Source organism: Phoca vitulina, unplaced genomic scaffold (assembly GCF_004348235.1).
Source record: "Phoca vitulina isolate PV1807 unplaced genomic scaffold, GSC_HSeal_1.0 scaffold25, whole genome shotgun sequence".
Classification (NCBI taxonomy): domain Eukaryota; kingdom Metazoa; phylum Chordata; class Mammalia; order Carnivora; family Phocidae; genus Phoca; species Phoca vitulina.
Window position 1 is genome coordinate 20,698,178 of NW_022589728.1, and position 66,655 is coordinate 20,764,832.

At 44.8% G+C, this 66,655-nt stretch overlaps 2 protein-coding genes across 2 annotated transcripts; both read right to left on the reverse strand.

Moving 5' to 3' along the window:
* Nucleotides 1-29,442: 29,442 nt before the first annotated feature.
* PRDM14 (PR/SET domain 14) lies at nt 29,443-44,988 on the reverse strand. Its single transcript, XM_032421552.1, has 7 exons — nt 44,289-44,988; nt 43,646-43,699; nt 43,405-43,562; nt 41,916-42,186; nt 37,165-37,367; nt 32,936-33,037; nt 29,443-30,099 (listed from the first exon to the last, which is right to left on the reverse strand). Exons 1-7 carry the CDS (start codon nt 44,986-44,988, stop codon nt 29,872-29,874), a joined length of 1,716 nt encoding a protein of 571 aa, XP_032277443.1. The 3' UTR covers nt 29,443-29,871.
* Nucleotides 44,989-53,831: 8,843 nt separating this feature from the next.
* On the reverse strand, nt 53,832-54,389 carry LOC116643102 (60S ribosomal protein L21-like). Its single transcript, XM_032421874.1, has one exon. The coding sequence runs from the start codon at nt 54,351-54,353 to the stop codon at nt 53,871-53,873; it is 483 nt and encodes a 160-aa protein (XP_032277765.1). The 5' UTR covers nt 54,354-54,389; the 3' UTR covers nt 53,832-53,870.
* Nucleotides 54,390-66,655: the final 12,266 nt, after the last annotated feature.

The following is a 66,655-nucleotide window of genomic DNA, read 5'->3' on the forward strand; positions in this document are numbered from 1 at the left end:
GACTTGCTGGTTTGCCCTGCACACAGCCTGCTAATTCATACCTTCTCCACACACCATATGCAACCGGACCAGTATAAAGGGTGACCTAACCAGTGTGTGTGGAGGGGAAGTGGGAGTGGCAAGGAAGGCTTCCTGGAGGAAGAGGCATTGAAGCTGAAAACAAAAACTAAGTTGACTTGGCAAAGAGGATGGATGGGAGAGAGGGCAGGAGATCGTTCAGCCCCATGTAAGATGACCAATATACGAAAGGAGACAGAGCTTCACGTGAGGCTGGAAAGGTGGGCAGGAACCAGATCAGGCTGGGCTCTGAATGCATGTGAAAGCAACTGGACTTTTCCTAAGAACAACGGAATGCCACTGAAGGGCTCTCATCAGTGGAGTGTTAAAATCCAGTTTATGCTTTTCAAATGTCAGGCTGCTGTGTGGAGAAGGGAGTGGGAGGAGGGCACCAATTCAGAAGCTGTCCCAACAGCAGGCAAATGCAGAGTGGCTCCGACTACGCATAGCGGTACCGGTGGGGAGAAGTGGGCAAGTTTAAAGGATACAAGATAGAATTGAGGGGACCAGACACTGTGTCCAAGGGAGAGGAAGATAGGGATCAAGGTCGAGCCCTTTATTTCTTTTTTTATTTTATTTTTTTAAAAATTTTATTTATTCATTTGACAGAAAGAGACACAGTGAGGGAGGGAACACAAGCAGGGGGAGTGGGAGAGGGAGAAGCAGGCTTCCCGCGGAGCAGGGAGCCCGATGAGGGGCTCGATCCCAGGACCCTGGGACCATGACCTGAGCCGAAGGCAGACGCTTAACCAACTGAGCCACCCAGGCGCCCCCGAGCCCTTTATTTCTGACTTGACATCCGGGTAGGTAGGTGCGGTGCCTTGAGATGGGGTGACAGTTACTGAGGGCATTTCTCGCTTGATGTGCCTGTGGGACATGCAGATGGAAAGGGCTAGTAGGCAGTCTGGACTGGAAAGCTGGGTTCGGGAACCAAATGCATAAATGCAGTACTCGAAGTCAAGGGAGTGAATAAGATCCCCAGGGAGAGTGTGCAGGCAGGCAGAGAAGAGTTCAACCCAGAAGCTTGGGGACCATTCAACATCTAAAACAGGGGCCGCCAGGACAAGAGGACTCCACGGAAGCCAACGTGTCAAGAGGCAAAGGGCAGAGCATGTTTCAGGGAGTGGGAATGGGAAAGCAACCAACCCACAGAAAATGAGGACTGAAAATAGGCATTTCCATTACCGCCCAAGCAATTTACATTTTTGAAGAATGTGTTTGTATACACTAGATTCAGGTGATTTTTCCATGCCAAGACACCGTCAGGCCCGAAGATGAATTCAAACCCCATCATTTGCAAGACTGAAAGGCTGCACCTTTGAGATAAAATTTTTTCCTGCCAGTGTTTTGAGAGTCTGGGGGCAATGTTATCTTGTTCATTGTTTATCTCCAGCATCACCTGCCTTGTTTAGAATTGGTGTTAACTAAAAATGTCGGGGGGGGGGGCACCTGGCTGATTCAGTCCGAGGATCGCAGGTACAGGTGACTCTTGATCTTGTGTCGCGAGTTGGATCCCCACACTGGGTGTACAGATAACTTAAACAAATAAAAACTTTGAAAAAATTTGAGAAGAAGATGAAAAAGTGCTGGAGCGGATGGGGGTGATGGTAGCACAAGAATGTGAATGTACTTAGTGCAACTGAGTAGTATACTTAAAAATGGTTACAGTCACCCCCCAAAGATTTAAAAACACGGTCTCAAAAAGATATTTGTAGACCCCGGTTCATGGCAGAATTATTTACAATAGCCCGAAGGTGGAAACAACCCGAGGGTCTGCGGACAGATGAATGGATAAGCAAAATGTGGTTTATACAAACAATGGAATACTATCCAGCCTTAAAAAGGAAGGAAATTCTAACATGTGCTAGAACATGGACAGAGCTTGAGGACATTATGCAAAGTGAAATAAGCCAGTTATAAAACAATAAATACCATATGATTCCATTTATATGAGAGTAGTCAAACTCATAGAGACCGAAAGTAGAATGGTGGTTGCCAGGGGCTGGGGGGGAGGGTTGAATAGGAGGTTATCGCTTAATGAATACCAAGTTACAGTTTTGCAAGATGAAGAAAGTTCTGGAGATGAATCCTGGTGTTAGATGCACCAGAATAATGTACTTAATGCCACTGAACTGTACACGTAAACAGAGTTAAGATGCTAAATTTTATGTTATGCATATTTTACCACAATGAAAGTAAGAATAAAAATGATTTCAATAGTAAGTCTTATGTTATGTGTATTTTACCACAATAAAAAAAAAAAATCATGCTGCCACAGTGAGTACAAACTACACAGTTTCTGAAATTAGAACCTGAAATGAAAACCTTCTTTGATCAAGAAAAGTGAATCTTAAACATGCTGATAGATATTTTGTTTAATAATGAAAGGAGTATAACTTTTAAAACAAAGTGTGAAAATCAAATTAAGTTAAATTAAAAAGTGTGGTCTAGGGGCACCTGAGTGGCTCAGTCGTTAAGCGTCTGCCTTCAGCTCAGGTCATGATCCCAGGGTCCTGGGATCGAGCCCCGCATCGGGCTCCCTGCTCCGTGGGAAGCCTGCTTCTCCCTCTCCCACTCCCCCTGCTGTGTTCCTGCTCTCGCTATCTCTCTGTTAAATAAATAAAGTCTTTAAAAAAAAAAAAGTGTGGTCTACAAGTTTTAAAAAAATGTGAGTGAAGAAAGATCGAAAGCAAGAGGGAAGAAAGAAATTATACCACTTCCATCGTATTAATTTGAGGATTTAAGCTCAAGGGGTGTAGTCCTTCCCCCCACTCTGCAAAAAAGGAAGTTCTTGCACGTACATGATCCAGGAAGGGAAGCAGAGGCCCCGTGACAGGGGAGGTCAGCTTCATCACCTGCCACATCTTGTGCTAAGGACTGCTTTTTTTTTTTTTGTAGAATTTTCTTTTTCTTTTTTTTTTAAAGATCTTATTTATTTATTTGACAGAGACAGAGATAGCGATAGCAGGAACACAAGCAGGGGAAGAGCAGGAACACAAGCAGGGGGAGTGCGCGAGGGAGAAGCAGGCTTCCCGCTGAGCAGGGAGCCCGATGCGGGGCTCGATCCCAGGACGCTGGGATCATGACCTGAGCCGAAGGCAGACGCTTAACGACTGAGCCACCCAGGTGCCCCTAAGGACTGCTTTTTTTAAAAAAAATTTTTTTAGATTAGAGAAAGAGAGCACAAGCGGGGGTGGGAGGGGCAGAGGGAGAGGGAGAAGCAGACTCCCCGTTGAGCAGGGAGCCTGACACAGGGCTCCATCCCAGGACCCTGAGATCATGACCTGAGCCAAAGGCAGACGCTTAACCAATTGAGCCACCCAGGAGCCCCTAAGGACTTCTTTTCACGTGTGTAGTGCAAACTGAGCTCTCTGCCACATTTTTGCTCAAGCCAGCTATGGTTCCTTAGGAAACTCAGTGATGTAGATAGATAATGCTATTATTTTCTAACCAGATCTGGACAAATATCAACTTCTAGACTACCATTTATGTCTTTTCCCTCAGGACTTTGGGAACTTTTCCAACCTTTTTTATAATGTGGAACCATTTAAATGACAGGAATCAGCTGTTTCTTAAAGGTTGCACAGATTCACATAACCTATAAAACCATTGGGTCCTCATACCCTTTTAAGAAATAGATCATTGGGGGCGCCTGAAGAAATAGATCATTGGCAACATGTTCAGTTCTTTCTAAGGTTATTGACCTATTCAATTTTTCAACCTCTTCTTAAAACAACTTTGGTAATTTCTATATTCATAGAATATACTCAAAGAATATTTTTATATTCAATGATACATATTTTCAAATTTATTAATATTTTATGTAATACTGTCCTATTTTTTCATCTTCTCGGGGTTTGTGGGAAAAAAATCCTTTCAGGATTTATTTCTTACTCCTAATGTTTTTCTATTGGTATTTTCTTTTTATTTTTATCTTGGTCAGATTTCTCTATTTGCTGTTTTTTTCCCCCAAATAACCAGATCTTGATTTTATTTATGTGTCAGCTTTTCTTTTATTTTCTCCATTAACTTCTGCTTTCCCCCAGTTTATAACACCTTCCTAATGTATAATCTGTCACTCCAGTTACATTAATGTAAATTTTACCAGTCTTAAGGATGCATGAAGAACTAATTTTTTTTTTTTTTTTTTTAAGATTTTATTTATTTATTTGACAGAGAGAGAGATAGCGAGAGCAGGAACACAAGCAGGGGGAGTGGGAGAGGGAGAAGCAGGCTTCCCGCCGAGCAGGGAGCCCGATGTGGGACTCGATCCCAGGACCCTGGGATCATGACCTGAGCCGAAGGCAGATGCTTAACGACTGACCCACCCAGGCGCCCATGAAGAACTAATTTTAAGAAGGCACAGAAAGATGTATTGGTCAATACTAGAAGTCTTAGAGATATTCATATATCTATATAGCTAATTTTAATCTTTGTTTACATCTGGTTTTAAATTTTCTAGGCCATACTAGAATTATCATAGTCATGATTTTCTAGAGTTGTAGACCTCAGGGCTTCAAGTGTCCTTTTATTTGTAAGTTAAGTGTGGATCTAAAATTATTTTGAAAGAGAATTCTGGTCCTGTGAGCTGTTGTTACCTTAGCCCACCTCTGCAGAGCTGGGATGGTGCTTTATGGAAGCACTGGTGATCACTAGGCTCCCCAGTTTTCACAGGTACAGATGAAATTTTGTCTTTGTTCAGAAGGGGAATATGAAGTTGGTTCCTCAATCTCTCTGGATTTGTTTGCCCATCTGCAGAATGGGTATAACAATAAGCCACTCACAATAATCTCTTGAAGACCTTGAAGATGAGAAAAATAAATCTCGAAAATATTTCCTAATTTGTCTAGCGCCACACAGTTAATACAAAGTTTGAAGGAGCTATATCTGGGGTCAAGAACGCTGCTTTGATCTGCAAAGTCTCCACCTATGCAACGTTTCCTCAGTTTGACTCTAATCACACATTTTAAAATTTTCAACGCAGAATGCAGCTTATTACCAATTTGCATTTAAGATATTATATATAGCATCTTAAATGTAAAGAAATATGCTGGGGCACCTGGGTGGCTCAGTCGTTAAGTGTCTGCCTTCAGCTCAGGTCATGATCCCAGGGTGCTGGGATCGAGCCCCGCATTGGGCTCCCTGCTCAGTGGGAGGCCTGCTTCTCTCTCCCCCACTCCCCCTGCTTGTGTTCCCTCTCTCACTGAAATAAATAAATAAAATATTTAAAAATTAAAAAAAATAGTAAATAAATAAAGATGTTTTGTCTAAATATCAAGTAGAAGCCAAATGCAATGGAAAGCTGCTAAGATTTTAAAAGTATACATGCATTTGCCAGTTAGGAGTTCATTAATGATCTTAGCAAGAGTAGATTCGGTGCTGTACTGAAGACAGAGGACAATGAAAAGATTGCAGTTGTCATAAATGCTTTGATGTAATAAGTGCTCTTACATTATATGGCATCATAGTATGCCATGCATTACTCAGAGTGCAAGCTAAACCCTTCCAAAGGCCTCCAAGATCCTCCAAGACTGTGTGGTCTGCAGCCTCCCACCTCCTCTCAACTCCCACTCCTCTATCCTGTCATTCTCACTGCCTCTGCTCCAGCCAGCCTGCCCCCCTTGCTCTCCCTTCGTCACAGACACATTTTACCCTAAGACTAATGTGCCGGCTCCTCGGGCTGGGAGCATCCTCCCCAGATGCCCACCCATGACTCCCTTACCTTGGTGGTGACGCCTGCCCTGACTGCCCTTGGTCAAATTACTACCTTTCTGCACCCCCAGTCTCCCAGACCTGGCTTGATCTCCAAAGCACTTGCTTTCAGACATACTACATGTCCTTTTTCATAGCATCTGTTCTCTAATGAACGTCTCCTCCACTCCCCACCACTAGAATTTAAGCTCCATGAGGGCAGGGGTTTGGGTTTTGACATCCATGTGTCCCACCCACCTGAAACATACCTGACACAGCATAGGTTCTCAAAAATATTTGGTGAAAGAATGAATGAATGAATTAACAAATGAAAAAAGCGTACTAATTACATGTTTACACCCAATAGTCACTCACCCTTAGAATTCACATCTGGGCTCTGCTGCTCACTAGCTGTGTAACCTTTTTTAACCTTTGTTTCCTCATCTGTTGATGAAAAAAAGATATTATCTCACAGGATTATTGTTTAGATTATATAAGGCAATTAACGTACAGTGCTTAGCACAATGCCCGGAGCATACACAGTATTTGCTCAGGAAATGTTAGATGCTATATGTCATTTATCATTAATATAATCATTGTTTTATTTAATTTCCACACTAATCCTAAAAGGCTGTTATTATCCCTATTTTATTTTATTTTTTTTTTAAGATTTATTTATTTGAGAGAGAGCGCGTAAATGAGGGGAGGTAGGGTGAGGGGCAGAGGGAGACGGAGAGGGAGAAGGAGAGAAGCAAACTTCCCGCTGAGTGCAGAGCCTGTTGTGGGGATCAATCTCATGACCCTGAGATCATGACCTGAGCCGAAATCAAGAGTTGGACGTTTAACCAACTGAGCCACCCAGGTGCCCCTTATCCCTATTTTAAAGATAAGGAGGGGCACTTGGCTGACTCAATTGATAGAGCAAGTGACTCTTTTTTTTTTTTTTTAAAGATTTTATTTATTTATTTGACACAACGAGAGAGGGAACACAAGCAGGGGGAGTGGGAGAGGGAGAAGCAGGCTTCCTGCGGAGCAGGGAGTCCAATGTGGGGCTCGATCCCAGGACCCTGGGATCATGACCTGAGCTGAAGGCAGACGCTTAATGACTGAGCCACCCAGGCGCCCCGACTCTTGACCTCAGGGTTGTGAGTTTGAGCCCCACGTTGGGTAAAGATTACTTAAAAATAAAATCTTAAAAAATTTAAAAGATAAAGATAAGGAAAGTGAACAAAAAGAGGTTAAATAACTTCTTCACCATAGAGAGGCTAAGTCTCCCAGCTGGTCTACCAAACACCTCTTTTCATGCCACCTTGGTTCACCTGGTTCCTGTCTGACCCTGGAGTCCCTGGCCACCAAACTCACTGGCTCCTCCCACAATTTCCAGACTCATCTGAATCATCAGACAGCAGAGCTTCTCCAGTGGCTGCCCAAGGGGTGCAGAAGTTAACTCCCCATGGGCAACAGATTAAGTCCCTCTCCATTTTGCCTTCTGAAATATTTTCTAAAACATATTATTGCTGTAAAGTCTTTCTAGAAAATTGCCTGTGGCTGAGCCTGTGTGCCTTCATAAAGCAGGGATCTCGATACACACTACCTCTTATTTTCTCTTTTATTTTCTTTCTCCCTTTCTTTTTTGAGGGGGGAAGGGCAGAGGGAGAAAGGAGAGAGAATCTAAAGCTGACTCCCTGTTGAGGGCCGAGCCCGACCCTGAGATCATGACCTGAATCAAACTCAAGAGTCAGAGTCAGACACAACTGACTGAGCCATCCAGGTGCTGCCTGCCCCGCCCTCTCCTCCCTCCCTCCCTCCCTCCCCCCTCCCTCCCTCCCTCCCTCCCTTCCTTCCTTCCTTCCTTCCTTCCTTCCCTCCCTCCTTCTTTCTTTCTTTCTTTTTTTTTTTTTTAAAGATTTTATTTATTTATTTGACAGAGACACAGCGAGAGAGGGAACACAAGCAGGGGGAGTGGGAGAGGGAGAAGCAGGCTTCCCGCTGAGCAGGGAGCCTATGTGGGGCTCGATCCCAGGACGCTGGGATCATGACCTGAGCCAAAGGCAAGACGCTTAACGACTGAGCCACCCAGGCGCCCTTCTTTCTTTTCTTTTTTTCTTTCCTTTCTTTCTTTCTTTCTTTTCTTTCTTTACTTTTCTTTTTTCTTTTTTCTTTCTCTCTCTCTCTTTCTCTTTCTTTCTTTCTCTCTTTCTTTCTTCTTAAGTAATCTCAACACCCAACATGGGGCTCGAACTCACAACCCTGAAATCAAGAGTCACACACTCTACCAGGTGCCCCACCTTGTATTTTCTTCCCATCCTTTCCTGTCTCATTTTCCCTCACTCTTGTTGCCTGGGGTCCCACCTTCCAATAAAGGACCAGCATGTAAGCCTTGCCTCAGGCTCTATTTTCTAGGGAACCTAGAATAGATAATGGGCTTACATTCCAGACCCAATTCCAACGCCTGTGCTCTTTCCATCATTCAACACCTACTTTACTGACCACCTACTGCACGCCAGTGCTGCCTCCCACTACACCTAATGTAAGGTGTACAGGAAGTGTGATGGTGGAAATTGGTGACTCCTTTTTTCCCCAGGGGTAGAAAGGAGGTAAAGTTCTCTGTCCCAGGAGATGAGACTAGAAATGGGGTATGGAGCCTGAGAGAAGTGGTAAGGGTTCAGAACAGCCACTGTGGGGAACAGGAGAGAGGCTGACTGCCCTCTAGGTGTGATTGGGACCCTGATGTCAAGCTTCAGGGCTGACCTTTATTTCTAGAGGACTGATTTATAGTTGTCTAGTCAATGGAAAGAGAGACCACATTCACATAACATTTATTACAACATACTGTTATAATTGTTCTATTTTTTTATTATGTTGTTAATTGCTTACTGTGCCTAATTTATAAATTAAACTTTATTATAGGTATGTATTTATTGGGAAAACATAAAAGATATAGGGTTTGGGGCGCCTGGGTGGTTCAGTCGGTTAAGCGTCTGACTTTAGTTCGGGTCATGATCTCAAGGTCCTGCATTGGGCTCTGCACTCAGCGGGGAGTCTGCTTGTCCCTCTTCTCCTTCTGCCTCTCCCCTGGCTCCTGCTCTCTCTCAAATAAAATAAAATCTTAAAAAAATAAAAAATAAATATAAAAAAAACAGTTTAAAAATCTCCAAGCTAGGGATGCCTGGGTGGCTCAGTCGGTTAAGCATCTGCCTTCAGCTCCGGTCATGATCCCAGCATCCTGGGATTGAACCCTGCATCGGGCTCCCTGCTCAGTGGGGAGCCTGCTTCTCCCTCTGCCTGCTGCTCTCTCTCTCTCTCTGACAAATAAATAAATAAAATCTTAAAAAAAAAAAAATCCCCAAGCTAATTATCATACCTGGCAGTATTGTAAGGCTAATACTCTGCTTAAAAAGCACTTACGACTGAGTGGGGGTAGGGAAGGTGGGAAATAGAATAAAAATGTGGGCTTTGCTTCCAATATAGTGTATATTGTGTTTAAAAATATCAGGGCAATCAACAGATGAATGGATAAAGAAGATGTGGTATATATTTACAATGGAATATTATGCAGCCATCAAAAGGAATGAGATCTTGCCATTTGCAACAATGTGGATGGAACTGGAGGGTGTTATGCTGAGCGAAATAAGTCAATCAGAGAAAGACATGTATCATATGACCTCACTGATAATGAGGAATTTTTAATCTCAGGAAACAAACTGAGGGTTGCTGGAGTGGGGCGGTGGGAGGGATGGGGTGGCTGGGTGATAGACATTGGGGAGGGTATGTGCTATGGTGAGCGCTGTGAATTGTGCAAGACTGTTGAATCACAGATCTGTACCTCTGAAACAAATAATGCAATATATGTTAAGAGAGAAAAAAAAAAGAAGAAGATAGCAGGAGGGGAAGAATGAAGGGGGGGAAATCGGAGGGGGAGATGAACCATGAGAGACGATGGACTCTGATAAACAAACTGAGGGTTCTAGAGGGGAGGGGGGTGGGAGGATGGGTTAGCCTGGTGATAGGTATTAAAGAGGGCATGCTCTGCATGGAGCACTGGGTGTTATGCACAAACAATGAATCATGGAACACTACATCAAAAACTAATGATGTAATGTATGGGGATTAACATAACAATAAAAAATAAAAAAAAATATCAGGGCAGGGGCGCCTGGCTGGCTCAGTCAGAAGAGCATTCGACTCTTGATCTCACTCCTGGTTGCGAGTTCGAGCCCCACAGTGGGTGTAGAAACTACTAAAAAATAAATAAATAAAAAAACAAAACTTACAAAAAAATCAGGGCAGCTGTAAATAGCAGAAAGAAAGCTTTGCATGGAAAATAACAGAATAACATTACTAACTTAAAGAGAATCTCATCTAGAGAAATACCCTGAAATTTCAACAAAATTAACCCCTAGTAATAAATATAAAACAAAAATGTTATCTTGTTCCAGCTTTGATAATCAAGTAACCCAAATGGAAGACAGAAAATTCCAATTCTTCTGTTTTAAAACTTCAACTACAAGAACTCATGAGAATATGAATAGCTTTTCCACTTACAGGATGCTCTTAGCGATGGGGTACTGTCCTCTTTTCTTCTACTACTCTGCATGAAGTACAACCTGAAATTAAAGATTTCACAATGAGAGCTTCCTAGACACCAAAGCAGAGCTGTGAGATTATGTTTCTCTTTATTGCTCTAGATGGGCCTTGTCAAATAGACCACAAATGTGTGTGACATTATCTGAAAAGATGCAGTTATTCTTCTGTCTGAAGAATATGCGGTCTCCCTCCTATCCAGTTACTCAGTCTTTCACCTCGTTTGGTCTGACCCAGAAATTAACTTCATTTTACAACTCATCACACTCAGCATATGCTCCGAGAAATGGATTCCTTCTTCCGGAGACCAGTAAAATCTCTGTCTCCCTTAGGGATTCTGCTACAGCATTTGTTCGAGGACAGTAATGGATGTCCTAACCAGTCCGTGTTTTCCAAAGCAATGACAACTCAAGGTCATATCTTCAAAATGAGGCATGTTCAATATAATGACTGCAAAAAAGTGTACACATGCAGCACACAGACATTCCTGGTGATGTCCATCATGCATATTGCTTCTTTTTCCAATATGACATTTAATGGGGATTCTTATTCTAAGAGGCATTTTAAAAATCAACAAATCAATTTCTAGTAAGAAGTCTTTTGCATGAGTTAGAGCAAATGTTCAATGAGTCCCCAGTGTTTGCTGAGAGATGTGTACACAACCAAAAATGTATACCAGATGATTGATGAAAAAAATGGTCAAGATTACATGTTCTCTCAAAATTCATGCCCCAAGCCAAAAAAAAAGATTTAATTATGATCTCCACCAAACAACTTCAAAAGATAGATCAGCAATTCTCTGTCTGAAATTCTTAGACAAAGTATTTTCAATGATTTGGAGTTTCTTGTTCAGGAAGATAAATTGCTCGGTAAGACTGAAGACTGAATACATTTCAGTAAAGAGGCTGTGGCTTTACAAAGGAGAAAGAAAAAAGGAAAATGTCTAGAACGACAGGACATTTCCCCAAACAAATGGGAAAGAAAAATTTGGAATTTCAGGGAATGTGCCAAAAATGCTGCAGGACAAATCATAGAAAGTTATTCAAAGTCATATCATAGGGGCGCCTGGGTGGCTCAGTTGGTTGAGCGACTGCCTTCAGCTCAGGTCATGATCCCAGGGTCCTGGGATCGAGCCCTGCATCGGGCTCCCTGCTCAACAGGGGGCCTGTTTCTCCCTCTCCCTCTGCTGCTCCCATTGCTTGTGCTCTCCTGCTCTCTCTCTGCCAAAGAAATAAATAAAATAAATAAATAAAATCTTTCAAAGTCATATCATAAAACCAGAATACCAAATCTCTCTTGCAGGCGGGTAGATCAGACAATGCTTTCTGAGTATGAAAACTCAGCTAACAGAAATAGATCAATTATCAGCTCTTCTAATAACACAATGAAAATAAATACCCTTTGACTGAACTGGAAGGAGGAAGGTGATTTTACTTTATGTACAGCTTGAACTAATGGATGTGAATAGAATTTTTTACCCTGTTTACACACACACACTTCCAACCAATTTAATTACTATAGTCTAGATTTTACTTGATGTCCATATTGCATATTATAAAACCATAAAAACCACCTGAGTATGGATTTTTCATGTATAGTCTTTACTTGAGACACTCAAACCAGTATGGGATTCAAAACTAAAAATGGTAACAAACATAAAAGTGAGCTTATCAAAATGAGCATGGCTCAGTCTAGTTAAGCTGTTATAGAATTATGGGTGCAGGAACTCCTGGTCCTCCTGAAAGTCTATTAGCCACCAGTGCACTGCCCAGCCTCTGAGATCCCTCATTGCTCCTCCCTTGGTGGATGAAAGTTTTTAGTGAAATCCAGAACAGAGCTATCTGAACAGAAAGATAAAAAGAACAAAACTATATTGACACAATTTGGAAAATGATCACAAAAATGGTAGAAATCACTATTAGACTCAAGTGTTTTCTCTCTTTCACTGAGTGTAATAAGAGACAAAAGCAAAATAATAGAAGACCAAAAAAAAGGAAAGAAAGGAATTGAAAAAAAATCGGTCTATGAGGTAGATGCCAATAAAAATAATATCAGACAAATTTGAAATCAAGGCTGAAAGTCTTAAAGGAGACAAGAGGAATATTTTATATTCATAAAAGTTATGATCCACCAAAAATATAAAAGTCAGGAAACTTTATGTACCTAATAACAGATTCAAAATATATACAGCAAAACCTGATAGCAGAACAAAAAGCTATTGACAAACCCAAAAGAAAGTGGGAGATATTAACCTATCACTCAAAAATCAACAGATCAAATTTATACAAAAATGTAGATGGAGGGATTAAAAAATACATCAAACAGGTACAGATTTTCTTACCCAACAACAACAACTACACATCCTTTTCAAACACTTACTGAATATTTGCAAGCATTAGCCACATATTAATGAGACCAGTAAAAAAGTTCAATGAATTCCTCAAATTAGAAATTATAGAAGCCACATTCATTGGCCATAATGTACTAAAATTATAAGTTAACCAAAAGGTATATCCCTTCTCTCCTTAGAATTTTAACTTTACTGTTCCAAAAAATTATTGGTTTAAGGAGGAAATCTCAAACTAGTCAGAAATCAAGAATGTGGCCAAAGTAATACTCAGAGGAATTATAGCCTTATATGACTTTATTAGGAAAAAGTGTGCTGAATATCTTCTGCTGGTCTTTCCACATTCACTCTTCCCCTTCTCCATACTGTTTGGACCTGGAGAAAATGACCCTACGGATCGCATCAAAGAGCTCCCCACCCTCTGGAGTCTTCAGCACTGGCAGGTGTCAGAGAAGTGCATAAGGTCAGGTGTCTACTCCCCCAGACTCCCACTGTGGGGTCACTGAAGCTCTTCCTCCTTAGTCTACAGAAGATAGAGGTGTGCACACCTTTATAAGTAGTTCCTTTATTCAACTTTCTTCAAGCAACCCTCTTTCCTGCTAGAAGTTTGCCTGATACAAGACTGAAAACAAATAGTGTTTCAACTCAAGAAACTAGGAAGAAACACACACTCTACCTCTAAAAAAGTAGGAACAGTAATGGATAAAGATAAAAACAGGCGCCTGGGTGGCTCAGTCAGTTAAGCCTCAGCCTCTTGATTTTGGCTCAGGTCATGATCTCAAGGTGGTGGGATCCAGCCCTGTACTGGGCACGAGCTGGGCATGGAGCCTGCTTAAGATTCTCTCTCTTTCCCTTTCCCTCTGCCCCTCCCCTCCTTTGCTTGCATGTGCATGCTCTCTCTCTCTTTAAAAAAATAAAAAGAAAGAAAGAAAAAGAAAAAGATAAAAACAAAAATCATTTATATAGGAAGCTTAAAAGCTACTAGAGTAGGGATGCCTGGGTGGCTCAGCCAGTTAAGCATCTGCCTTTGGCTCAGGTCATGACCGTGGGGTCCTGGGATCGAGTCCCACATCGGGCTCCCTGCTCCTCGGGGAGCCTGCTTCTCCCTCTGCCTGCCACTCCCCCTGCTTGTGCTCGCTCTCTCTCTCTGACAAATAAATAAATACAATCTTAAAAAAAAAAAAAGCTACTAGAGTTGATCAACAAAACAAATGACCAATAAAAGAGAAAACTTCGTGTGGTATTAAAAAAAAAAAAGAGGACAAGAGAATAAGAATGAGGGAGAAACATGAATAACATTAGGAACAGAATATAGACATAATCCAGACACCAAGGAGCTTTTTAAATTATAAGAGAATGGTTTATACAACATTATACCAATACATTTAAGGACGAAGTAGGCCCTAAACCTTTTTAAATGCTTATCCAAAACAAAATAATACCTGAACACAATTGTAAAAGTTATATAGAAAAAAATAATAAAAAATAAAAGTTAGGTAGAGTTAATAGTATTATGTAAAACCCCCGGTTCTGATAATGTTCTATGGTTACATAGGATGTTATCAGTGGGGGAAATGGGATGAAAGTACATGGGAACTCTCTGTAGTATTTTTGCAACTTCCTGTTAGGCTTAAAATATTTCAAAATAAAAACTTTTGAGACTCACACAGTTTTACAAAGTTATAGCAGGTCCTCACTCTAGCCCTCTAGGCTGTGATACCTATTCTCCCAAATAAAACTATAAACAGTAGCTATCCTCAAATTTCTTTATTTTTTATTTTTTATTTAGTTATTTGACAGAGACAGACACAGCGAGAGAGGGAACACAAGCAGGGGGAGTGGGAGAGGGAGAAGCAGGCTTCCTGCTGAGCAGGGAGCCCGATGTGGGGCTCAATCCCAGGATCCTGGAACCATGACCTGAGCCGAAGGCAGATGCTTAATGACTGAGCCACCCAGGCACCCCATAGCTATCCTCAAATTTCTATATAACATGTATATATTGCCATTCCTTTTCATTCCCTCTGTCTACCCTCACAATATATTCAGAGTAATCCATATTATTCATTGTTACTATGGATGTAAATATTATTCCCAGCTGAGCCAAATTATGTACTGGCTACAATGTCCTTTTCCTTTTTTTTTTTTAATTAATTTTTTTATTTATTTGACAGAGAGAAAAGACAGCGAGAGAGGGAACACAAGCAGGGGGAGTGGGAGAGGGAGAAGCAGGCTTCCCACCAAGTAGAGAGCCCGACGTGGGGGTCCATCCCAGGACCCTGGGATCATGACCCGAGCCGAAGGCAGACGCCCAACGACTGAGCCACCCAGGTGCCCCTCCTTTTCCTTTTTTTGTAGCATTTCTTTTTATCCCTAGAGTTAATAACTGTCTGCCTTTTTGGTTGCTTGCTTGCTTGGTTTTCGATGGGTTTTTCTCACTGTCTTCCCCATCCCTTTGGAGATGTCCCTCCTGGTGGCCTCCAGCTTCCTCTGGTTTGGGATAGCTGTCTTCTTGCCCTTTGACATGGCATCTTGTGACTTCTCTTGCCATTATTCTGGGATACAACACATCTATGTTGTGCCCTCTGTTTCCTGGATCCTATGACTTCTTTTTTCTTGGTCGTGGCCTTTCTTTTAGTAGAACACCCTTCAGAGCTTTCTAGGAAAGCATGCTTATGACGTAAAGGGGAACCTGTCATTTCTATTTAGATTTGGGGTTTTCTGAATTGAACTTTTAATTTTTTCTCTCCCATTTTCCATTTATTTGTCTCTTCTTTATTTTTTTAAAGATTTTATTTATTTATTTGACAGAGACACAGCGAGAGAGGGAACACAAGCAGGCAGTGGGAGAGGGAGAAGCAGGCCTCCTGCCGAGCAGGGAGCCCGATGTGGGGCTTGATCCCAAGACTCTGGGACCATGACCTGAGCCGAAGGCAGACGCTTAACGACTGAGCCACCCAGGCGCCCCCATTTATTTGTCTCTTTGTTCTACTTTCCAGGTAATTTCCTCAACTTCATCTTCTGATTCCAGCTCTTCTATTTTTTTGCTAACATATTTTTTAATTCCCAAGAGGTTCTTGTCCTCTGGGTTCCTGCTTAGAGGAAGTTTGCCTGATACTTTTGTTCCATGAATGCAAGATCGTCTAGTACATCTCTGTACTAGAGGTCTGAGATCTTTTTTTTTAAAGATTTTTATTTATTTATTTGACAGAGAGAGAGAGAGAGATCACAAGTAGGCAGACAGGCAGGCAGAGGGAGAAGCAGGCTCCCTGCTGAGCACAGACCCCAATGTGGGGCTCGATCCCAGGACCCTGGGATCATGACCTGAGCCAAAGGCAGATGCTTAACCATCTGAGCCACCCAGGCGTCCCTGAGATTTTTTTTTTTTAAGAAATTTTCTCCTGCATGAGAGGCAGCCTACTTCATGTACATGGTTGCTGTTTTACACCGAGCTTTAGCTCTTGCCCAAAGAGTAGTATACAGATAGGTGGGTTATATATTAAAAATATACATTCAGTATATGAAAGTACATATTATATGCATATTCATCTATCAAGGAACAACTTAAGAAGTGTAAGAGGTAGTCCCTTGCGTTCAAGAAGTATATACAGTGAAGGGTACACAGAGCGTCAGACTTTAAGTGAATAATGGAAACACTTCACAAAATGTTAGGTGAGTGGTCCGCACCAAGCTTGCACTCAGGGCTTCACCACTCCACTCTCTGACCAGCTCTCAAAACGGGAAGATAAGGATGGAAGAAAAAGGCTACCCGCCTTTTGAGGCCTTGCTTCAGCCCTGCCCCACCAAGAAGCTCTCTGAGGTCCGGGACGCGTTCCAGCAAAAAGAAAAAGATCACCAAGAGACACCGGTCGCCCCATTTCAGCGCGCAGGTAGACAGCCCCGAGTTAGACCCTTTCCTCAATTGGCCGGTCTCTAGCAGCAACCCGGGCAGCTTCCAAAAGTCCGATGAGAGCGGGCCCAGCCTCCAGGCTTAGGGCGGTGAGCGGGGCGGGCCGGGGTTCAGCCTGGAGCGGGTCTAGGAGCTCCAGCTGCGGGAAGCCCGGCGCTGGCGGGGGTGGGGGGGTGGGGGGGAGCGAGTTCGTACCTCAGTTCTCTCTCTCTCTCCTCTCTCTCTGCAGGACGCGGGCCGTCTGCGGCTGCGCTCGCCCGCCCCCTCTCTAGCCCGAGGCCAGACTTGTTGGCGGCGGGGCTTCCCACTCACCCCTGCGTGGGGGCTCCCGCAGGCAGCCGGGGGTGGAGGGGAGGAGGAGGCCCGAAGGTGCGGGGTTAGGGAGGGAGAGGAAAAAGGAGGAAGGGGAAGACTGGGGGGGTCCCACGGCCAGCGGCTCAGAGGAGGGCCACCAGTCGTCATGGCCATTGTCACGGACCCCCCCGCCACGCCCACGCACGGGGGGATGGGCCGGGCCCTGGATGTCACCTGGGAGGGACATCCATCCACAAACTGGATCTGGACCCTGTGTGTGCCTCTTCCCCTCCAGCACTCCCACCCCAACTCCCGATGCTGAGCCTCTGGGCTGGGTCAGTCCTCCCCACCTGGGAAACCTCTGGCAGTCCCGGTGAAATCAGGGCCCTGCTTTCTCCAAAAAAGCTCTGAATAATAAGGGGGGAGGGGAGAAAGCCAGAGGGTAAATCAGGAAAGTAATAACAATAGTCACTGTCGGGGTCTCGGCCACTGTCGAAGTCTCTGCCGCGGTGCTGTCGCTGAGCTACGTCAGCAGACCTGGGCCCACCTAAATCTTTCCATTCCTTCCCTACGTTTGGTCCCATTAGTTTGCGTTTAGACATCGATTCCAATGAAAAACAATCCGGGGTGTAGGCAAATATTTATCTACACAGATGTTTAGCACGGCTCTTGGTAATGTTGAAAAATTGGAAGCTACCTAAGTGGCCAACAGTACGCCATTGATTGTAAATCATGGTACATCTTTTTAGTGAAATTTATGCTCACGTTTAAAGTCATTTTTGGAAGAATACTTAACGATAAACAGAAAGCGTTCACTACGAAGTAAGGGGGGGCAGTTTACAAAACAATTTCTGTTTAATAAAGAAAACATATGGACATAATTTGACTGGACAAAGACTAGAAAATAGTTTTCTCTAGGTGGCTGGATGCTAAGCATCAATTTTCCCTAAGGGTAAGAAGGAAAGAAGTTATTTTAGAATTCTCGACTGCTCCTCGTGGAATCCCCTCTCCCTCTTGCCTGCTCGGGCTGTCATTCGGGGAGAAGGGTACTCGCTTGCCTACCCTCCGCGTCCCCCGGCCCCGGCCCGCCACGTGCGGGGGAACCCACACTTCCAAGGTGCGAGACAAGCCGGGGCTCAGAGAGCGTGGGGGCTGTGTGGCTGGCGGGACCCCTGCCTTCTGCTGGGGGGTGGGGTGGGGCGCGGGCCAGGGTCGTGGCGTCTCCACCCTTCTCACCCCGAGTGTTGATTTCGGGAATCGATCGGAAATTACAAGGCCAATTAAATGCCCTCCGATTTAGAGTTCTGGTTAGGCCCGAGAGGCTTCAAACAGCCCCTCAGTCCCTTGGAGGTCTCCGCCGCGGTGACCTTTGGCATCCCCTCACCCGGAAATCGCCGAGGGCAATCACTGTCGGTGGGAGGGGTTGTGCCGCCCCTCCCCCGCCGCGGCCCCCACCCCCGCCCCTGAGGCTGGCGGGGAAGGAAGGTCTTAGCAGCTCGGAACACTCGCCAGATCCACGCCCACTCGAGACCACAAAGCAAGGCGGGGGTGGAATCCGGGGTGGTCGCTGGGCCCCTCGGGGACGCAGGCAGGAGAGGGTGTCCTGGCCATCTGCTGGCCCCGAGGCATCTGCTTGCGGGTCCCTAGGAGCAGTGAACGTATTCTTCACAACCTGTCATGTTGTCCACCCCATCCCCCAACAAACTGGCCGCCCTATTCTGTGCTTTTCTCTTTCTGCCTCAATTCCCCCGTTGGAGGCTGCTAGCTGTTTCTGGAGTTTTCCAATTCAAATGCTTATTAGCTTTGCACCCCAATGGAGCCTTTCCAAATGGGGCCAACAAAGAGGAAGAGCTGACAATGGCAAATGTTAACCGAGATAGCGAGATAGCGTCTACCTTGCATATTTGTTTGTTCACAGAAGCCTTAGCGATAATAATAGAGTCCCACCTCCTCATTTGACAGATAAACAAACTGAAGCCAGTGGAGTGACAGGCCAGGCCTGGATGGTATGACACCTTCATTGCTTAAAGACAGCCTTGAAAGAATTCAAATACGACCTGGGGAAGCTTGTTAGGAGGGTTTTCCTATCTAATTTCCCTCTGCCTAGTGCCTAATGCCTGGAAAATTGTAGTTTTTATCTGTTTTAAATGAAGAGCTGTATGTACCAATCTCTGTATAGACATACACCTGCTGGTGAGAGTTTGGATTCTCTTTGGCCTAGCATTATATTGTGAGCTCTTCCCAATGTCATGCTGGTTTGTAGAAAGAATGCCAAACATTCTTTGAAAAACTTCAACAGCCACCTAGTACCCCATTGTATGGATGTGCTACAAGCCCTGTTGCTGAACCTTTATGTTGTTACCAGTTTTCGTTACCAACAACAGTGCTGCGCAGGCAAAAACACGTTTGTTCACAAACCTCTGCCCTTCTGACCCGGAAGAATGGATTCCTTGAACTGGAGTTACCAGGTTACAGACTAGACTGTCTTAAGGCTTTGGATGCACAGTGCCTAACTGCTTTCTAAAAGGATTGTGCCAGTTTTATATTGTTCCTGGTAGAATGAGTGTGCCCACCTCCTTTGACTACTGGTGATGTTGAGAACTTACTGAGTGCATGAAAGTAACAAGGTCAAGAAGCAGCTAGATGGTGGCCATATGGGATCTTCCAGAAGGATCACAGGGTAGTGTACTTTTTTTTTTCTTTTGAGAGAGAGGGCACAAATGGGGGTGGAGGGGCAGAAGGAGAGGGAGAGAGAGAGAGGGGGGCTCGATCCCAGGACCCTGGGATCACGACCTGAGCCGAAGGCAGACGCTTAACGACTGAGCCACCCAGGCACCCCGAGAGAAAATCTTAAGTAGGCTCCAAGCCTAGCACCGAGCCCAATCTCATGATCCTGAGATCATGACCTGAGCTGAAATCAAGAGTCAGATGCTTAACCAACTGAGCCACCCAGGCGCCCCTGTGGTGAACCTTCTTTACTGCATCTTGAACCCACGGTGCTTGGCATCTCTAGCACCCAGAACCTTGCATGTTGTTGACTGAGTAAATGCGTTCCCTCCTTGCCTCCCACCTCTCACCCCCAATCCCACAGGTCATACTCAGTAGATCTCTGGACTGTCACCGCCGTCTGCTAGCACAAGGCATAATAAATTCATCACTGTGCTGTCTTTTCCTTCCTTGTCTTCACAGATGCTGTGTTTTCCTATTTGTTCCTTTGCTTTGTGTCCTTGTCTTCCCTCTCCGGGCTGTCAGATATCCTGGGTAGCTGCTGTCACTCTTACATAGGGACATTTTGGTTCCACAGTAGTGACAATAAAGGGAAGGCCAGATCTTGTCTTTCTTTCATGCACTTGTCCATTCGTTTATATTATATCCAGGGCACTATGCTTACTGGAAACGTAGAAGGAAATAATACCGACTTTAATATGCAACATTTATTGAACATGTACTAAATGCCATGCACTGTGTAGGAACACAGTTTTACTTAATCCGTATCATAGCCCAATTAGGTAAGTACTATAATTTCCCCCGTCTTGTAGATAAGGGAACTGATGCCTACAGAAGTTGAAGGTCACACAGCTGGTGAAATGGTGGAGCCTAGACCCAAATCCAAGCAGGTGGCACTTAAAGCTAGATTCCAGAAGAGTGGGGAATGTTCCAGGCTGAAGGAATAGAATTAGTAAAGGCCCTGGGGCAGAGAACAGTTTGGCTCATTGGCCAGAGCACAGAGTTCCAAGAGGAGTGTGTCTCACAATGAAACCGGAGGCCTTGTGGTTAGGGTGAAAGGTGTCTTTTTTAAAGATTTTATTTATTTATTTGAGAAAGAGAGAGAGAGAGAATACGAGTGGGGGGAGGGGCAGAGGGTGAGGGAGAAGCTGGCTTCCCGCTGAGCAGGGAGCCCCACGCGGGACTCGATCCCAGGACCCCAAGATCATGACCTGAGCCAAAGGCAGACACATACGTTGCGCCACCCAGGTGCCCCAGGGTGAAAGGTTTTGAATTATAAATGTGAAGTTAGTTAAAGGTGCTCAAGCAAAGAAGTGATAACAGATTTGTGATTTGAAAAGATGCCTGTGGCCTGGCTGGGAAGCAAATGATTTGGGGAGGGGCGAGAATAGATGCAGTAGCTATCCCTTGGGTCCAGGTTGAGACGATGGGCCCTCGGTTCGGAAATGAACTGTATGGATGTGAGGTGTGACAACCAGGTTCCTAGGACAGTAGGTGATGGGACCATTCCTAGGACAGGGATATCTGGTGGGCAGTCAGGTTTGTAGGAAAGATCTTAAGTTTGGTTTCAGATGTGTTGAAATCAGTTGCTTCCAAGGCACACAGATTCCAAGTAAGAAGTCAGATCAAGGGACGCCTGAGTGGCTCAGTCGGTTAAGCGGCTGCCTTCAGCTTAGGTCATGATCCCAGGATCCTGGAATCGAGCCCCACATGGGGCTCCTTGCTTAGCAGGGAGTCCACTTCTCCCTCTGCCTGCCGCTCCCCCTGCTTGTGCTCTCTCTCTCTCTCTCTCTCTCTCTCGCTTGCTCTTTCTAACAAATAAATAAATAAGAACTTAAAAAAAAAAAAGGTCAGGTCAAAATGTAGAAATTATCAGGGTAGAGATGACCACTGGAGCCAGGGAGGGCAAGGCAGGAGACCGGAGTGATAGTGTGCAGTGAGAAGACAATGCAGGATGCCGGCATTTACAGATGAAGTCAGGAAGGGACCCTGTGAAGGCTCCAGAGGAAACAGGAGTGGCCAGACATCGGGAGGATTGATATGTTTCAGATGCAGACTCAACCTCTCTGACACCAGGTGGACATTAGAATATCCATGGGGTCTGGCTGGAAGGCAGGACCGGAAGTACCTTGACCTCTTTCTGGGCTCACACACTCTGAGGTTGCCTCTGCCCCCATGTGTTTCAGCAGGACAGGATTTTGAAGTGACTTTGAGGGCCTTTCTTTGTCGTTTCTTTCAGATTTTTACATTTATAGTCTCACCTAACAACAACAGAAAAGGGGGGTAATTTCACAAAAGAACACTTCTATTTCACTGTATACACTTTCATTACTCATAGTTCCATTATGTGTACTATTAGCCATTAACAAATAAATACAATGGAACATTTAAAAAATATCTTCAGAACTGCACTAAACAGAAATAGTGAATCAAATTCTGAACCCTAACCTTTAGCAAACACCAATGTACAAGTCCCAATTTTTTTCCTATATCCTTCAATGACCAGCCTCATTTAGGCACTATTTTTTCCTCAACAAAACTGATACTGTCCACAGTCTTTGAGTCCCAGCCATGCAAGACGCACAGCTGCTGAGATGCTCCCCATTAGGTGCTTGGTAAGTATTTCATGAGTGTGGGACGTTGGGGAGGTAGGGAAGAGAAGAATGGGAAGATATTCTTGCCAAAGAGAGCCCATAATTTGGTAGTAATGATTTTATTTTTTTTTAAGATTTTCTTTAAATTACTAAGGGATATTTGGTTAAATTATGGCACTATGCTTATTTTCTATGAAATTGGTGGAAAATAAATTTTTGTGAGCTCTGAATCAAATAGGCATGCGAATATCAAATGCTCTACGGGAGACGAATAGTTTTACATAGTGTATAAAGACCAGTGGATTTGTGTTTGAAATGAAAAAATTAACTTAAATCACCCTGCGTGTTGGTGGTATGCAGTGCATCCTGCATGGGAGCTGATTTCAGCATATTTGCTTTTTAGCAGTTTATCAAGCAATCATTAAGTGAGTTAACTCCACATCCAGGGAATGCTGATGGCAGCATTAGCCATAAATAAATAAGCTAATATGTACCATAGCTAAATGAATAGACTTTTCCTTGGTGTTTTATGGCCTGAAAAGTACGCAGCTTTTCATTAAAGGAATCATTTGAAAATGTGGAAACTGATACCGCCACAGTTCAGTGCTCTCTGCCCATTGATAATGGGCTCTGTATTCGTTGTGGGGATGGGAGACTGATGTCCATTTACTTTAGCAAAGATTGTTATTGAATGAAACCTTTAATGGGGGCGTTTATGATCCCACTCAGCTAAGAGCTCCGGGCTGCCTTAGAATAGTCTTTCCCTCCACCTTGACAGCTCTCAGACAATCAATACAGGTAATATGTCAGCTGGTGGTCAGCAGCCCTGTATGTAGAAAGGTAGAGCCGAGATAGAAACTGACAGGTAGCCACTTAGAGAGGGGGTATGGGGTAAACACTGAAAGTGAAGCTTCTCTCGGGAGTGAGGGAGTGTCCAGCCCTCACATTACAGTCAGTGCTGGGATCCCAAAGGAAGAGACTAGGAACAAAGACTAGCTAACGGGAAAAGCCATTCGGAGCTTAGGAAAGGCCTTCCATCTGGGTGGTACTTTTTTCTTTTTCTTGGGGGGGGGGTGGTACTTTTAGCACCCCAGAATTCAGATGGTTTGTCCATTTGTAGTATCTGTCATTGTCTCATTTTGTAAAAAAATATTTTTTAAGTAACCTCTACACCCAATGTGGGGCTTGAACTCACAACCCCGACATCAAGAGTTGCATGTGCCCCATTTTTTTTAATTTTTAAAAATTGTGGTGAAATAGGGGCACCTGGCTGGCTCAGTTAGTAGAGCATGCACTGTTGATCTCGGGGTTGTAAGTTCGAGCCCCACGCTGGGTGTAGAGGATACTTAAAAACAAAATCTTGGGGCGCCTGGGTGGCTCGGTTGTTAAGTGTCTGCCTTCAGCTCAGGTCATGGTCCCAGGGTCCTGGGATCGAGCCCCGCATCGGGCTCCCTGCTCAGTGGGGAGCCTGTTTCTCCCTCTCCCACTTCCCCTGCTTGTATTCCCTCTCTCCTGTTTCTCTCTCTGTCAAATAAATAAATGCAATCTTTAAAAAAGAAAAAAATCTTAAAAAAACTGTGGTAAAATACACGTAACAAGTTACCATCTTAACCGTTTTTAAGTGGCGCTGAGTACATTCACATTGTTGTGCAGTGAGCACCACCATCCAGCCCTAAAAGTCTTTTCATCTTGCAAACCTGAAACCCTGTCCCCACTAAACAATAACATGGCTTTCGCCGTTCCCCAGCCCCTGGCAGTCGACACTCTACCTCCTGTCTCTATGAATCTGAGCGCTCCAGGTACCTCATAGAAGTAGCCCAGTATTTCTTTTCTTGTGACTGGATTATTTCACTTGGCATAATGTCCTCAAGGTTCGCCCCATGGTGTGGCACCTATCAGAATTTCCTTCCTTTTTAGGGCGCCTGGGTGGCTCAGTCGTTAAGCGTCTGCCTTCGGCTCAGGTCATGATCCCAGAGTCCTGGGATCGAGCTCCACATCGGGCTCCCTGCTCAGCGGGAAGCCTGCTTCTCCCTCTCCCACTCCCTCAGCTTATGTTCCTGCTCTCGCTGTCTCTGTCTCTGTCAAATAAATAAATAAAATCTTAAAAAAACCAAACAAACAGAATTTCCTTCCTTTTTAACACTGAACAGTATCCTATTGTACGTATATATCACATTTTTATTTATTTATTTTTAAGATCAAGCTCCACGTTGGGCTCCCTGCTCTGCAGGGAGCCTGCTTCTCCCTCCCCCTCTCCTTCAGTCTGTCACTCCCACTGCTTGTACTCTGTCAAATAAATAAATAAAATCTTAGAAAAAAAAAAAGAATGGGAATGGCCAGAAGACATGAACAGATACTTCCCAAAGAAGACATACAAATGGCCAACAGACGCATGAAAAAATGCTCCACATCACTTGGCATCAGGGAAATCCAAATCAAAACTACAATGGGATACCACCTCACACCAGTCAGAGTGGCTAAAATTAACAAGTCAGGAAATGACAGATGTTGGCGAGGGTGTGGAGAAAGGAGAACCCTCCTATACTGTTGGTGGGAATGCAAACTGGTACAGTCACTCTGGAAAACAGTGTGGAGGTCCCTCAAAAAGTTGAAAACAGAGCTACCCTACGACCCAGCAGTTGCACTACTGGGTATTAACCTCAAAGATACAAATGTAGTGATCCGAAGGGGCACGTGCACCCCAATGTTTATACCAGCAATGTCCACAATAGCCAAACTATGGAAAGAGCCCAGATGTCCATCAACAGATGCATGGATAAAGAAGATGTGGTACATATACATAATGGAATTCTACTCAGCCATCAAAAAAAAAAAAAAGAAATCTTACCATTTGCAACGACGTGGATGGAACTAGGGGGTATTATGCTAAGCGAAATAAGTCAATCAGAGAAAGACAATTATCATATGATCTCACTCATATGCGGAATTTAAGAAACAAAACAGGATCACAGTAGAAGAGAGGGAAAAATAAAACGATGAAACCAGAGAGGGAGACAAACCATAAGAGACTGCTAATCATAGGAAACAAACTGAGGGTTGCTGGAGGGGAGGGGGGTGGGGGGATGGGGTAACTGGGTGATGAACATTAAGAAGGGCACGTGATGTAATGAGCACTGGGTGTTATATAAGACTGATGAATCACTGACTTCTACCTCTGAAACTAATAATACATTATATATTAATTAATTGAATTTAAATTAAAAAAATTAAAATTAAAATAAAAATAAAAGAATGGGAGACAGAAACAGTAGCCTTCCTCTAAAGGAGAAACTGGAACAACCTTGGAAGACACCTTGCCCATTTTTAGCGGAATAAAGTTTCAAAATCAAATGGAAGAATTTGGCTCTGGCACCTTTGAATCAGATAACCCACAAGAGTGGAAGTCACCAAGAGGACTCCTGCCCACCTTCCCCAGTTCGGATACTCAATCTTGCAACAGTCAGAGGTTGAGAAAACCTTTGCAAAGGAAAAATCCTGCTGTTGTCAAAAACAAGCTCAAAGTGATGTGGGTGGACTGTGTTTGCCTTCTTAGTTGTCTTGCTGCATCTAACTGGTTAAAAATGAGGAAAGATCACATATTTGGTTCTAAAATCTTACCTGTTATTTTTATTAGCATTTTAAAAATAATGGATGTAGATATATGTAGAATAGGACATACTGTGGGAGCAAGTGCAAGAACATGTAGCATTTTTGTAAAATGCTTGTTTGTAAAAATTAAGAACGGAATTTTAATCCCTTTGATATATTCAGTGTAGAAATTTGTTCTTCTGAGCTTTGGATAGGGTTCAAGCAATCACAGTTCAGTGTAATTAGTGCCCCTAAGAAGTCATAAATAACTCTCAAAAGTGCTTAAAAATCACCATGAATGAAATACTGTACAACCCGTAATGTCAAAATGAGGCTCACCGATAATAGGTGGTCTAGGACAGTATTTGTGATCTCATCTCTATCATCTTGTGAAGGCAGCTCTTCCCAGCCCCACCCTGCCCTGCACTGCTTGGGTACCAAGGGAGCTGACTTTATGGCTACAAAGCTGAGCCCAGTGCAGGCCTCACAGAGGTCCCGAGCATCTGTCTGCTTTGATAGCTTTGTTCATTGCAACCGGCAACTTCTCCCAGTCCTAGAAGGACGCCCTGAGGGCCCATTAAGAGCTCCATCAATATCAGGGAGACCACTTTACTTTGAGCCTAGTTATTTTTCCAGGGTTCAGATGTCCCTATTTATGCACTTTTTAAAAAAAACTCTAATGAACGAATGGATGATATTTATCATCAGACTTAGACTCAGATTGGGAAAATAACCAGAGGAACTAACTCACAGAAGGCTTCTAAATTCCATCAATCAACTCAGAGCTGCAGAAGGAGTTCTATATTTCCAACAGTAAAATGATAAAACTGGGTTCTGTTGGTATCCATTATTCCAAGGAAGAGCACTGTTGTGCCTGCAATCTGCATTCTAATGGTTCCTCCTAATGAACAGTTTTTGTGATTTTGCCAAGTCACCCAGCTACTCAGTTTTACCCATTGCTATGCTGTAGGGACTAGGAAGAGAAATCAAATACAGCCACAGTTCTCAAACTTTAATATGGATTGCTGGGTCCCGACCCCCAGAGTCTCTGATTCAGGGGATACGGGGTAGGGCTAGAGAATTCGCCTTTCTTTTTTTCCCTAAGATTTTATTTATTTATTTGAGAGAGAATGAGAGACAGAGAGAATGAGAGGGGGAGGGTCAGAGGGAGAAGCAGACACCCCGCTGAGCAGGGAGCCCGATGCGGGACTCGATCCTGGGACTCCAGGATCATGACTTGAGCCGAAGGCAGTCGTTTAACCAACTGAGCCACCCAGGCGCCTGAGAATTTGCCTTTCTAATAAGTCCCCAGGTGACGTTAACACTGCTGGTTCAGGAATCATACTTTTTGAGAACCACTGAAAGGACAGATATCAACAATAAAATCGGCATAATTCTGTCTCCCTTTTGCCTGACTGACAAGAGAAAGGAAATGGCTTTAGTAAGTATCATCCAGAATGAAAGTCATGTCATTTTATTTAATCTTCATCACCCTACAACATAATTATGACATTATTTTACAGATGAGAATGTTAAACCTCAGAAATGAAATGACTTGCCCAGCATTATGCAAATGAGGAAATGGCAGACAAAGTAAGTTTGTCCAACCCCAAAATCTGTATTGTATGCGTTATGTTCCAACAATATCCAGCCAGTGTAATTGTATCAGCCCAGAGCTTTAATTTCATCCTACTTTTATGTAATGGTTAGTCTTCTAAATTGACTGCCTTAGTCTTTTTTAGGATTATCGTTATAAGTGACTCAAATTATCTTTAAAAATAGATAAGATACACATTTAAGGGGCATCTGGCTGGCTCAGTCCATAGAGCATGTGATTCTTCATCTCAGGGTGAGTTCAAGCCCCACACTGGGTGTAAAGCTTACTTAAAAAAAAAAAAAAGATGAGATACACATTTTCAATAAACGCAAGAGAGCTTAAGGTAATTACCAAAGAAGGATGTTGTAAATTGACTGCATTTTCCAAACCAAAAATTGAGATATGGAACCTGATCAGGATGATCCAAACTTTGTGGAAACAGGTCAGATTAAGCCTGGTTGGTCCATGTAAAGTATTATTTGGCATGTAGGCATTTTGGAGTGACTGTTAGAAAAGGGCAAAAAAACCATTATTACCTTCCTTTGCTACTATGCTAGTTCAAAGAACAAAGTACTTAATTTGAATGATTCAACTAGTGAAAAAATGGGCATCACACGAGTTCCTGATGCCTTGCTTTACTGTTTGATTGTAAAAATGAACTGGCAGTCAAAGAAAGGCTGCCTAATTACAGGATGAGCCCCGATCTTTTCCAAAAGACTATTGTTCCTACTTAATTAACATGAACTAAAACAGTCCTAAAACAACAGGGCACATTCCCATTAGGATAAATTACTCAGCCCTGGTCAACGCAGCAGAGGATTCCCCAGACGAGAATCTGTCACTGCCTCTCCACCTGCACTACAGCTCTCTCTAAAGGACTCTGCTACAGCTGGGGGCCTCCCTCTGGACGGGGCATCTGTTCCATATTGAATTTGCTCCATTTTGAAAGCCATGGACCATGGATAAAGGGTGAAGAAAAATCCTAAGCAGTCAATAGCACCATGGCTAGGGATGTGACATAATAGCTTAGTAGCTACGGTCGCCAATGAACACTCTCATTCTGGTCTCAAATGTCCCATGTGAATATTTAAAAGTGGGTTTGTTGTTTGCTTTGATATAGGGATAATTGATAGAAAAAGGCTATGTCCTTAGCAGGATTCATAGTTGAGCATACTGGTTCGTTCGTTCGTTAGGAAGCTGGGTGGTGGAGGGGGCAGACCTGGCTTTGTCCCTTGGAGGCGAAGGCTGCGTCACTTCCTTACTCTAAGCCTTGATTTCCTTCTCTGTAGATGGCGAGCTCAGTGGTACCATCTCTCAGGGTTCACGCTCATTTACAAATATTGGCTAATATTACCCACATGAAATGAGTCTCTCTCTCACATATTAGCAAAGATATTGCCCAAGGTTTGTTATCAGCCTCATGATAACTGATATGGCACATTTTTCTTTTCAGTGGGCCTCCTTTTTTTACATTCTATATACTAGTATGAACCGGCTAATTAGACCTGAAAAGAGTCCACTGGTCTCTCCATCAGGAATGAAATCAGGTTTGGGGCGCCTGGGTGGTTCAGTCGGTTAAGCGTCTGCCTTCGGCTCAGGTCATCTCAGGGTCCTGGGATCGAGTCCCATCGGGGTCCTTGCTCAGCAGGAAGCCTGCTTCTCCCTCTCCCTCTGTCTGCCGCTCCCCCTGCTTGTGCTCACTTGCTCTCTCTCTGACAAATAAATAAAATCTTAAAAAAAAAAAAAAAGAAATTGGGTTTAAAACTAGAGCAATACAAAAACATTTATTTTTTAGTCGATTGCAGTTCTAAACCTTTCTTCATTTGGTAATAATTTTTCTTCCCCAGTTACAAAGCTCACAGATGATGAGGTGGTGAATAAGTAACTTCTGCGTCCTCTGAGTAATTCTGTACGGTGCTAAACAAATTAACAGGCATTTGCCATGTGATGGGGGAAGGAGTGGGAACTAGCGGTTGAAAATGAATCCAAAAGAGATGGGAGATTAATTTATGTCTGAACACTTAGTTACAATACTAATGAAGCTCAAGGTTGAATGATTTTTAAAGACTTTATTCTATGAAGAATAGACCAGGTAATGGCCAGAGCCATATTACAACTGGGGACCCAAGGCAACTAGTAGAGAAAAGGTCTTTTCCATCACAAAATCAAACTCTACTCCCGGTCCCCAAAATAAAATATAGTCCCTCTCTCAGTGTTTGTGTTGAGTTTCCAGACCTGGAAGCTCAATATTAATAGCCAGCTCTCACTATTTCTAGATAAATTCACCAAAACTCCATTCTTGTGAAACACATTTCTGTGAAAGCTGGCGAAATAAATCTGATAAATTCAGTTTATTGGCCAGTTCCATTTTTCTATTTCTCATATCAGTATAACGATCATCTGTTCATACAACACACCCAAAAGCAAGAAAAACGAAGACCAAATCCTAGCCTTTGGTTTTACATTGTCCCCATACTTCTGAGGGCTAGTAGCCTTCATGAAGCTTCACGTGGGAGTAGAATGCTTCTTGATCTGGGAAGGTTTTTCCACAGATGCTGCAAGAGCAGCCCTCATCCTCCTTGTGTGAACGGCGGACGTGACTGTCATGGGCAGCGTGGGATGCAAAAGATTTACCACAGTGCTTGCATTTGAAGGGCTTTTCCCCGGAGTGCTGCCTGATATGCGTGCGGAGAATGCTGGAGGCAGTGAACCTCTGCAGAGAACAAAAAGCAGAAGAAAAGGTAAACTTCCTTCACCTGGGCAGCCAACGTCTAGACAAAGGGCTTAATTTCACCGTTACTGACCCTCAGTTCTCCGATGGATGAATCATGGATGAATCTGGGCTTTAAGGCTATAGAGCATGCTTGGTCAACAGTAGTAGCCTTAATAAAAAAGGGTTTGACTGACAGAGGCTCAGGAACCTCCATTTAAACAGGCAATTCCAATGCCGGTGGACCTAGGACCACAGCCCAAGAGAACGTGCATTACAGGAGTAACTACTATTGGCCAAGGTCTCTGCATCAGTCAGCATCTTACTGATTTTTTCTTTTCTTTTTTAAGATTTTATTTTTAGGTAAATCTTTCCACCCTACACGAGGCTCGAACTTACAACTCCAAGATCAAGAGTTGCCTACTCCACTGACTGAGCCAGCCAGGCGCTCTGGTTTCTTTCTTTCTTTTTTAACTTAAACTTTCTGAGGGGCACCTGGGTGGCTCAGTTGATTAAGCAGCCGACTCTTTTGATTTTTGGCTCAGGTCACGATCTCAGGATCGTGGGATCGAGCCCCAGGTCAGGCTCTGCACTGGGCATGGAGCCTGCTTGGGATGCTCTTCCTCTTCAATCCACCCCTCCTCCCAGCTCACACATGCTGGCTCTCTAAAAAACAAACAAAAACTTAAAACTTTATTAGAGATTCTGTGCACCCTTTACCGAGTTTCCCTCAGTGCTCACCTCTTACACAACTATAGTAGTGTCATAACCAGGGTGCGGGTGTTGACCGTTCAGACACAGAACAATTTCATCAAAGGACGCCTCATGTTGCCCTTTTAGAGCCATACTGATCCCCCCCACTCCCACTTTTTTCTTGAGCCGTAGCCATCACTAATCTGTTCTCCATTTCTATCATTTTATCGCTTCAAGAGTATTACTTTTGGGATTGGCTCTTCTCACTGAGCATAATTCTCTGGCGATCCACGGAGGCTGGTGTGTGTACAACAGTCCATGCCTTTTTAATTGCTGGGTAGTACTCCCTGGTGAGGATGTACCCCAGTCCGTTCAACCACTTACCCGTTGAAGGACGTCTGGGTTGTTTCCGGGCTGGGTTCTCATGAATAAAGCTGCGACAAGCATTTGTGTACAGGTTAAGCCTTCATTTCTGAGATAAGTGCCCAGGAGGATAATTGCTGGGTTGTATGGCAGTTAACGAGCTTAGTTTTTAGTGAAACTGCTGAACTTTTCCAGAATGGCTGTCACACTAGTACTTTGCTGTTTTTACATCTTCTCTTGGCCACTTCTGTTCTTTTCCTGATTTATAACCTTTCTCCTCATTCATTTCAGTACTATGCTCTGACCTTTGGTCACTTTCAGGTAGTACATGAGAGATGTAATTACTCTGTTTTGGGGTCCACTGACAGTGACAGAAAACACCAGGTGAAACTGGTGGCTTCAGATTTGGGGCGCTGGGAGAGAAGCACCACACACTGAGGGGGGTCTGGAGCTGGGTCACTACCTAGTAAGATGCACAAGCTATACTTGTTTGGAACATGGTCAGTCTTTATCAGCATAAGTAACTGGAGTCTAAACCGGGATGCCAAATAACTCGTTCATGTCCTAAGTGGATTTAATTCCCCCTCAGTGCATCCCTCAACCCCAGCTGAGCTAGAAGTCCAAGGTGGGGATCAGAGTAAGAACTCCAGAAACAGGATGTGTTGTGGGGCTATTTTGACCTTGCTCTGGAAATCCTGCTGGACAGAATTTATCCCTCAGGATAGCCTGCCTTTTTCATACAAATGCACGGTCATCTCCTTCAGTCTGTGCTGGTTGCCCCTGGTCTACTTCTATCTCAGCCGCATTTCTCTCTGTTGATAATTTCCATGTTGTTGACATGCAATTTCTTTGGCAGTATTGTTTCCCTAAGCCTGGTACACTCAATGTTTTATGCTGCTGTGAGAAGCTTAGATGGCCTACATTTCTTTTATGGCTTTATTATAAAAAATTTAAGTAACTTGATGATAGGATCAGTCTATCCCAGTGCTATCCAATAGGACTTTCTGCAGGGACGGAAACGTTCTATGTCCATGCTATTCAGTTTGGTGGTCACTAGCCACATGGGGCTATTGAGCACTTAAAATGTGGATTGTGCAACCAAATTATGGAATTTTTCCATTTTATTTCATTCTTATTAAATTAAATAGTCGCATATGGTTAATAGCTAACTAAGCATTGGACAGTATAGATGTTTATCATCAAAATAGGACATGAGGTGTTTTGGTATAATTTCTAAAGCATGGTCAAACTATGGTTCTATTCTACCAACCCCTAACCACATATTTGTCTCTTCATTTTTATCATTCAATATTCCGTATAATGTACATTAGTTTCCACTTCGGCAATGTTGGTCTAGAAAGTTGAGAGTCTGTGCTCTTAAATACCATGTAATCATGTCTGCAATCATCAGGTCTCCCTGTAAACTAGGAGTGTATTTTTTTTTTTAAATTTTGTTTGTTTATTTAAGTAATCTCTACATCCAATGTGGGGCTTGAACTGCCCGACTCTGAGATCGAGAGTCTCATGCTGTACCAACTGAGCCATCCCAGCACCCACAGGGGTGTATTTCATTACACATGTCTTAAATGCCAATTTGGTCATAGGAGGTCCCATCTGACCATCTTAAGCAAACTGGAGCACTTTTTAGGGGTGGAAATGGGGACTGGACTGATAATGGACTAATCAAGATCTCCTTATAAGCCAGGCTTTATGCTTCAAGTTCTTATCCATGAACATCCAAACAGGGCTCAAGGCAGATCCCTTGGAAGGAGGTTCCATTTACCTTTGTACAATACACACACTGGTATGGTCTGTCTCCAGAGTGGACTCTTGTATGTTTGTTCAGGCTGGAAGACTGAGAGAAACATTTCCCACACGTAGAACACTAAGGTGTAAAAAAACCACACAGTTAAAATCAACGTCTTCATTTTACCATTATGTTTCTCTGGGAGTAAAGGTGAAATATTGTATTTATCCAGTGTATGTCTGTAGGCAGAGGTTACAGAACTCAGACTGAGGGACCTTTAAGGTAGTGGAAAGACAACCCAGGGCCACACTGATGATTCTGGAAGTATGGGTTCTGGTCAGATGTTTGAGTTAATACTGCAAAAAGAACAGATCAAATATAAAGCCTAAATACATGATTTGGAAAATAAGATTAGGGGACTCTCTGTGAATGAGGACAAAAAAAATTAAAAGTTAAGCACAGGGAGGTAGATTCAACCTAATATCTGGCCAAAAGGAGTTCCAGGAGAGAACAAAGATCTATAAGACAGGAAATAACCAAAGAATGAACAAGAAAATTTCTGTCAGTTTAGGACTCGTGCCTTCAAATGGAAAGAGTACTTTGTACTTCACTGATTATAAAGCAGGAAAAAAAGAAAAAGACATCCAACCTGACATGTTCTGTTAAAATTTCAGAATTCCAAAGATAAAGAACAATTTCCACAAAGAAGAAACCAGTTACTTATAAACCGGTAAGAAACAAATTGCCATCAAATGATAAGAGAAAACAGGAAAGATGCCTTGAAGGTTTTTGAAAATCTTTTCTAAAACTCTGTATCTAGCCAAACTATCAAAAACATATGCAAGTAGGGCACCTGGGTGGCTCAGTTGGTTGGGTGACTGCCTTCGGCTCAGGTCATGATCCTGGAGTTCCGGGATTGAGTCCCGCATCGGGCTCCCTGCTCAGCGGGGCGTCTGCTTCTCCCTCTGACCCTCCTCCCTCTCATGCTGTCTCTCATTCTCTCTCTCTCAAATAAATAAAATCTTTAAAAAAAAACAAACATATGCAAGTAAAATATCCTCAAAGAAGGGGCATCTGGGCAGCTCAGTTGGTTAAGTGTCTCTTGATCTCAGCTCAGGTCTTGATCTCAGGGTTGTGAGTTCAAGCCCTGCACTGAGCTCCATGCTGTGTGTGGAGCCCACGTAAAAGAAAAAACAGGACTAAAAAAATATCATTACACAATTAAAAAACTACATTTTCCACTTGTAATTAGAAATCCTAGCAAAACCAGAAAGGTTAGAAGTCAAAAACAAAATACAAAGAAAGTTAGAAGTCTGGCATAATTTTGAGCAATTGATGGAATATGAGTAACAGTGATTTTTGGAAAAACAGGCTTTTCTCCATTGGTCAGGAATTTCAGGAGGTTGGAGAGAAAGGACATTCTAAATTCCTGGATAAACTTTTGGGACTCATTGTTATGAACTACAGGGACGTCCTCTGACAGTGTTGTGTTCTTCATTAATTTTGCTCGACAAATCATCTGAAAAGGAGGTACCTCCTTTAATAAGTCCTGTAGCTTCTACTTTTTTCTTAACAAACACCCTTTGATCTAGCTGCAGCAAATCTGACAAATATCCTAAGTGGTGTATATCCCATCCGGTTAAGATCACTTGCTGTGCTAACTAAAAAAGAAAATGCTACCAATTAAAATTATGGCATACCATCACTTGTTAAACACATTCAGTTTCAGAAAACATGTTTCAGAAACATAAAAACCTAGAATTGATAAAATATGGCTTGTAAAATATTATTACAAAAACATGTAGCAATAGAAGTATTTTCCAAGGACATACATGGACAGATCACAGGACAAATACAGAATGCCAATAAAATATAGTTTAAACATTTAAACCACATTATTAATTAAGATGCAAATTAAGGCAAGGTACCATTTTCATCTATCACAATGGCAACAGGAAAGGACAGTGGTATTGTAGGAGACCCCGTGTTGCCTACTCCACTGCAACCCCCGGGGCCGTGCTATAAATCGACACCTTCTCCAGAAAGCTGTTTAGTGCCTTAATTCAAGACTTCAAATTGTACATACCCTTTGATCCAGTGTTTCTACTTCTAGGAATCTATCCCATCAAACATGGGATCAAACATGGATAACAGAGATAATGATTTCTATATAATATTGTTCACTGTAGACATACTGGGGGAAAATTCACACAGCAGGAGATTGGTTAAATAAACAAAGGCACATCCATCTCATACAATGATGCAGTCATTACTACGTTTATAAATTACTTGTGATGTAGTGTTAAGTCAGAAAAGTAGCCTCGGGGCGCCTGGGTGGCTCAGTTGGTTGGGCAACTGACTTCGGCTCAGGTCATGATCCCGGAGTTCCGGGATCAAGTCCTGCATTGGGCTCCTTCTCAGTGGGGAGTCTGCTTCTCCCTCTGACCCTACCCCCTCTTGTGCTCTCTCTCTCAAATAAATAAAATAAAATCTTAAAAAAAAAAAAGTAGCCTCATAATAACCCCAAGTATATTAAAAGTACCTGCATGTTCACATACACAAATAGAAAAAAATTACACCTTTAAATGTCTTAACATGGGTCATGGCATATCAGGTGGCTTGTTTTGTTTTCTCCAAATTATATTTACCAAGCATACATTCTTTTCTCATGTTAAAAAATAAATATTAGAAATAAAAAACTAAATGTTTACCAAGTGAAACTATGAAAATCGCTCTTGGCTTTGTTTTTTTTTTTTTTTTTTTTTAAAAATTTTTTTTTTTTTTTTTTAAAGAGGGGTACAGCGAGAGAGTGAACACAAGCAGGGGGATTGGGAGAGGGAGAAGCAGGCTTCCCGCTGAGCAGGGAGCCTGATCCCAGGACCCTGGGATCACGACCTGAGCCGAAGGCAGATGCTAAACGACTGAGCCACCCAGGTGCCCCTTGGCTTTGTTCTTAATCATACTCCCAAAATGACAGCTAGCAGTTTGATGCGTTACTTTCTGTTTTTCCATTTGTGTGTGAACATCATGCATATCATATATAATAAACCATTTCAAATGGCATCATTATATACAAATTCTGCAACTTGTTTTGGCTTATTAAGCAAAACATAATTTATACAACCAGTTCCGTGTTGATGAACACGCATTATCTAACTTTCTATCAGAATACTGGAGTGTAACTTTTTCCTTTTTCCCTGTCAATGGGTTAGAAATAATTTCACTGTCTTAATACTTCAAATGGTCTTAGAATTCTGGTAAGTATGTGCTTTTCTGTTGGAAGTGGGATTTGGAGGGGTCCGGGCTGGCATGGATATCTTTGTAGATCTGGACCACCAAGGGATTGTTGAAAACTAATTGTATTAAATGTCTTTTGATGAGCAAAAAGGAGTTCTTAAGATTATTGTAAAAATATACTTTACGGGAGTAAATAATACAGTGATTGATTGGGATTCTTCTAGAAGCTAAGCTATGAACAGGAGGTGGTAGGTAAGGGCAATTTTATGAAAATTACTCTCAGTTTTCAAAAGAACAAGACCGGGACTCTGGAGTTACTCAGGTGGTAGCCTCATCACCTAGTCCTGACAGGGCCGCGAGTCAAACCCACATCTGTCTGCACCCAAGTCCCATCCTTTCTTCTAGAGAAGCCTAATGGTCGCTTGTACTGTTCTGCACCAAGCCTGGCAGAGCGACCAGCTATCCGGAATGGCAGAAAACGGCTCCCTATTGCCATTGTTGCTTTCCTTCCTGACAAAATCCTTGGCGTGCCACACAGGCCTTCCATTCCCTGGGCCATGCTCATGTTCTTCTTTGTCTACAATTGTCAATATGCCCACATAGATTATGGAACAAGGTGCAGTTACCACAAAGCACATGCCAGCCTCCTTCCCACCTGGAATGTCTCAACCCTCTCCCCGTCCCCAACTAACCCTGCCTCAGATAAAAATCAGACACCCTATTGTCCCTCTTGACTCAGCTCAAGGCCACCTCCTCCGTGAGACCTCTCTCACAACCCATGTGTCCAGGTAGAAGCGGAACCCTTCCTCCGTGCCCCTCTCTACCTGTGCATCTGTCCTAGCACTCTGTCACTGGGCTGGCTCATGTCTGCCCTTCCACGGCACTATCCCCTCCTTCACAGACCCTGTCTCATCAGGCACTGTGTCCCAGCAACTCATACCCAGGAGTGTGTACTCAGGGGTTGGAGGAAGGAGCAGGAAAGCCACATGAGTCATGGGCCGTCCATGATTCACCGCCCTCCTTCTTACCTTGTGAGGCCGGTGCTTCTCATGAACGTGAAGGACATGGATCCGGAGCCGGTCCCGCTTCTCAAAGGATCGTTTGCAGAGATTGCAGGGAAATTTCCTGTCACCCTTGTCCACACATGGGGTGTACTTGAGATGCTTATCTCTGTAATATTTGTAGGTAAATACTTTTCCACATCTTTCACATCTGTAGCCCTCTGCAGACTCTGTCAAACACAGGGGAATAAGGGCCAATGGCTTTATCAGCTCCCATCCCTCATTCTTACTTCCTCCAAGAGGATTTTTAAAAACTTTTCATTACAGAAATTTTAAACATATACAAAGTCAAAATAATGGCACAATAAACCCTCATGTGCTCAACACCAAGCTTTCACAATGACCAACTCATCGCTAATTTTGTTTTCATTTCTATCATTTGCCTCCATGACTATTTCAATACTAATTATCATTTGGTTCATAAATACCTCAAATTGTAATCTTTTAAAGCTAATACTTTTTAAAAAGTAGTAACCGTATTGCCATTGTCATACCTAAACAATTAACTCTTATTCCTGGAAGAAATACATGTGTATACCCATACGTGTAATTATTTTCCAATCAGTTCAATTTCGGATTCAGTCTTCTTGTTGTCTATGGTTTGCTATGTCTGTTCAATCTCTTAATTTGTAGGCTCTCCCTCCCCTTTGTTCCCTGAAATGTATTTGTCGAAGCCCTGCCTCCAGCCCTATTTAAGAGCAGTTCAACCCTACAGTTCCTTTTTTTTTTTTTTTAAGATTTGTTTATTTGAGAGGAGAGAGCAAGAGAGAGCATGAGCATGAGCAGGGGGAGAGGGAGGGGCGGAGGGAGAGGGAGAAGCAGATTCCCCTGCTGAGCAGGGAGCCCAACGAAACTGGCTCAATCCCAGGACCCTGAGATCATGACCTGAGCAGATGCTTAGAAGGCAGGTGCCCCCCAACCCTACAGTTCTTGAACACACTCTTGTCTGGCATGTGTTAGGAGGTTAGGTTAATATACCACACATACGTACTGTGTTCCTTTCAGATCAGCCTAAACTCTAAGTTCAAAGCAGTTCACCTCGGTCAATGACGAACACAGGACAACGATGGACACCAATAGCTTACTTCCTAGGCTTCACAAGGGCTGTTCCATTTGACCCGATTTACAAAGTCTTAGGCACCTGTTTAGCTTTTGGTTTACTTCTCTGAACTTCTGGAAAAGATTCCAGAGTTAGAACCAAAATGTATGGAGTAAGGATGACAATTATCTTGCCTTCCCTTGTATTCATAGGGTTATCATGATGATTAATTTAATCCTGTCACTTATTGAGCTCTTACCAATATGAGTGATACTATCAATGAGTAATAGACTTAAGACCCAGAGAGGTAAATCTGTTTTTATCAATGGAGGAGGGAGGGGGAGAGAGGTTAGAGAGGGTTCAGCCGACTCTAGCAAGGGAGGCCCCAGGTCCAGGGGTGTCTATTGTTGGGGGAAGGCAGAGGACCAGGGCCACCTACAAAAGCATGCTGAGGACACTCTGGATTCCAGAGGATCAAGTGGCTTTGACTGTGAATGCATCACTGAGACCTCATTGTCTGGCCCCAGGGAGGGACAGAAGAGCCAGCAGTAAGTATATGCAAGAGTCTGGAGATGGAAATTTTCTTAGCATCAGGACTGCAGGGAAGCTATCCATCAGGGGCTTTGTTAGTTGACAACTACATCCCAGGCACGTTTAACAGGTGGCTAAGGAAATAAACCATTCATTAAGTAAATAACCAGGAAGGCAACCGCCAACCCCAGGACTATCCATTGCCCGGGATGTCTATCACTTTCATTGAGGTGCTAATACTCTCAGAATTCCCTTGCTGGGATGGTTTTAGCTCAGAGCTAGCATTTTCATTGGTCAGAAATACCTGGCCTTCCTGCTCCAGCAGTGGGAAGAGAGGGTCTACAAGATAGGGATCAGTGATCTTTACAAATCAAAGCACTAAAGCACACCAAAATTCAGAATGATGGTTCAATAGTGAGTTTGCAGAAGAACTGCTTAGGCAAAAAAGTGACACAGACACTCTTACTAATTAGGGTTCGGCTGCCCACATTTTCTGCTCAGGTCTTTGGAAATTTAACTTAACCTAATGATTTTATCCTGTTCCCTTTCCTTCTTTCTTCTCTTCCCCCCCACCCCACCTCAGTCAACTACTCTTTTCAGCCAAGGGGTTTCCCAATATAATAGACAATGATGCTTCCTGCCCCACCACACACAGTTCAGAGTTTGGTATAGATTAAGAGTTGTCTTCACATTCCACACCTCCATCCCCCAAAACACACACTCTGCAGGCTTGCATACTCAAATAACCCGCCCACATAGGGTCCAGACTCTTCCCTCCCACTCAAGACCTGAAAGGGGGAAGTTCACACCAATCCTCACCAAAAGCCTTTGAGGAAAACAGTTCTTTTGAGAGGACAGAGGAATTTTCATTTTTCTTTCCTTTTTAATCCTATCCAAAACCACTCACAATAGAAAACAAATGAATTCATCCATAATTCTTTCCATCAAATTGAATTGTTTACCAATTTCCTTCCACACATTGTCTCAAATATGTATTCAACCCCATTCACTATCATAAGCCCTCACCCCTGTTCCTTGTTACCAAATGGGGATTTCTGACTTCTGCATATTATTCTATATGTTAATATATCATCATTTACGTAAGAATTATTCTACTATTGAGGGGCGCCTGGGTGGCTCAGTCGTTAAGCACCTGCCTTTGGCTCAAGTCATGATCCCAGGGTCCTGGGATGGAGTCCCACATCCCGCCCCCCCGCATCCCCCCCGCATCCCCCCGCATCCCCCTGCATCCCCCTGCATCGGGCTTCCTGCTCAGCGGGGAGCCTGCTTCTCCCTCTCCCACTCCCCCTGCTTGTGTTCCCACTCTCGCTGTCTCTCTGTCAAATAAATAAATAAATAATCTTAAAAAAAAATTGTTCTACTGTTGAGCATTTTGGTTGTTTGTGATTTTTCACTAATATGGATGGTGCTGTAGTAAAAATCCTTGAGGACAAAAGCCTTCCCTTCTGGACTATTTTCTGAAGACAAATTTCCAGAAGAGTATTACTGAGAAATAAAAAGTTATGATCATTGTAATAGCTCAATACATAATGTTAAGTACTTTTTCAAAAAGATGTTTATATTTTGTGAGTTATCTAGCATGTTTTTCTCAAATCTATTTTTCACTTTTGTTTCAAAAACAATCAGTACATTTTGGAAGTGCCCAAAAAGACTTACTTGGTTTGGTGCTAAATAAGAGACAACCGTGAGGTCCACGGACTTTAGGGAGTCCCACAATCTCACCGCTACCCCCGACTTACCCCCATGCCATTCACATGTTGGGGTAGCAGGAAGACAGTTTACCAAAACAATTCTGACAGGACCTCATTATTTGGACTCTTGGAACAAGAGGCTGTTCATCATTCACTGTCTAATCCCTGTGAGCATGTCCTTTTTCCTTTGGCTTCACCATTAGCCAAACCTGGAATGCCTTCCCTCTCCCAGCCCAACACATCTCACCCCTAAGCAGCTTCTCCCATGTTGGTCCTAACGTCTTCTGCTTTCATTCAATATACATTGGGATCCAGGAGAAGGTGATATTAGGGTGTTTAGGATTATTTCCTGCCCTGAAGGTTCTCAGTTTGCAAGGGAGATATGCATGCAGACAATCACCGTAGTGTGTGATGAAAGCAATTCACTTTTCTTTTTTAACCTGTTATTACATTTATTATGACATAATAAGGTGGTCTTCCATCCTATTACACACATTATAGTAATTTGCATTTATCTCACACCACCTACTAGATCAGGGATTCCCAAGCTTTTGTGTATGTAAAAATCAGTCAGAGAGCATTTTAAAAATGCAAATTCCAGAGGCTCACTCCCAGGGAATGGGTTGCTGGTCCTCTAGCTTCTTGCTGCTCGCATGTGGTCCAGGGGCCAGCAGCATCAGCTTCCCCTGGAAGCTTGATAGAAATGCAGAAATCTCAGATGCCAGCTCTGAATGAGAATCTGCATCTTTCCAAGATCCCCAGATATTCACATCCACATTAAAATTTGAGAGTGAGAGTCTAGCTCAATGCTTCTCAAAGGTCACTAAGATCCACAGTAAGAAAGACATTTTATATTTGAGACTTAGCTACCATACACACACATCTCCATCTGAAACAACAACTTCAGGAAAACAATGCTTACTTTTACTTAAGATTCACATCGACATTTTCTATTCTACTGTATTCTAATTCCTTTTTTTTCTTTAAAGATGGTCTAAACCACTAAATTGATTTTCCACCACATTAAGATATTGCAACCCCCATTTGAAAAGCCCTGCTCTAGAGCTTTGATGGAGTCATCGCTGTGTTAGTCTGAGCAGAGATGAATCAGAAATTGGCTCACCTAGGCAAGGGGTTGCATCCATTTATTTTGCTTGTATTTTTTCTCTGGAAGGAGGTGAAGGGGAAAAAGAAAAGGTTTTCTTGTGAACAGAAGTAGCTTCAGCAGCTTTGGAAAGATAAGGGCATTTTCCTCCAGCTGGGTAGTGCCCCCTGGTTAGAGACACGCTCAGTTTAGTCTCCCGGGCATTAGCCTCTGGGGGGGAGGGGCTCCAGAGGTCAGCGGTGATGCCGCAGGAGGGGGGATTAATGTTCAGAAAAGAGCCAAGTCCTTCCACTGAAGAGCCTCACTGGGAAAGGCAAAGGTGTGCACTCACCTTCAGAGGGCCCAGGCGCCTGCTTCCCCTGCTCCGTAACCTGAAGGCTCACAGGAATGTCCAAAAACTTTTCATAGCAGTCTCCGTACCACACCAGGAGCTCTTGGTTCTGGCAGATCTCCTTGCAGCTTTCATAAAAGATCTGCCCTTGACACTGCACTGCGACTAGGTTCTGCTCCTTGGGGAAACGGGCACAGTTGACATAGGACATCCAGTTGCCTGAACCTCCTTTTCCATCTATAAAGTGACTCAAATGACCATCTTCAAAGATCTAAGTAAAATAAAACATAAAGTTTAAAATGCACTTTTTTTTTGGCCTAACCTGTAAAGTAAAATTACTTATTAAAAATTTATAGTCCAAATCTCATGCTTGAATCCACTAAATATACTTATTATTATTTATTAATATTATTAAAGCCCAAATAGATTTATCAAGCATATCTCTATAGGTGCTGCGACGTTTTTTAAAGATTCTGACTTTCATCCCTTGCTTAATTTCCAAATTTCTATAGTATGTTAATTCCATAAGCAGAGAAAAGGGGAACAACAGAAGGTTGCATTTATTTTTTTTATTTTTTTATTTTTTAAAGATTTTATTTATTTATTTGACAGAGAGAGACACAGCGAGAGAGGGAACACAAGCAGGGGAGTGGGAGAGGGAGAAGCAGGCTCCCCGCGGAGCAGGGAGCCCAACGTGGGGCTCGATCCGAGGACCCTGGGATCACAACCCGAGCCGAAGGCAGACGCCCAACGACTGAGCCACCCAGGTGCCCCAGAAGGTTGCATTCAATGCACAACGTAAAGACAACCAATTAGTTCTGTGCTTTATCCCCATCTAGTTGTCATGCATATTAGTGGAGCGAAACTTAATTCTTTCTCTGCTGTGTGCAATCCCACTGTCTCCCATGTTTTGTTATTATAAGCAACTTTGTGATTAACATCTTCCACACAGTCTGAATTTCAGATTACCTTCCTAAACTATACTCCTAGAAGTAGAAATTCAGGGTCAAGGGGAGGGATCTGATATATTCTGACAAACTGGAGTCCTACCAGCATGCCCCAAACAGAATCAAGAGTATCAGTTTTTCAAAATCCATAGCTAATTTCACAGGCAAATGATAGCACAAATTTTAAAATGTGTTTTTCCTCTCTTTGGCATATTCTCAGCACCAGCGTATAACCTCTAAAGCATCTGGCGTTGCCTATAAATATAGACAAATATTAGTTCTTTAAATGTGTAGTTCATTGCTACTCTTCACAGATGAAAACGATTTAAGGCAGCGCGAAACACAAAGAATGCACGCAGAAGCGCTTTCTTGGGGGAACGAGCATCCGCTTTTCCTTCTCTTTATATTGCAAAACGGGCAGCAGTGACAGCAGAGTGTGCCCTCTCCCAGGCTGGGATTCCCCCGGAGGCCCAGAAGCCAACATTGTTCCCCACCAGCATCATTTCCCACTTTGTCGACCCACCAGAAACATATTCATTTACCTCCCACATCAGAGAATTGTCTCCATAGGTCTTGACTTCACTGGCGTTGACCACTTTACCTTGAAAGGGCCCAAACCTGACTCCTTTGGCGATGAGGCTGCTGCAGAACACACCAAAATGTCGTACCTCACCAAACGTCGTCTGCTTGAGGCACAGACCTAGGGCAAAGCCAAGGCGGGAAAGCCAGTGAGGAAACTGTATTCGTTCAAGGACAGAAATCCAGGCAAGAAGCCCTGCCTACCTTCTGGTAGTTGAAGGGAGTCTTTATCCAGAGTTAGACAGAGAGAATCGGATCCTAGAAAAAAGGGTTAAAATTTTATTTTTCATAAGGTGTTTCCCTCCCCACTTCTTGGAGGTAACCATTATCCTGAGTTTGAGGTTTATCCTTTATATTTTTTCCTGCTCCTTTTACATATAAAATTTCTCATTTTTAGACTCAGAACAACCCTTGCAAGGTTATGTAATTAACCCCATTTTGCAAATTTAAAGAACTTGAGAATCAGAGATAATGCCGACTTTGATTGACTAAGGTCAAGACAGATGGCGAGGCTGGGACTCCAAGTAGGAATTGCATGAGGCTCTCAAGGAGATACCTGGTACATCCTGGCAGAATCTGATCCCAGCTGACAAGTCCCCTGTGTGAACCATGTCTCTCTTGACCCTCAGCTCCCACTAAAACCAACCTTAGGAATCATGCATTTAGGTAAGTAGAGCCTCAGAAGTGAGCCTGGCCTCCCCAGGCTCCATATTCTGATGGGAAGTAGATAACACTTCCCCACTGGACTTGGACAGTCTCGGATCCACCTTGATGTCCTCCTTCCCCACTCCTGCTCCCACCTCTATTCCCATTCAACCTGACTCCCGCCCCATGTGACCACCTTTACCAGAGCTGTCTGTGGGGATAAGGAAGCCGGAAATTGCATGGTGCAGAGGGGCTGAGTGCTCCACGCTGGGAATGACCCCGAACAGAACTAAGTGCAGGTCTTCCTGGGTGAAATGGTAACGGCGAGACGACTTCCCTGGTTGGTTCGGGAGTTTGGAGCCCTCCTCAGACCGCTTGCTGGGGGAGCAAGGTAATAACTGGGGCGTCTTCAGCCCCTCAGGTAGCAGGGAAGCATTCACAGCCGACGGCGGAATTAAAATCTCAGGTCCACAGCACTGGCCACTGTCGCTTCGGCCACCAATGTGGCCCAAGTCTTCACTGGTGGCGCCTGTATACTCGTGGTTGCTGTTGAAGCGTGGCACCTCTCTGGGGAGGTGGGGAACTGGGTACCACGGCGGCAGCTTGCTGTACCAGGGCAGATCGTAGAGCGGCTCCCTCTGCAGGGCCAGGTTGGAGCTCAGCAAGGGAGGCGCGGGCCGGAAGGAGAAGGGGGACAAAGCGTGGGATGCAGACACGGCGGCCTCCAGCTGCGGGAAAGGTTGGAAATCTCCCTCCGCAGCGCTTAGCATGTTCCCATAGTGGCCATAGGGCGGGAAAGGCATGTAGTAGGCGTCCAGGTGTTGGGGGCTGCGCTGGAGCCTCTCAGGCGCGTAGCCCATCTTGTCCTGGGGTCCCGCCTCACCTGACGGCCGCAGAGCCATCCCCGGCAACAGCGCGCGGCGCGTCTGCGGGGAAAGCAAGCGCAGCTGAGGGGCGCGGGGCGCTGCGGCCCTGCTCCCACCTGCCTACCCTCCACCATCCAAGCTAGCCCTGGGTCCGAGGGAATCGCAGAAAGCTCCCAATTCGATCCCGCCAGCCCTACCCCACAAACAAGGCGAAACAAAACAAAACAATAACAAAACTGCAATGCAAACAAACACGCAAAACCCCGAACGAAAACCTCCCGGGATCTTGCTCGACTCCAAGTTCCCGGTTAAGTGTCGCTTTTGCCTTCCCTCTGCAAGCACGCCTTGACCAAGCACAGTTGGTTTCCAACAACCCATTCTCTACATCCGGCCCCAAACCCGGCTCCTGCAAAATCCGTTTCAAGTTCCCTCTTCCGCCCTCTTCTCTGTCCAACAAAACTTCTACAGGGTCGGTCGGAGCCCCCGGGCCCTCCCACTCCAGCGGCCGGGAGCCGAGCGCAAGGCCTTACTGGGCTTGGGGGCAGGCGGCGGCTCCAGGCGCTCCCGGGTACCCAGAAGCGAAGGAAGGGCCAAGGGCCCCCGGCCAGTTCGCGCAGAAAGAGACGCGCTCCCCGAGCCCGGTGGCAGGTCCGGAAGGCCGCCCCTCCTCGAGCCCCGGGTCTGACCCCGCGGACCCAGGGGCCCGGCTGCCGCGACGAGGAGGGCGCCACCTTCGGCTCCGCTCAGAGCTCCGCAGCCCGCGCCGGGCTTGCCACGTGGGCCGAGTCCCGCCACATTCCCCAAGTCCCTCCGGGAACTCTGGTCACCCCACCTGGGGCTTTAGGGAGCCTGGGGTCGCCTCTCGGGGGCAGACGAGGACGAGCCTCAGGCCAGGTGGGAGAGAAGCCTCGGCGGCCACCGCCCCCACCCCGAAAGGATGGCGTTTTAATGGACACAAGTTCACCAAGGCCGAGGAATGGAGCCCCTTCAGGGCCGGCGGGTCTCGAGGGCAAGATCAATGAGCCCAGTAAGGAAACCCAGCAGGGTCGTGACTCAGAAATTAAAGAACACGGGGTCAGGAGGAGAGGTCAGCCACGACGAAGGCATCTGCCATTCTCCTCCTGAGCCTCCCCTGACCGCAAAGATACGCCACTTGCGGGTTGCAAGCCACTTTAAGGAGTGAAAGCCCCAAGAGGGCAAACGGCCAGGCAGGATGAACTGCGCTAGCGCCTGCTTCCTGCGCTCCCCAACCGCCCCGGCGGACGACGGCCCCGGGCCACCGCGGCGCCCCAGCCCGGCACCCACCTTCGAGAGCGCCGCCGCCGGGCGGGCGCCTCCAGGACCCTGAGGGCGGCGGGGGCTCCGCACCAGTAGGCTTCGGGCGGGCGGGGAGGGTCGAGCGGGGGTTTAAGAGGGCGGCGGGCGGGCGGGGCCGCGGGGCATAGAGAGGGCGAGGATGGGGAAGGGACGCGGCCCACGCAGGTCCCCAGCCGGTCTCCTCCCCGCCCACCGCAGCCATTGGCCGACGCTCCCCTAGCCCTCCAGTCCCCAGGGGGTCGCGCATTTAACTCCTCAGGCCTCCAACCCCTCCCCGGGACCCTTCCGGGAGCGGTCGCCCTCCGGTTTCCGCGGCTGGCACTATTGCCCCTCCGGACTTGCCGGCTGCGGGAGCGGAAAGCCTGGGCAGCAGTTGCCAAGGGTCCCAGATAAGCCCCGGTGCTCACACACCGACCCCGAACCCGCCGGGTAAGGCTGGGACTTGCGTCCCGGGGTCTCGCCCCTGCCTCTCGGCTTTTGAGTTCCCAAGAACCGAGCCTAGCCGAAGGCGGCGTCAAGCCCCAAGGACCCGGGTGGACGTTTGTCCCTGATACCTCTTGGGGAGGATGGCACCGCCCTTTGGGTTGGGAAGCGGGGCCTCGCGGCTCGCGGGTGGGGGCACCTGGACGCGGTGGGCTCGGTGTCCGGGACGCTTCCGAGGTTTCCTAGGGGTCGTTTAGCCCTCTACCGGGCGTTTTCTCAAGTAGCTTTCCCGAAGTCGGAGCCCCGGCCCCCCGCGCCGCCACGGCTGCCCCCGGGGAAGGCGCCAGACCCTGGACGCGCGGGACTTTGAAAAGCAAGGTCCAGACCCATAGCCGGCGCTCAAAGCCCGCATTTTTATTCTCTGTGCCGGCCATTGAGGGAAAGAAAGGAGCACTTAGGCCCATTCACATTCACAAGGAAGCATCTAGGGTGGGGGAGAAACCCTTGTAATGCCGGGTGACCTTGGCCAGGTTCCTCAACACCCCAGCCGCTGCTGCTTTGCAAAGTGGGGCGTAAACCTCACGCCAGGCCTGACCTTGGCTGGGTTACTAAAGGTGGAGGGCGGGAAAGGAGGAAACACCCAGCAGGCCAAGACACGCCGCCAAAGGTCCCAAAGCTGGCGAAGGAGAGAGACCCGTGGCGGAGCGTAGCTTCCTCCGTGACCGCCCCGACCTTCGCGAGCCGCCGCAGCGGGGCGGGCGCCTTGGCCGTGGGCGCGGCGGGGCGCGAGCAGGGAAGGAAGGCGCGGGGGCCCGCCGCCTTCGAGGGCGCCCGGAGTGCGTGCCGGGCCGCCTGCAGCTCCCACGTGCGGGGCCGGGTCACCGCGCCCGGCCGCCGTCGGCGGGGCCCGCGCTGCTCCAGTGCAGACCCGTTTCCCAGTCGCACGGAGGATCTGAGATGAGAGAGCGTTATTTGCTCATCCCGGATGGGGTGAAAGGAGCTCAGGGTTTCCTTCTCTCCGTGTTCTATATCTCTACCCAGTGCTTAGGAGAACTTGGCTAATAGTCTATAAAGAAGTGAAGAGTACCCGATTCTCAAGGGACAGCAGCGCTAGGAAGGGTCTTGCCGGCTTCTCCAGGAGGCGCGCTCACCCCAGGACTCCACTACCCACTTCCATCACTCTATCCTCCCTCCTCCTAGACCTCACCTGGAGGATTTAAAGACATGCGCCGACACTTGGGTGGTCTGTGGATATCAGGTCCTTAGGAGCCATTTTCTAGTGCGGTACTCACTGGTTGTAGCTTTATTTTAACAAAAGCAACCTTATCTTCAAGTCCTGTTATGGAAATAATCTAGAGATTAAAATATTAAAAACATTAATTATAAGACTTGCTGGTTTAGAATAGTCATAAAGTAAAAGTAGAAGTCGCTGACTGCTTCCTCTCTCTACTCTCCGGAGGCAATATTGATGAATAGTTTGGTTTATTTCCTACCCCCATTCCTTTTTTAAAAAATACCATACTTGGGGCGCCTGGGTGGCTCAGTCGTTAAGCGTCTGCCTTCGGCTCAGGTCATGATCCCAGGGTCCTGGGATCGAGCCCCACATCGGGCTCCCTGCTCCTCGGGAAGCCCGCTTCTCCCTCTCCCACTCCCCCTGCTTGTGTTCCCTCTCTCGCTGTGTCTCTATCAAATAAATAAAATCTTTAAAAAAAAAATAAAAAAATACCATACTTTTCAATTGTGTTTATGTATGTAGGATTTTTTTTTTAAGTGGGATTATACTTGTGTGCAGCTTTTTCTCACTATTAGTTATTGCTTCTTTTTTTTTTTTAATCTGACAGAGTTAGCAAGAGCAGGAACACAAGTGGGGAAGTGGGAGAGGGAGAGGCAGGCTTCCCTCCGAGCAGGGAACCCTATGTGTGGCTCGATCCCAGGACCCTGGGATCATGACCTGAGCGGAAGGCAGACGCTTAGTGACTGAGCCACCCAGGCGCCCCTATTAGTCATTGCTTCTATCAGCACATAAGAATTACCTGTATTCCTTAGAATGGCTGTGAAGTACAGAAATTAATTTTATGGGTGTAGCCTAGTTTTTCAGCTTCTTCTGGAAGGGTATTTAAGTTGTTGCCAGTTTTTCAACACTTCAGGCAACTTCTGGGAACATTGTTATACTAATACATATTTGTGCTACTCTGCCTGTTGAATAAATACCTAGGTGTGAAATTGCTGGGTTCACAGGTATCAACATTGAACATTTTGGTAGGGACTTCAAACCATGCCGAATTATACCACCACCAACAATGAGGGCAAGTGCTCTGCTTCTCCACACCCTCACCCAATACTGAATATTGCCAGTCCTTTAAAGCTATCTGTCTTTCATGTGAAAAGTGGTATCTTACTTTAATTTGCTTTTAATCATTTATCCAATTCCTGAATGCCTAGCTATTGATGTGCTAGGCACCAAGCCAGACACAGGGAATACAATTGTGAGCAAAGTAGCCCTGTCCAGCCCTGGTCCCCGTAACAGTCTTATGAGGAAGATAACTGTTTGTTTGATTACTTGATGAATGAGCAGTTGTGAACTGTGATGGGCCCAAAGAAGAAAATATAAAGCAGCAATGAAGGGGAGGAGGAGCATGTCCTGACCTAGGCAGGGAAGACAGGAAAGGTTCCCCTGCCCTATAAGATTGGAAAGATCTGCAGAAGTTAACTAGGTGATGAGAGCAGGTGGTTTTCCATGTCGAAAGAACACTTGGGGCCAAGGCCCTGTGGCCTGGAAGAGGAAGCACAGCTGCTTCACAAGACTGAGGGGTGCCTGGTATGGAGGAGACAGCTGAGGAAGTCACAGAATCGGCAGAGGCCAGGTCTTGCAAGGGATACTTGTAAGTGTCTTTACTTGCAAGTCTTGGGTTTTTTTTTTTTTTAAGATTTTATTTTTTATTTGACAGAGAGAGACAGCCAGAGGGAACACAAGCAGGGGGAGTGGGAGAGGGAGAAGCAGGCTTCCCGCTGAGCAGGGAGCCCGATGCGGGGCTCGATCCCAGGACTCTGGGATCATGACCTGAGCCGAAGGCAGCCGCTTAACCGACTGAGCCACCCAGGCGCCCCTCCCTACTTTTTTTGATACTGGGGCCTGACTTTAGCATTCTGTAATGGCTGCTTTGAATCCCTACAAGTTGTGGATTTTTGGTTAGCTCCATGGCCCAGTACTCTTGTAAGGGCCCCCTGGTTGAGGTAAATGGTTGGACAGGGCATTTCTCTTAGCATCTAGAGTGCCTTAGATACACTTATTTCTTTGGCAGTATTAGGGCATTGTGAGGTTCCTTGGCCTTGTTAGGAATCCCCACTGAGATGAGACAGCCTCACTGTTCCAAAGCACCCAAACATCATAAGTCACTTCAAGGCGTATCTACTATCTGTGTATATTAACTCTCTTTTGTCTAGCTGGTTGGCAGGCTTTAGTCAAGGCACTTAATTCTGCCATCTGGGCTATAAAGAATCATATTCTAAGAGTGATTTTGAGATCTCTATGGCATAGGCAGCCTGATCATTTACTATTTCTGCCTGTAGATATGACCCATCAACTCTCAGGGTTACGTGTGGACTGTCCAAAAACATTTGTAGTAAGTCTGCAATAGGGTATGAATGATCCTTGTACAAATGCCCAGGCAAATGCATTTTCCTTACCTTTGGAATGGAAGGAGCACAGCAGGGTTCAAAGGCTTACAGTGTTGAATAGAGAAAGGTACAGGGGAAAGTAATGATATTGCGGAGGATATAAACTGGCTCAGCTAGGATTGTAGTGCATTTCATTAAGTAACAAAGGTTGTACAGATTGGGGGACCATTAGGTTGAAGGAAGATTCTAAAACTTATGGTAAATTAGACTGACCAAGGAGAGAGGATGGTTGAAGAACTAGCTCTAGTCAGCAAAATGTATATTCATGCTTGTGTTCCCAGGAGAGGGGCTCTGTCACCAAGGACTTAGTCTGGTTCTAAAGCAGAAGCAATCTCAGGGAAGTTGGGAACTCTGTCTACAATGTCTTGTGAGACCTAGAATAATTTTTCTCGGCAGGTTCTGCATGGCCTGTAGTCAGTCAGAGATAAGCAACTTGGCTGGGACAAATCATGCCCCAGATAATGCACCTTTTGCTGGAGAAAATTACAATTTTTTTGTCCTTTTGTGCTAAAAGTCAGAAAGTAGATAGAATTTATTTTCATGCTTTTTCTAAGCTTTAAAGCTTAGTAAAAGCTCATCCTACGGTGAAACTTTGAGGTCCTGATAAAGAACTTGTGAAAGGTAAGGGCCAGTGAATCTTTGAGGCATAATAATGCATGTATACTGTGGGTTCTTCCAAAGACAGGTAAATAAGTATTAATTCGAATTTAAGAGAACAGGCTCTGAAGAAGGCAGATTGCAGATGCACAGCTGTGAAACTGATGGCCTTGGGTAGGGTTAGGGTAAGAATAGTATTTGGTATTGGCACCGTAGAATGTGAGGTGTAATTTTGTTAATGCTAATCCTGAGATGGTGAATAAATCTGTGCACCCAGTTACTTAATGCTCAGGATAGGAGTGTCATAAGGACTAGTGCAAGGTGAAATGAGTCCTTTGTCTATTATTCCTTTTAGCATGGGCTTTAATCCTTTTCTTCAGGCTTTAAAGACACTGTGCAGGCTTGGGTAAAAGTTGGGATGGATCAGTTTAAACCTTGAGGTGCTCAGCCTCAGTAATCCTGAAAATGGTGGTAAATTTTTGGTCCATCAGGACTCTGGTACCTCACAGCAATCTTCAAGTTGTGTCAGATTTATGTATTTGTATCCAAATTAGCTGTGATCTGATTATGACCAGGTACAATCTCAGGAATTTCATGCAAGAGACCATGCTGTTTTCCATAGTGGCCTCACCAATTCACAGTCCCACAAACAGTGCTGGAGGGCTCCCTTTACTCCACATCCTCACCAACACTTGTTACTGCTTGTTTTTTTGATTCTAGCCATTCTGACAGGTGATGTCTCAGTGTGGTTCTGATTTGCATTTCCCTGATGATGAGTGATGTTGAGCATCTTTTCATGTGTCTGTTGCCATCTGTATGTCTTCTTGGGAAAAATGCTCTCTGCCCTATTTTTTAATCAGATTGTGTGTGTGTGTGTGTGTGTGTGTGTGTTTAGTTGCGTTAGTTTCCAGGACATCTTAATCTGTCAATTCCATTTCCATAATAAATTTTTCTCCTCATTAAGTTTAAGCTAATGTGATATCACAAGGGAAGAGTATGTTTTCAGTGAAAAGACCAAGAGTAATAGCAGCTGGGACATAGAGGATGTCAGGGCTGTTGGAAAAATCGATCACTTAAGCTTTCACTGACTCCAAGGGAGAGTGATGAACTTACTTGCAGGGTTATTATTAAAAGTGTAGCATGTATAACTGTAAGAAAATAGTGAGTGTGGGGCGCCTGGGTGGCTCAGTTGGTTAAGCGACTGCCTTCGGCTCAGGTCATGATCCTGGAGTCCCGGGATCGAGTCCCACATCAGGCTCCCTGCTCAGCAGGGAGTCTGCTTCTCCCTCTGACCCTCCTCCTTCTCATGCTCTCTGTCTCTCATTGTCTCTCTCACAAATAAATAAAATCTTAAAAAAAAAAAAATTAAAAAAAAAAAAAAGAAAATAGTGAGTGTGGCCCAGAATAGTTTATGATAATTCTTTTTTTTTTTTTTTGAGATATTTTATTTATTTATTTGACAGAGAGAGACACAGTGAGAGAGGGAACACAAGCAGGGAGAGTGGGAGAGGGAGAAGCAGGCTTCCCGCGGAGCAGGGAGCCCAATGCGGGGCTCGATCCCAGGACCCTGGGATCATGACTTGAGCCAAAGGCAGACGCTTAATGACTGAGCCACCCAGGTGCCCCAATGATAATTCTTCTTATGAGTTTTAAGGAAAGAATTGGAAGTCGAGTGCTACCTTCTCCCTTGAAGCTCTCTCATTATCTATTAGATTTTTCCTTGCCAAGAGTGGGAATGTTGGTTTTCCAGCATCCTTTTTGTTTATAGTAGCAACAAGTATCCTTATCCATGGACATTTTTTGGAAGGCATATTATCTGGGGCCATCGCATTGTTTATTTTGAAAAACCATTAATTTGTTTATGGTCTAACTCTGTTTTTGTTCTGCAACCTTCTCAAAATGTTTGGAAGATGCTATAGATCTATTAGAGAGTAATTTCTTATGCCAGCCTTCAAATAACCAAATCCTTGATTTCTAGCCTACAACTGTTCATAAAAAATGAAGATAGTGTGATCTTCACATTATTGATCTACCCCAGATTGTTATCTGAAGTCGATTTCTAAAATCCTCCATGAATTTGCTCTTTCAAAAAAATTGGAGGGGCACCTGGGTGGCTCAGTCGTTAAGCATCTGCCTTTGGCTCAGGTCATGATCCCAGGGTCCTGGGATCAAGCCCTGCATCCGGCTCTCTGCTCAGCGGAAGCCTGCTTCTCTCTCTCCCACTCCCCCTGCTTGTGTTCTGTCTCTCACTATCTCTCTCTCATCAAATAAGTAAATAAAATCTTAAAAAAAAATTGGATTAATGTCCAGTCCATGTTGACTCGAAATCAAGTAAGTATTGTTTTTGGGATTGTATCATATTTTGTGCTTTATTTTTTTAATTTGTTTTTTGTTTTTTAAAATACTATATTGTGTTTTACATTTTATTTTATTTTAAAAATTTAAATCCAATTAATTAACATATAATGTATTATTAGTTTCAGAGGTAGAGGTCAGTGATTCATCAGTCTTACATAATACCCGGTGCTCATTACATCATGTGCCCTCCTTAATGTCCATCACCCAGCTACCCCATCCCCCTACCTCCCTCCCCTCCAGTAACCCTCATTTTGTTTCCTATAATTAAGAGTCTCTTATGGTTTGTCTCCCTCTCTGATTTCGTCTTGTTTTATTTTTTCCTCTCTTCCCCTATGATCCTCCGTCATTTTGTGCTTTCTTTAGTTCCTGTTCTGTTTGATAAACTTCAGGAATACATGGTTTCCCAGGTTCTTCTTTTTTTTTTTTTTTGTTTTAGGACACAAAGTTTGCTTTAAATATTTTTTTGGGGGAAAGGACACCACACTTCTACTGAATTGAGAGAAACATTTTTACAGTCTTGAGGTCTTTTATTTTCTTTACATTTATCATGCCATGAATTCATAGGGAATGGGTTCCAGCAGTTCGGGCTCCTTTCCATTAGTTCTCACAAAGTGTGCTTCTCTGGGTGGGGCAGGCTGGCGCTTCAGTTGAACCCAAGTACCTTTCTCTTTGGCTTCCTTCTTTTTCTGATCATTTTCCTTCACACGCTTCAGGAAGCTGTCTCGGCTCTTTGAGTGTTTAATATGCTCAAAGCGTACATTAATTCTCTTGGCAAGAATCTTGCCCTTAACTTGTTTGTTTACAACAATGCCAACAGCATGCTGAGTAACATTGTAGACTCTTCCAGTTTTGCCATGGTAACATTTGTGGGGCATTCCTTTTTGAACAGTGCCCATTCCCTTGATGTCCACACTATCACCTTTTTTATAGATTCGCATGTATGTGGCCAAAGGAACAACTCCATGTTTTCTAAAAGGTCTAGAGAACATATAGCGGGTGCCTCTCCTCTTTCCCTTTGTGTTGGTCATTTTGGCGAATTACTGGAAGATGGCGGTTCCGGCCGAAAGGCCCAGGTCCTTCTTTTTATTTATTTATTTATTTATTGTTGTTATTATTATTCCCCCCATCCCATTATTACTATTTTTTTTAAGTAGGCTTCTAATGTAGGGCTTGAACTCAGGACCCTGAGATTAAGAGTCACATGCTCTACCAATTAAGCCAGGCAGACGTCCCCCAGGTTCTTCTAACTGACACTTTCAAGCAAGGGTTGAGCAGCTGAAGGACCTATTAATACTTGTGTAGTTCATGTAAGTGAGGGAGGCTGGGATCACAGCTTCCCTGTACTATCTTAAATTATAAAGTTCTTCATATTGGTCATAAAAGGCTGGCAATTGAATATTAAATTAAGTAATTAGTTAAATTTGCTGAACCTCCTTTTGCCCCTTTGTTTGAAAGTGCTCCTAAGATGGACAATTTTGATCATACTGAAAGTTCCTCAAAGTGGTCACTTGGTAAATTGTGTCATTTTGTAACATACACACAAGCATTTGGATTAAAATGAGAATATACAGGGGCACCTGGGTGGCTCAGTCGTTAAGCGTCTGCCTTCGGCTCAGGTCATGATCCCAGGGTCCTGGGATCGAGCCCCGCATCGGGCTCCCTGCTCCGCGGGAAGCCTGCTTCTCCCTCTCCCACTCCCCCTGCTTGTGTTCCCTCTCTTGCTGTCTCTCTCTCTGTCAAATAAATAAATAAAATCTTCAAAAAATAAAAAATAAAAAAATAAAGGCCACTCTAGACCTGCACTAACAAAGCTTAAAAGCAAGTATCAACCTTATCCTGAGTGATTTAACTAATTGCCAAAACAAAGCTCAGCAATCTCTCCTGGAATACAACATCCAGCACTCAGGAACATAAAATTTACAGTGTCTGGTATCCAATAAAAAATTAATAGACATGGAGAGAAGAAGGAAATATGACCCATAACCAAAATAAAAAAGTCCTTAGAAACAGACCAAGAAAGGACAGCAACAATGGAATTGGCAAATAAATATGTTAAAAAGCTATTATAGATATGCTTGATGTTTTTGGGAAAGTAAAGGAAAACATGAACATATGGAAGAGAAATGGAAGATACACAGTAGTCTCAAAGGGAATTTCTAGGGATGAATGATACACTCTCTGAAGTGAAAGACACACTAGGTGGGATTAATAGTCAATTGGATACTACAGTAGAATGCAGTAAGAACATTCTAAGGAAAGACTGAAACATTTTGAACAGGGTATCAGAGAGCTGTGGGAGAATGAGAAGTGGTCTAAGGTATGTGTTATTGGAGTCCCAGAAAGCCACAGTAAGGCACATCATAATTAAATTGCTTAAAACTAGGGATCAAAAATATTTATGGCGACCAGAGGATAAAAATATATTACTTTGAGGTGAACAAAGATGCAGCAGACATCTCATCAGAATCTATGCAAACTAGAAAAACAATGTTGGGGTGTCTTAAAAATACTGAAAGAAAAAAACTATCAACCTGAATTCTCCCAGCAAAAATATCTTTAAAAAAATATAGCTGAAATGCCTTTTCAGACCAACAAAAGCAGATGTAATTTATAACCAACAGACCTGCATTCAAGAAATGTTACAGAAAGCTCTGAAGCAGAAGGAAAATGATGGTAGATTTAAACTCAAGAGTATCAGTAATTACATTAAATGTACATAGTTGAAACACTCCAGGGTGCCTGGCTGGCTCAGTTGGTGGAGCATGTGACTCTTGATCTTGGGGTTGTGAGTTCAAGCCCCATCTTGGGTGTTGAGATTACTTACAAATAAAATCTGAAAGAAAGAAAGAAAGACCCCAGTTAAGAGGCAGAGGTTATCAGATTGGATTTAAAAATAACACAAGACAAGGTCCAATCATATGTTGTCCAACCCACTGTCAAGAACTGTGAAAGTTCTGAAATGTCACCTTGCTTGCAAGTTACCAAGATAGTCTGCCACAGTTTCATGGTGGCTGGCCGAAGACACCAGAATCCTGGATCAGAGATGAGGGTGGTTTATTACTCATAGCAATAGCAATAGCCAGACTATAAATCTTTTTGCACCAGTTCCCCAAGTCCCAATTCCATAGGGCAAAGCAGGAGGGTCAGCTGACTCCAGGGCACATCATAGGAGTAGAGGGGATTGGACTCCTTTAAAATGTGCAGTGAGCATGCCTGCTCTTGGCTGTCTTCTAGGACAGTAAGCAAACCTGCTCTTTGCTCTGGAGAGGCATATTATCGCTCTCTCCCAAGACTGCCATCCAAACGATACTTGAAAGCATAGTTCAGAGAGGGTAGTCTGCTTTGCTTGCAAGGTGTGCAGAGAGACCAAATGGAGAATTGTCTCCTGACCCCCACTTTTCGGGCACCTACTGCTTCAAAGGGTCATGTGAGGTCCTCGCTGGTCTCCAGAGAGGAAATAAACTGATTGAAAGAAAGAGGAAGTACAAATACTCAGGTACCATCTTCCCAGAATCTACTTCACTGAATTTTTTCAAATGTCATTTTAAAATTTTGCAACCTTTCTAGAAAGTAGATAAAGAGAAGTAAATGTCTGTTCTCATAATTGATGAATTTCATCAGTTTTCTTCTTGTCTTATTTCGTCACCTGTTCTCCTCCTCAGTGCCTGTGTTCTCTTTTCTCTTTTTAAAAATATCTTTTAATCTTTAATGAGGAAAATGTTTATAATGCCTTCAACTCTGAAGAGTTAGTTTCTTCGCCCTTCCTCTAGTGTACCTCTAATACTCTATTTTTGGAAATACTCCACTATGGGATACGCTCTCTTAATTTGGCCTTAGTTTGTCCTTTGTCTTGGGAATTCAAGACATGTGAATTTTTCTTAAAGAGAGTATATAAAAACCCATTGTAAACCATTTTTCTGGTTTTCATTACTTTTTGGAGTTTCAGTAATTTGTAACATATACGATAGACTGCTCCTGTGTATAAAATTTTTACCTGGAAGAGCAGGATCTCCCACCCCCCACCCCCAGTACAGCCACAATAAGAAGTTATCTTTGTTGAAAATTCTGTCAGTCTGGGACCAGTCAAGACAGAGAAACCTTGGAGTGATTTGAACAGGGAAAGCTTAATATAAAGGATTATTGGAGCACCCGACTGGTTCAGTCAATAGAGCACGTGACTCTTGATCTCAGGGTTGTAAGTTCAAGTCCCATGTTGGGTATAGACCTTTAAAAAAAAAAAGTAAAAAAAATTATTATCTATAGCAGGGGATTGAAGTGACCAGGGAATGGTGAACAAGAAGCAAAGAGAACTCCAGAGAACATAGGAATAGCAGGTATATAATAGTAAATATAATATGATATAATACTGCATCTATTAGCCACCCCACACCCTCCCTATAAGCTTAGATGTGGACCTTGTTGGACAAGTGGCCACTGAATGCCGGGCGAGTTGCTATGGTGCTACGCTAGTGGAACTTGCTGGAAATGGGCCCTCTAGTGTGCTGGGGGAAGTTGTTCATAGGGAGATGTGTTGCTGGGGGCGCTCTGCTACAAAACCACCCAAGGGGGTTCCTGAAGAAGGCACCAGCCCCCGGAGAGGCTGCGCACCTCCAAGATCCAGCCAAGTTCCTTCCTCCTGTACTGACTTTTTAGCTCCCTCTTCTGACAAAGCTTCGGTGCCAGCTATCCAAAGGGCTCAGATTCGTTTTCTTTTCTTTTTTTAAAAAAATTTTTATTAACATATAATGTATTATTTGTTTCAGGGGTACAGGTCTGTGATTCATCAGTCTTACACAATTCACAGCGCTCACTGTAGCACATACCCTCCCCAATGTCTATCACCCAGCCACCCCATCCCTCCCACCCCCCACCACTCCAGCAACCCTCGGTTTGTTTCCTGAGAGTAAGAATTCCTCATATCAGTGAGGTCATATGATACATGTCTTTCTCTGACTGACTTATTTCGCTCAGCATAATACCCTCTAGTTCCATCCACGTTGTTGCAAATGGCAAGATTTCAATTTTATTGATGGCTGCATAATATTCCATTGTATATATATATACCACATCTTCTTTATCCATTCATCTGTCGATGGACATCTTGGCTCTTTCCATAGTTTGGCTATTGTGGACATTGCTGCTGTAAACATTGGGGTGCAGGTCCCCCTTCAGATCACTACATTTGTATCTTTTTTTTTTTTTTTAAAGATTTTATTTATTTATTTGACAGAGAGAGACACAGCGAGAGAGGGAACACAAGCAGGGGAGTGGGAGAGGGAGAAGCAGGCTTCCCGCAGAGCAGGGAGCCCGATGTGGGGCTCGATCCCAGGACCCTGGGACCATGACCTGAGCCGAAGGCAGACGCTTAACGACTGAGCCACCCAGGTGCCCACTACATTTGTATCTTTAAGGTAAATCCCTAGTTAGTGCAGTTGCTGGCTCGTAGGGTAGCTCTATTTTCAACTTTTTGAGGAACCTCCATACTGTTTTCCAGAGTGTCTGCACCAGCTTGCATTCCCATCAACAGTGTAGGAGGGTTCCTCTTTCTCCACATCCTCACCAACATCAGATTCATTTTCATACACCACTCCAGTGGGGTGAATTTGGGGCCCAAGAGGAAATAAGTCAATAACCGGCATGAAATCCAACCGGTAAACACATCCAGGTCTTTTCCTGCTGCAAATCTAGCCTGATTTTCCTTGTTTTTAAGATGGTGGTGCTGGGGTAACTTAAATCTGAAATTCCTTTTGATTTTAATATTTAATTATTTTTACAGCAAGTAAGTGCTGAATTCCTCCTCCCTTCCATTCTGTCCTCTTACTACTTTAGCTGTGCTGCTCATGAGTGTTTGGGGTTAGTTCCGCTGGGAAGAGTATCACCTACACTAGAATGATGGGCCCAAGTGTGGGTGGGTTGGCTACTTCTGCCCCTTCTCCAAGTCTGTTCATCAGCTGGGGGAGCCTGGGTGGAGGGCCTTTGGTCTTAGCAGTGTATTTGTACGTCTGGAAAACCCTACAGTTTCTCTCCAAACGTGGTCCTAGAGGGCTTCCCTGCCAGTTAAGAGGCTGGTAACACTACATTCCTTACCTGGAATATATCTCCCTCAACTCCCTGAGTCTTAGTCCTGCCCCTTGGGAAACCTTAAATGCCAACATTTCCATGAAACCTTCCAGTGCAAAGTAAACACTCTGATTCCCTATAATATTTTATTTATTTATTTATTTATTCATTTATTTATTTAAAGATTCATTCATTCATTCATTTAAAGATTTATTTATTTATTTGAGAGAGGGGTGGGCGGAGCAGGGGCAAAGGGAGAGAGAGAATCTCAAGCAGACTCCACACTGAGTGCAGACCCTGACGCAGGGCTCAATCCCACAACCTTGAGATCAAGACCTGAGCCGAACCTAGAGTCAGACGCTCGATGGTCTGGGCCGCCCAGGCACCCCAACCCGTATAATATTTTAAATTGACTTCACTTGGGGGTACAATAACTTGGGCCCTACTTGCTTATGTCTCTATCTTCCGGGTCGACTATGAGCACATTCATAGTGACTTATTAAATCAGTATTTATTTTGTGACTCGGCAAAGGAATGAATTACACCGGCTGCTCATCGTTTTCTTCCATTTTCCTCTGCACACCCCTCTGCCCTTTCCCCTTTTCTCCTCTCAGCCAAAAATGCTGCTGCTCTATCTTTTCCAGAGTTACAGGCTCAAAGCCAATCTGCCCAGTGGGACAGAGACGCGCTTTTCCCTGTGGTGGCCACGGAATGCCATTTTCTTACGAGGAGCCCTTACACACCCGCCTGTCAGAAGCAGAAACAGAAGAGAGCTTCAAGTCACCGGCACACACAGAGTGCCCACACCATGACACGTCTTTGCCTGACCATCTGCCCATGAACACGAGTGTGATCCGGCCCTCACACTGCCCTACAAATCCCGCGTGTACATCCAGTGCGCGTCCACGGGCTGGAGCCAGACCGCAGAGCGGCGTGCTTTGTGACGGGGCCCCAGGCTCCAGATGGGCCAACCTGGCTGGATGTTTTGGCCCGTTACCCACGAATTTTGAGCTTGGGGGCTTCCGGAAAATCAAAGGAGCAGTGAAGGAGGGTAAACAGAGGCTAATTTGCTGTTTAGCCTCACAGGTTCTGACAATCCAACAGAGTATTAATGGGAGTCAGTTCAGTGTGCTGGTGGGCACTGGGCTCGAGAGAACTCCAAGGGGGTAGGTGAATTCAGGGGTCATCGCCTAGACTGCAAGGTCGCTACCCAATGATTGGAGTTTTGTTTTATTCTAAGAGAGCAAATAGATTCAGCAGGATTGGTCTTCATTTCTCACACGGCATTGCCTGCCCCTCTGAGCTGCCCGCAGGGCTTCCATGGTCCTGGATGGAATGCTGTATAATGACGGACACCCCACATGTCTACCTTGTGCCCCCGTTACTCACATGCTCGTCCCGTGCGGCCTGCTAGGCTGTGGGTGCAGGACAGATGGCCTGGGTCTTCCCTGTCTGCTGGCCCTCACGGCGTTAGCTCCTGTTAACACTGCGTACACGCCAGAAATGTACCCACACTGAAGTGAAATAAGTCCTCTCCAGGCAGTTTAAAAAAGGATGGATTCAGAGAAAGCACTCACTTTGTAGGTACGATCATTTTCCCTATCTGTGTTTTGTTTTTAACCCCTCTTGGGTTACTCAGACTAAACAGGGACTGTCGGGAGAGCTTCCCTCTACTGGGGAGCCCTTGGCAGGAGAGTGTCCTAGCCTGAGGGCGGGTGCAGGGCTGTCTCTCTGAAAACGCAAGGAGACAGTTCACATTGGGAGGGGGGAAATGGCCAGCTTTGGGGACCAAAAATAGGGGATCAAATTTTGAAAAGCAAACAGGATGATCTAGGATCTGTGATCCTGAGCGTGCTCTTGGGAAGCAGCAAATACACTCGCTACTCCCCCTTCCGGTAGGCATTGCCACTGTGTTAGCTTAGGGTTTGGGGCCCCCCAGTGGAGGGAATCGTCATGCCTTTTCTGCACAAGGCTTGTGTGTGTGCATCTCTGCTAATAAAAGTAGTTCATTGTCACCCTAGGATATTTACAAAGGTTAGAAAAGAGTTGAAGAAAAAAGTTATCTATAATCGGCTCTTTTTAAATGTCTCTCACATTAGGAGAGATAAAGAAGAATTATGCTAGTTTATACTGGTGCAAATATTCTTATACTGTTGGTGACAGAATAAATTATGGTGCATGCTTTCAGAGAATCTTTCTTAAGGCAGATAATCTGAAGTACAGAAATTTGTAAGCACAAAACTACTTTAGTACTGAGGCGCCTGGGTGGCTCAGTCGTTAAGCGTCTGCCTTCGGCTCATGTCATGGTCCCAAGGTCCTGGGATCGAGCCCCACATCAGGCTCCCTGTTCGGCGGGAAGCCTGCTTCTCCCTCTCCCACTCTCCCTGCTTGGGTTCCCTCTCTCGCTGTGTCTCTCTCTGGCAAATAAATAAAATCTTTAAAAAAAAAAACCAAAAAAACTACTTTAGTACTATTCATATTATTGAAAAGTTAGAAATGACTCAAGTCAATGGGATATTACGTAGGCTATTAAACTTGTATAAGCGTCTTTTACTGACATGAGAAAATGCTTACTTAAGAAAAGCAGGGGGCGCCTGGGTGGCTCAGTCGTTAAGCGTCTGCCTCTGGCTGGGGTTGTGATCCCAGCGTCCTTGGATCGAGCCCCACATGGGGCTCCCCGCTCAGCGGGAAGCCTGCTTCTCCCTCTCCCTCTGCCCCTGCTCATGCTCTCTCTCTCTCATTTTCTCACTCATTCTCTCTCTCAAATAAATAAATAAAATCTTAAAAAAATAAAATGCCTATGATGACTATAAGAAAACGTATCAAAAAAAGTAGTGTCTCAGGTGGATTAAAAGTAACACCCTCTTTCTACTCCTTTTCTTTTATAAATGCAATTAATTTACTGTGGTCATGTGGAGAATACAGAAAACCTATAGTGAAGAAAAAAAAATCATCCCTATTTCTATGGAGGAACTACTGTTACTATTCTGGGCTATTTCTTTCCAGAATTTTAATGTCAAATATTTATTTATATTAAAGCTTGGTTTCCAGCAGTTTGAAAGCCTTTTGCATCTGTTTCTTCTTGTGGATAAAATTTAGATAATTTTGGCAAATTAAAAAATCCCATTGAAACATGAGTTGAAATTAAGCTTATAAATTAGATGTGAAAAACTGACATTCTCCTGTCCTTCTACTTAAATCTTCTTTTATGTAAATGAACTTACATATATTTTTTAAAGATTATCCTTAGGAACTTTATAATTAAGAAAAAACTGGTATTGTGAATGGGAATTTTGTATCCACTATATTTTTCTTTTTTTTTTTTTTTAAGATTTTCTTTATTTATCTGAGAGAGAGAGAGAACGAGTGGGGGGGGGAGAGAAGTAGGCTCCCCGCTGAGCAGGGAGCCTGATGAGGGACTTGATCCCAGGACCCGGAGATCATGACCTGAACCAAAGACAGATGCTTAACCGACTGAGCCACACAGGTGCCCACACTGTATTTTTCTTACTTATTCATGGTATTAATGATTGGTTGCTCATTTCATATGTGTTTCTCATTCTGAATTGTCTTATGAATTCTCATAGGTTCCTACTGATTCTGTGGGATTTTCTAGATAACAACGATCTATATGTGATGGTCATTTTGTTCCCTCTTTTCTTTTAATAGTTTTTTTTCTTTTTAAGATTTTATTCATTTATTTGACAGAGAGAGACACAGCGAGAGAGGGAACACAAGCAGGGGGAGTGGGAGAGGGAGAAGCAGACTCCCCGCGGAGCAGGGAGCCCGATGCGGGGCTCGATCCCAGGACCCCGGGATCATGACCTGAGCTGAAGGCAGACGCTTAACGACTGAGCCACCCAGGGGCCCCTGTTCCCCCTTTTCAATAGTTGTGCGGCACCCACACTCCTTGTCCTTGCACTCCCACTTCGGAAAGCTGTAGCAGAGCTTTTGGGGTGGCTCCTCATACCTTGATGATTCTGGTAACACTCCCGAATTTGTGCCAAGTGGCCCTGCTCTTTAACCATAGCTCTTTATTTATCATTTTTAAGATTTTATTTATTTATTTGAGAGAGACAGAGCACGAGCAGGGGGAGGGGTAGAGGGAGAAGCAGGCTCCCCTCTGAGCAGAGAGCCCGATGCCCAACTTGACCCCAGGACTCCCTGGATCATGACCTGAGCCAAAGTCAGACTCTTAACTGACTGAGCCACCCAGGCGCCCCTAACCATAGCTCCTTAGTGATCCAAGGTAGTCCAAAATCTTTTTCTCTCTGAGTACTTTTGAAATTGGGACCAAGAATTCAGAAATTGGGGCTTTGCCACCGAATCACTGTGATGGCAGAGAGAAAGTCAAAGAACTCTTGCTGAGCTAGCCCCAGCTGTGCTGGTTCTTCCTTCTTTGAGTTCACGTTACTCAACTGCTTTATTCTTCTATTAAAGCTCTTTGCTGTTTCTCTCTCTCTCTCTCTCTCTCTCTCTCTCTCTCGTGTGTGTGTGTGTGTGTGTGTGTGTGAGCTGGAATTGATCCCAATTGCTTGCCACCAAAAGCAGCATTGCTGTTAAAATTAACCGAAATCTGACGGGGGGTTTTCATGCAACATAACACCTCTCAATTTAAGCATTCCTTTTCCTCGGAGCCCAAGGGATCCAAGGCACTGTTCCAGGGCCAAGTGCAAGGCTTCCCCAGCCCCAGGCTCCCCGGGACCACACCGGCGCTATTTCAGAGCGCCCACCCGCTCAGACAGTGTTCCTTCCTCAAACCGCCGCACAGCTCGGGGGCCCCAGCACCGGCCGAGGCAGATTTGCTGGAGTGGCCCTTGACCTTTTTAATGTCCCTTTGACTCAGGCAAAGGATCTCTGAGCCTTATCTCAAGGGATGCCACAATGTAACACATCCATACTTACTGGGAATCTACGACAATTTTGTCGATTATCCCTCAGTAAAGCTGGAAAAAATACATAATTGGAAAAAACAAAGCCTTAAAAAAAGAAACGAGAACGCACCTGCCAAAGCACTGGCCGCACGCCTTGTGGCTGATGCCCCGTTCGTCTGCTCTAAGCCACCGCACCGCGTCCTGCACAGCGGCTGCAACAGAAACGCAAGGGAGTTCCATCTGTGGAAGTCTTGGTCGCCTCCAGGCTGCATCCCCAGGAGCCTGTCGAATTACAGGACCACCGTCCTGCGTCCTTCAGGTCTTTAATAGTGGTGTTCCTCTCCCCATCCCAAAGCAATGTGGTTTTGGATGTGTTTTAGTTGAGGCACAGTCTTGCAGTTTCCACTTGGCTTTCCCAATATGGGGGTCGTTCCACCTGAGTGGGCCCGTGGAGCCGGTGGGCTTGCCGTGAGTGGGACTTCAGCCAGGACCCCGTTGATTCAGTGGCCTCTTCGGTGCCCCCTCTAACTGGGGTTCCGGATGATGTCTGTTCTCAGGTATCTGTGTCCACTCAGATTCTGTGTCTGCCTGTTCCCCTTCTCCAGCGTATGGTCACCCGTAGCTCCCTTAGGGACAGACTGGGGGACGGCCACGGTGTGCATGCTTGCCGTAGTATTGCAGCGTTCTTACTCCTAAGGACTTGGCCATCTCTTCCATCAATGCGTTTTGGATTTCACACTCGGTTCAGGTCTGGGAACTGAACAAGGGACCCTGAAATTTTATTGAGGAGACTGCTCCTCCATTCTTTCTTTTTTGATTATAGATGCTTAGTCAGTAGTTGTTGGTAGGGAAGAGAGGGCTGCCTCTGTAAGCCCAGAAGGCTCAGGGGGCTCCGAAGTCAGCAGCAACCTTCGGCCTATCTCCGCCCATGTTTCAGGGTCCCAGGGCTTCCCAACCAGGGCCCTGTCTGTTGCATAGCAAACCTGTCTTAGCTGAGCGTTTAAACCTTAACGATGAGCACTTAAGCCTGACAGCTGAATGTGCCTCCATTGCAGGGGAGAAGAGCCCCCTTGGGTGCTGCCGCAGAGGCCCCGTGGTCTCAGATCTAGTGTTAATTACTCCTTCACGGCCCTCAGCTTCGCGGTCCCTCCGTTGGGCATCAACCCAACCTGGAACCACCAGCCTCCTCCGCTGGGGAGGCTTTCTCCCACCCCGCGTCTTTCCAATGCCCTGCGTCATACCACCGGCCACGTTCCCCTTCACATTTTCTGGGTCCCTGCCAGTGAAATCTTTAGCACCTTGAGCCATCACCTTGTGCCAAGGGCTATCTGTGCCATACTTACTGCCCAAGATGGCATCCCCTTCTACTGGCCTTGAGCGAGCCAGGCCCAGTTCCCAGCTTAACTGTCTGCTTTCTTGGTTCATTTGTGTTAGTCTGGACCTCCAAGAAGCAAGTGCCAAGATGGGATTAGATATGCAAGTGATTTATGAGGTGACATGCCTGTGAGGGGAGGCTAGAAGAGCTGTGTGACTGGGAAGGAAGGTTAGGTGAACGTCTTGGCGTGCAGTGCAGCTCTAATAAAGTGTGGCAAGGCCGACATAGCGCCCTAGAGGCCAAGCTGCTCGTCGGAGGAGTTCCAGCTCCCAAGAGCGGGCCTGTCTTACTCTGGCTGCGCTCCATTCTCAGCTGGGGGTCGCCTGTTGGACGTGTGCAGTGAGCTGGGCCCTCTGGTGACCACGTTACCCTGCACAGCCGATCTGAGGGGCCTGCATGTTCATATCAGGGTTTCCTTAGAAGTTCAGTGATCCTTAGCTATGTGCTCATGCTTTAGATGCAGGCACTAACAAATGTTTGGAGGCTCGGTGTATGTGGGCAGGATTGTCATTTGTGGGCTTTACTATAAGGTGACACTGGTTTTTTCCATGGGGAAACCACAAATGTTAGTACCTGTAGGTTTTTCCTTTGTGGCTGCTACATTCCCTTATGAGGACACTTAGGCAACCAGACTGGACAGAGAGTTCAGGAAGCAAATTTGGTTAAGAGGGATTAACATTCTTTTTTTAAAGATTTTATTTATTTGAGAGAGAGAGAGAGAGCGTGTGCGTGCGAGCACACAAGTGAGGGGAGGGGGAGAGGGAGAGGGAGAGGGAGAGGGAAAGGGACAAGCAGGCTCCCCGACCTCAGGGCTATGAGGGGCTATGTGGGGCTACGTGGGGCTATGAGGGGCTATGTGGGGCTACGTGGGGCTACGAGGTGCTACATGGGGCTACGAGGGGCTATGTGGGGCTATGAGGAGCTATGTGGGGCTGAGGGGCTATGTGGGGCTGAGGGGCTATGTGGGGCTACGAGGGGCTACGTGGGGCTACGAGGGGCTATGTGGGGCTACGTGGGGCTA

Bases quoted from the DNA above. Each gene is read 5' to 3' on its own strand.
- PRDM14 (XM_032421552.1), bottom strand. From the start codon at position 44,988: ATGGCTCTGCGGCCGTCAGGTGAGGCGGGACCCCAGGACAAGATGGGC. The intron at 42,187-43,404 runs GTAAATGAATAT...TATTTTACTTAG, and splicing joins ACAATTCTCTGATGTGGGAG to ATCTTTGAAGATGGTCATTT. The intron at 37,368-41,915 runs GTGAGTGCACAC...TGTGTTTGACAG, and splicing joins GGCGCCTGGGCCCTCTGAAG to AGTCTGCAGAGGGCTACAGA.
- LOC116643102 (XM_032421874.1), bottom strand. From the start codon at position 54,353: ATGACCAACACAAAGGGAAAGAGGAGAGGCACCCGCTATATGTTCTCT.